The 70,511-nt window shown below is 39.6% G+C and overlaps 1 protein-coding gene across 4 annotated transcripts; it reads left to right on the top strand.

Annotated features, from left to right (window-relative positions):
• The first annotated feature begins 41,051 nt into the window (after positions 1-41,051).
• On the top strand, positions 41,052-69,243 carry lsm14b (LSM family member 14B). Of its 4 annotated transcripts, none has more exons than XM_060836455.1 (10): positions 41,052-41,337; positions 45,646-45,800; positions 46,453-46,588; positions 49,255-49,395; positions 54,169-54,324; positions 54,556-54,636; positions 58,223-58,384; positions 59,778-59,946; positions 64,138-64,307; positions 67,488-69,243. In XM_060836455.1, the coding sequence occupies exons 1-9, from the start codon at positions 41,217-41,219 to the stop codon at positions 64,301-64,303; spliced, it is 1,287 nt and encodes a 428-aa protein (XP_060692438.1). In that variant the 5' UTR covers positions 41,052-41,216; the 3' UTR covers positions 64,304-64,307; positions 67,488-69,243. The 4 variants fall into 4 exon arrangements, with proteins under 4 accessions (XP_060692438.1, XP_060692437.1, XP_060692440.1 ...); XM_060836454.1 differs by having other exon boundaries at positions 54,166-54,324; XM_060836457.1 differs by lacking the exon at positions 49,255-49,395.
• Positions 69,244-70,511: the final 1,268 nt, after the last annotated feature.

The following is a 70,511-nucleotide window of genomic DNA, read 5'->3' as shown; positions in this document are numbered from 1 at the left end:
TACCCCTTTTGTGGTGACAAGTGCTAGTCTGAGGAGAAAAGTTAACGTTTCGAGTTCAGTGGCCAACCTAGTTCTGAAGATTCCCTGGACTCGAAGCATTAATCTTTCTCAACAGACACTGCCAGTCCTACTGAGTTTTCTCTCTAACCTCTGTTCTATTTTTGCTTCAGATCTCCAGTTCTGTATTTCACTTTTTTGTTTTTAATCTGGTGCTTGGATGTTGTATACTGTACCCTGTTTTATCAGGATGCTGTTTGATATTGGAATTCTTTTGCCTTTGTCTCTTCTGGCGCATAATGTTTGAAACTGTCTACCTAGTATTCATACACCTTTTTCTCGTACGCTCCGTACCGCAAGCGTACTCCAGTTTAGCATTGTACTGAGAGTAAGCAGTTTGAGTAGAACTGTTACATATCTCTGGCAAAAAAATCCGGCGCTGTTAAGCTTGAACGGTAAGCAATTTTTATTTCTCGTTGCTCGCTAGTGTTTACGCTAAAATAGAATGTCTAACATCTAAAGGCAGTATGTGATATAGGAATTGTACAAAGCTATCACTATGTAAAAGTGGGTTTGTTTACTCTAACCGTAACATTCTAGCTGTGAAGCAAACTAATCTTGAATTCTATTGCGTAGAAAGCTATGGACTGCTCACACTTGTGGGAAATAAAATGTAATTGTAGCAGTTTGAATGGTGGCTTTCTTGTCACTTTTTGATGGGCACCAATAAAGTTCAAGATGAAGCAAGAAAGTGTTGCTTTTCTGACAATTTTCTTTATAGAAAACTGGGTTATAAATGCAGTTTTTGGAAAGAAACTGTAAATCAGTGGGCATAAGACTATAGCAGAATCACATGGAGTTTCATAGAGGGCAGACAGGCTCTTTATATTTGTCCATGCTGGCCAGTTTTCTAACTTGAACTAGCTCCCAGCTGCCTGTAGTTCATCTATATTCCTCAACCTTATGTACCAATTTGTCTTTCAAATGTTTGGCAACTCATTGCATATGTGCCTCTAATGCAATCCCACTGGTGATCACCCCTTGTTTCAGCTACATCCAGATAGGACCATCCTGATGGATTGCCCAGTGAAGCTAAGTACTGTTTTCCTAATCACTCTTACTGTACTCCTTCCTGTAGTGTGTGTACCCAAACATTAAGCTGTCAGTCTTGTCACTTCCTGAGCCTGTCCTCAACACTCATCCATGTGGAAAAAACTAATGAAGTAATAGATTATACCTCTTGGTATCTCATTTAGCCTCGTGTAGAAATTGAACCATGTTAGTATGGTTTTTAAATGGACACCTCTCAGAACTATGCAGATGAGTGATTCAATGCTTCCTAAATATGAAGATTGGATGTAAGATTTATGTCAATTAAGTGTACAGCCTCTGGGTATGAAATTTTACCCCAGACTGTTAAAAGCCAAGAAAAATGACTGCATTAGTCTTCAAATATTCCCAGAGGATTAAACTAGTTTCATTCATTTTTCAAAAGAAATGAGCAGGGCTAGGCTGGCTAGACCAGTCAATGTAAGTTACTGGAGTTGAGATTAATCCATAACTTTAAGCTCAATTCACAATCTCAAACTTCACTTAATGAAATTAAGTATTGCAGTTTGTGTAAGCGGCACAGATTGTTAGCAAAGCTTTTGACTCCCTGCAACACTTCTCTGAAGAGAACATAGCAAGCTAGATATCAAATTGAGTGGCAAAAAACAGTTGTGCTTTTACCCAGAAGGTTGTTTGCAGTGAGGTTACATGGAACTCAGTACTGTCCCACTTTTGTTTTATGTACAGGTTCTGCCCTAATGTTAAATGTGATTTTTGTTGAATGCAATTGAATTTAGACTGACTTGTAGAACATGAATTTTCCTTATCTGCACTGGTTTAACACTATTCTGGCCCTGTTAAATGCTGTGACTATTGTGCAATTGTCTTATGCATTGCATGAGAACAGAACTGTTATCTGAACTAACTACTAATGATTTGTCACCTGAGGATAGCTTTAAATTGCAGGGGATAGGAAAGTAGCATATGAATACACAACCTCTGGTTTGAGTTCTTTGTAGAGAAGGTGAGGGATGTGGCCTAACTTCTGTAGGCAGTAAGGCAAGTGGCCAAGTTAACTCAGACAAACCTTCCAACAACTTGTATTAAAGCTATGACACTAGCTGGACTATTTTCATGCAGTTTCTCACGAACTAAAACCATAGACTAAAGAGTGTTGCTAGAACTGGGAAAATCTTAGTGCTAGACTGAATCGTTTTCCTTTGAACAAAGGCTGAGTGGAGCTTTAAGTCCTGGCTAGTGCATGGGGAGGTCCTAACTACTTGAACAGATGTCAGTGACTGAGGGGTACAGATTAAGTAACATGGAAACATTTTTTCTCAACTACAGTTGACAAGATGTGGGACTCGCTACAAGTGTAGTAGAGGTCAACCTTCAGTCCTTGCAGAGCTGGGAACCAAACAATTGGTTTTAGACTATTGACTTGAAAGCTTCTCGAACAGCAAAAAACATGCTTTGCTTTTTAGAAAGCAGTTAATGTGAAGGTGCATATAAAGAATCGACAACTTGAAATTGACTTTTCTTCAGATGCTGTTGCATCTGTCTCCAGCGACTTTGTGGATTTCTGATGTCTGCATGACTAATAGATTCTAACCTTGCCCAATTTAGTTTTGCAGTATATAGGCTTTAATCTGTTACAGGATCAGTTCTTGATCCTCATCTATTAACTTCCAAGTGTCTGTTTTATTCTTATCTACTGTAACACTTGCCAAATTTATTGGGTAAGTGGAAGATGGGATAAAAGGCAAGTTTAGTAGAATAAATTTAAATTCTCTAGATGGTGAGCAGCCTTAATTTTGGTGATCAGAGGCATCTGTTTTGTGCATTAATCTGTGCTTGCTGTACCTTCATACAAACTGTGTAAAGTAAATGGTATGTTGGTCTTGGAGTCATACAGCACAAGAACAGACCCTTCAGTCCAACTTTTTCTTTATTATTTTTTTTGCAATGTCTGCTTTGGGACCAAATCTGCAACTTTGGTGTCATTACCAAAATTGATGTTACCATTGTGGAATGCAATAAATTTGCTCAACTGTCACTTCCTGAGGACAGATACTTCAGTGCAGTGTGATCTCACCTGAACAAAATTTGGGGTAGCTGTGAGTTGGAGTGTAGGAATTATGGCCTTGACACGAGCATGATCTGCCTCTGCAAAGTGCATTCATTTTGAAGTTGAGATTTTCTCAACTTTGTCAAAAGCAGTTTTGATGCCTCTGACAATATCAACATTTTGCTTTACTATCCCAACTTTAATTTACTTGTTTCAGAAGCAGGCACTTTGGACCAATGTAAAAGTTCTCAGGAAGTTAATTTGACTGGTATCAGTGTCTGGAGACCAGGCTACTTTGAACTTGGAAATTCTCTGATCAGTTGTGTTTGTTTTAAATTACCCAATTGGAGGTCAATGAAATTTGCCCCATGCAAATCATGTGATCAATCTTGTCAATTCCCTAACTCCTTCCTCTAGGGAAGGCTAGAAGACCATAAAGACATAGGAGCAGAAATTAGGAGATTCAGCCTATTGAATCTGCTCCATCATTCAATCATGGCTAAGTTTCTCAATCCCACTTCCTCCATAACCCTTAATCCCCTTGAGACTCCAGAACCTATCTGTTGTAAATATATTCTGACCTGGCCTCCCAGACTTTTGTGGCAGTGAATTCTAGGTATTCACCACTCTAGCTGAAGTTTCTTATCTTGTCAAAGGTCTTCCCTTTTAGCTGTGCCCTTGGGTCCAAGTCTGTCATACCAATGGGAACACCTACCCTGTCCAGGCCATTCGGTATTCTGTTTAAATTAGTTCTCTTCTCTTCCTCTTTCCTCCTCTTCCTCCTTTTCCCCCCCCCCCCCCCCCCCAAACCTGATGCAGGGCTGGTACCAGAGCCTGTAGTACATTGCTGCTTTGCTTAGTCTTCACAACATAAGCATTGCATTTGCCCATCTAACTAAACCTACATGTGCCTTGAGAATCCTAGATTAAATTCCCAAGGTGCTTTGCACTTCAGCCTACTGAATTTTCTCCCCATTTAGAAAATAGTCCATGCCTCTATTCTTTGTATCAAAGTGCATGACCTCACTTTGCCACATTATACTCCATCTGGCACTACTTAGCCCACTCTCTCAATCTGTATAATTTTTCTGCAGTCTCTGCTGCCTGAGTGCTACCTATGCCTCCACTTATGTTATTAGCAAACTTAGCCAGAATACCCTTGTTCCTTCAAGATCACTAATGTATAGTCATGCCAGCATTGCATCTTGCGGCACACTATTTGCTGAGGGATGCTTTTATCCACCCTCCCGGTTTTCTGCCAGACAGACAAGTTTTTATCCATGCTAGCACCTTTCCTCTAAAACCATGGGCCATTATCTTAGTAGCCTCCTGTGCAGTGCTCCTTCCTAGACCACCTTGAAGTCTAGGTTAACTTCTATTGGCTCTCCTTGGTCTAGCCTGCTCACTATTCCTCAAAGAATTCAAACAGGTTTGTCAGGCATGACTTCCCCATGAAACCATGCTGACTTTCAGGTATTTTACCCAACACTTCCATTGGAGGAACCTTGATTTATCCAGCAATCTATAATCTGAATATCAGATTACAAATCCTGATGCTTGGCTAAACAATGTTCTGGCCTTTGATCCTGCATTCTAGTAACCAAATGAAAGACACCCTACCTGTCATTCAGATTAAACTTCCTGTATTCAGAAATCTCTCCATTCGTGATGAATTCTAGGATCTTACTACTGAGGTTAGATGAACTGGTCTGTAATTGTCTTGTCAGTGATTTTCCAGTCCTTTAGGACCTTCCCTGATTCTAGTGATTTCATGAAAGATCATTACTAATGCCTGTTCTAGCTCTTCAGCGTCTTACTTAGAACTGTCATCCACTTAATCCAGGTGGTTTATCCACCTTCAGGCCATTCAGTTTTCTAGCACCTTTTTCCTTGGTGATGGCCACTATGTTCTGTGCCCTTGCACTCCTGAATTTTTCAGATATTCCCCTGAAGACGCATGTAATTTAGTTGTTCAGCCATTTCCTTCCCCATTATCTCATGTCACTTTCCAGTAGCCCAATGTCAACTTTCACCCTTGCATCTAAGAAATGTAATCCTTTATTACTGGCTAGTGTATCCCCATTTAATCACTTTACTTTTTTGCCCTCTTTGTAAGCTTTCTAATGGTCATTTGCTCCTGCCCTTTGCCATTGTAAGCTTTTTGTTTTGTTATCCCTGACTTTCCTAGTCAGCCATAGTCTATCCTCCATGCATTTCCTCAATGTTCCTCACTGTCTTGTGAATTGTTCCTACAAACTCATGCTATTACTATTTCACTTTCTTGCCAGGCTCCCCTCCCAGTCAATTCTACCCTGCTCCATTTGCCTCTTCAGCTATAATACTATTACCTCTATTGTCTCTCAAATTGCAGAATAAATGCAATCAGTGTCACTAAGGGTTCCTTCACTTTCATCTCCCTTAAATCTGCCTCATTGCATAACAACATTTAAACCCAGTATTGCCTATTCCCTAGTGGACTCCATCACAAGCAGCTCCGAAAAGCCATCTTGTTCACATAGCACAAATTGCTTTTCTAGTAGTCCACTTGCATATTGAAATCCCCCATGAACATTAACTTTGACTTTCCTATGTTGTGTCTTGCACCCCACTCCTGATTAATGGTTGGAGGTCTGTACATAACTATGGACTTTACTCTTGCAGTTCTTCAATTGTACCTTCATTCAACACCATCTAACCAACTTTTTCTTGCTATTGATTGACTCATTTTCATGCCTTAGTAAGGCAACCCCACCCTTCCTCTTGATGTGATGTGCACCTTGAATATTCAGCTCCCAATCCTAGTCCTCTTGTAGCCATGTCTCCATGATGCCCATCACAATACCTGCTAATGATCTGTGCCACAAGCTCATTACCTTCTAAATGTATACAGTATGAGGAATAAGTCCTGTTTTAACAATCCTTATGTAATTTTTGTCCAGTGTGCTTGAGGTTTCCCAACCCTTCCATACATTGTCTGTCTGTGCTCTTAACACCTCCAATTCAGTTTTCTAATTCCCCTATAACTGAACCATTCTCCTCCATAAAACCTTGTCTACATGTTTAGTTATGTAATTCATTAGAACTCTGTTCCCAGCACAGGTCAAATGAAGACCATCCTGTCAAAATCAGTTCCTTCCCCCAATACTGATGCCAATGTCCCATGAATTCAAACCTATTCTCTCCCAAGTTTTCAGCCATGTGCCATTTGCTCATCTCTTGGAGTAATCCAGAGATTATTATTGGAATTTTTGATTTTGCTCCTAGCTGTTCATCTACCCTTAAAATTAGGACAGGTTGGTACCATGTGGATCATGACCACACGCTCATTATCCACCCACTCTAAATTCCTCTGTAGCCCAGATGAAATATTCCAAACGTGAGCACTAGGCAGGTAACACCACCTTCAGGACTATCTCTCAGAAAATGTTCTGTGACCATGCCTCTAACTACACTTTTCAATTACTACAATTTTTCTCTACTTGAATGACTGCACTATGGTGCTGCAGTCAGTCTGCTCATCCTCTGTCACCCCTACTTCCATTCACACAGGGAGCAAAATTCTTTAACTGTTGAAGGATGGGGCTGAGGCAACTCCCCTGGATCTCACTTAGCCACACCCTCCTGTCCCTGACCACTGGCCAAATTCTCATTAGATTAAGGGGTGTGACTATCTGCTGAAGCAGCATCCAGGTAACGCCCCCCCCACCCCACCTTGAGGTGTTGCAACATTTGAAACTCTAGCTCATTGGTTGCTCAAAGAACTCTGGTTCAATGTTTACTACAGACAGATCCATTGACCACAATGGGGGTCCACCAACTGACAGTGCAAAAATACTCTACCTCCATTTTATTTAGACCATAGAACAATACAGTGCAGAACAGTCCCTTCAGCCCTCAAGTTATGCTGACCTGTGAACTATTCCCAGTTTGTCACCCCTACACTATCCCCAAATCATCCATGTGCTTATCTAAGGATTGTTTAAATCTCCCTAATGTGGCTGAGTTGACTACATTAGCAGGTATTGCATTCCACACCCTTACACTGTGTAAAGAACCTGCCTCTATCTTAAATCTACCACTCCTCAATTTGTAGTTATGCCCCCTTGTACTTAACAAGAATCTAGCTAGTTTTGCCTGAAAGATATTCCAAGATATTTAGCTACAAGTTTGTTAATTTTGACTTGGTATTTTTGACCAATAAGTTAGATTTGATTAGCAGATCCATTAGCCAATTAAGTCTTGGCCCTCTATGCTGTTTCAGTTTTCCCCCTCAAATCAATTATTTACCTTCCCGAAGCTTTCAGTTTGCAACTGCTCCACTCTGGCCCCAAAGTGGTTTGCAACTGCTATGTTCAGTTACTGCATCCTGCGGTTCTACTAGTTTACAATTTTCAGTGCTATGTTTGACTCTTGGTCTAATGGGGTGGCATGGTGGCTCAGTGGTTAACACTGCCTCTTGGCACCAGGGTCCCAAGTTTGATTCCAGCCTTTCCAAACTTTCTGGAGTTTGTTCTCCCAGTGTCTGTGGGTTTCCTCCCACAGTCCAAAGATGTGTAGGTCAGGTGAATTGGCCACACTAAACTGGCCCATACTGTAGGTGCATTAGTCAGAGGGAATTGGATCAGGGTGGGTTACTCTTCAGAGGGTCAGTGTGGGCTGAAGGGCCTGCTTCCACTCTGTAGGGAATCTGATCTGATGCTTTTTAATCCAGACCATGAAACCATCTTTAAAATTACCACATCTTAAGGAGTCTACATTGGTAAGATGAATTGCTAGTTTTATTCTCATGTTGAACTTCAATGACTTGCAATTTCTAAATTGGCAAGTTTTTTTTCTCTAAATTAGAATAGCTGTACCTTCCATGAGAAATAACTAAATCATTGATATATCTTGTAATGCTGCAATGGGTGATTTGTCTTCATCCTCGGAGGTAATGCCCCAAAAATTTGCATTTGCATTTTTCAATTTGGCTCTGATTTCACCTGTCTCTAACAATGCTACATTAATAAATGTAATCATAGTTGCATTGCAAAAACTGAGTGCACTTCCACACTCGAAACAATTAACTCAGCTTTCTCTTGTCAGATGCTGCCAGATCTGAGCTTTTCTAGCAACATTTTTGCTGGATGTGAACTTGTTTGGTTTTACATCAATGTTAACTAGCATTTAAGTTATACTTTCCCTGTTGCAAAAGCACACTGCATAAAACTTATAGTGCCAGTTTTAAAATGTGCAGCCAGTTTTAAAATGTGCAACCAGTTCATTGCCAAAGTAAACTTTAGTATTTGAAATTCTTATTGATTGACCCACATGAAGTTCACTTTCTAGTGCTAAATTGGAATTGAGATTTAAACTGTTAACTTATGTTAGATTTAACAATCCTAGAATCTTGTTTGTGCACAGCAATTTTCAAATGACTTTGTATCTGCCCCCAGACTCTTGGCGCCTCATCCCCTTTCCCTTCCACCCATATTCCCAGTGTCCCTCCCCCACCTTTATCTCAGCCTGCTTGGCACACCAGCCTCATTCCTGAAGGGCTTATGCCTGAAATATCAATTTTCCTGCTCCTCACATGCTGCCTGGCCTGTTTTTCCAGCACCACATTTTTCAACTCTGGTTTTGATTCTTACTCAAACTGCTCTGCTTAGCCAAGTCTACAACAATTTTTTTAGAGCAATTAGTTTCCAAAAACATCAGATTCAACAGGCAGAGATGGGAGCTGCACAAGAATCATGGACATTCTAACTGCTATCAGTGGTAAGATGTGGATATGGTTACCTTAATGTGCTTTAATTCAAATGGTAGGATGTTCATTTTTGGGGGGGGTGAGCACTCCATAGAATCTTGGTGTAGAACAAACCATGGAATGGACAAGCTTTAACGCATTAAGGCTGTCCATGATCCAAATATCTCCTTCATAGCCCCTTTGGTCTACTTGGTCCATGTTGACCAGATATCCCAACCCAATCTAGTCCCACCTGCCAGCACCTGGTCCATATCCCTCCAAACCCTTCCTATTCATACCCACCCACATGCCTCCCTTAAATGTTGCAATTGGAATAGCCTCCACATCCTCTGGCAGCTCACTCCATACACATACCACCCTCTGCATGAAGAAGTTGCCCCTTAGTTCCCTTTTACCTTTCCCCTCTCCCTAATCCTATGCCCTCTAGTTCTGGACTCCCCAACCCCAGAGAGACTTTTTGCCTATTTGCCCTATCCATGCCTCATAATTTTGTAAGGTCACCCCTCAGCCTCTGCTCTAGGGAAAACAGCCCCAGCCTGTTCAGCCTCTCCCTGTAGTTCAAATCCTCCAACCCTGGCAACATTCTTAAATCTTTCTGGACCCTTTCAAGTTTCACAACATCTTTGATAGGAAGGAGACCAGAATTGCACACAATATTCCAACACCAGCCTAACCAATGTTCTGTACAGCCACATGACCTCCCAACTCCTGTACTCAATACTCTGACCAATGAAGGAAGGCATACCAAACACCTTCACTATCCTACCTGAGTCCACTTTCAAGGAGCTATGAACCTGCACTCCAAGGTTTCTTTGTTCAGCAACACTCCTGAGGACCTTACCATTAAGTCTATGCATCCTGCTAAGATTTGATTTCCCAAAATGCAGTACCTCATTTATCTGAATTAAACTCCATCTCCCACTTCTCAGCCCATTGGCCCATCTGGTCCAATCCTGTTGTAATCTGAGGTAACCCTCTTTGCTGTCCACTACACCTCCAATTTTGGTGCCATCTGCAAACTTGCTAACTGTACCTCTTATGCTCTCATGCAAATCACTAGTAAACTAGTGGGCCCAACACAATCCTTGTGGCACTCCACTGGTTGCATAGATCTAACCTTGCTAACCAGTCTCCATAGGGAACCTTGTCAAATGTCTTACTGAAGCCACAAGTATCACTCTGCCCAAATCAATCCTCTTGGTTGCTACTTCAAAATTCAAGTTTGAGACATTATTTTCCATGCACAAAGCAATGTTGACTGTCCCTAATCAGTCCTTGCCTTTCCAAAACATTAACCTCCTATTCCTCATGATCTAACTAGCTCACTGGTCTATCATTCCCTGGCTTGTCTTTACCAACTTAAATAGTGGCACCACAATATTCAACCAAGTCTTCTGGCATCTCACCTGTGACTATTGATCTTACAAATATTTCAGTAAGAGGCCCAGCAATCATTCAACTTCCCAGAGTTCTAGGGGACAACCTGATCAGGTTATGGACATTTATCCACGGTTTCAAGACATCCAGCACTTCATCCTGTCATATGGGTATTTTGCAAGATGTCCCCATCTATTTCCCAACAGTCCATATCTTCCATGTTGTCTTCCACAGTAAAGACTGATACAAAATACTCATTTGGTATCTCCTGTGGCTCCACACAAAGGCTACCTTGTTGATCTTTAAGGGGCCCTATTCTCAGGAGAAAGTGAGGACTGCAGATGCTGGAGATCAGAGCTGAAAATGTGTTGATGGAAAAGCACAGCAGGTCTCCTGCTCCTTGGATGCTACCTGACCCATGCTCTTCCAGCAACATGTTTTCAGCTCAGGGCCCTATTCTCCCCCTAGTTACCCTTTTTGTCCTTAAAATATTTGTTTAAAACCCTTTGGATTCTCCTTAATCCTACTTGCCAAAGCTATCTCATGGTCCCTCTCTTCCCTCTTGCTTTCTCTAGTATACTCCTACTGCCTTGACAATTTTAGGATTGACTCTGTCCCATATGTACCTGGCATATGCTTTTTTTCTTAACCCTCAATTTCTTTGGTCATCCAGAATTCCATATAACCTACCAGCCTTTCCTTTCACCCTAACAAGAATATACCTTCTCTGGATTCTCAACCTAATTTCTGAAGGCTTCCCATTTTCCAACTGCCCTTAACTGCAAACATCTGTCCCTGGTCAGCTTTTGAAAGTTCTTGCCTAATACCATCAAAATTGGCCTTTCTCCAATTTGAAGTTCAACTTAGATCTGGTCTGTTCTTTTCCATCATTGTTCTAAATATAATCGAATTGATTGCTGGCCCCAAAGTGCTCCCCCACTGACACCTCAGTCCCTTGCCATGCCTCATTTCCTAAGTAGGTAAAGTTTTGCATCTTTAGTAGGTACATCCACATACTGAATCAAACTTGTCTTGTACACACTTAAATTCCCCTCCATCTAAACCCTTAACACTATGGCAGTCCCAGTCAATGCTTAGAAAGTTAAAATCCCCTATTATTCTTACAGATAGCTGAGACCTCCTTGCAAGTTTGTTTCTCAATTTCCCTCTGACAATTGGGGGTTCTATAATACAATCCCCACAAGCTGATCATCCCTTTCATTTCATTTCTCATACATCCAGGGAAGTTATTTGGGTTGAATCTCTGGGAATATTCTCCCTCAGTACAGCTGTAATGTTATCACTTATCAAAAACATCACTCCTTTCTACCTCTCTGCTTTCTATGCTTGTATGGCATTTGTATCCTGGAACATTAAATTGCCAGTCCTGTCCATACCCCAGTCCCATGTTCCTAACCATGCCCTGAGTTCACCTGGATTCCTGTTAGGCCCCTTGCATTGAAATAAATGCAGTTTTCTCAACTGTACCTGTCTCAGATTGATCTCTTCCTCCCTGGGTCCCTCCCATGTTATAACTTAAATCCTTGAGCAGCTATAGTAAATCTCCAGCCAGTATATTATCCCCTTCCAATTTAGGTGAATTTGTACTTGTACAAGTCGATTCTAACCCAAAAGAGATTCCAATGATCACAATGTGAATCCTTCTCCCATACACCAGCTCCTCAGCCATGCATTCATCTGCTCTCTCCTCTTATTCCTGCCCTCACTAGCTAGTAGCACTAGGAGTAATTGAGCTGACTGAAGGACCTCTTCTTTAAAATTCCTGCCTAACTGTAATCTCCCTTCAGAATATCATCCTTTTCCCTTCAGTTATTGGTTCCAATGTGTACAATAACTTTCTGCTGGCCCCTCCCTCTTGAATATTCTGTTGCCCAAGACATCCTTGATCCTGGCACCAAGGAAGCAACACCATTCGGTTCTTGCTGCTGGCCATAGATGTTCTACCTCAGACTAATCGCCTAACACAATCAATCTCTTGGCACCTGACGTACCCCTCATTGCATTAGAGTCAGTATGTTCCCCTGAGAATCAGCCTTACTCCAAAACAGCCTACTTGTTTGAAATGGGGATGGCTACAGAAGACTCCAACTGCCTACCCCTCTTTCTAGTTAACCACCTGACTATCTGACTTTTCTCCTTCCTGTAGCTGCCATCCAGCACACCCCCTTGCTCTTGTAAATTTCTTTCCAACTGATCCATTCAATCTGATATAGGATTCACATTTCAATCACCTTTTTTTATTGCAGATATGATCCTCAAACTTTCCCTCAACTCCCACATCTGACAAGAGCATATCATTCTAATAAAGGCCACTTTTGTTGCTTTCAATCTACAGGCTGAGAAAATAGCAGTCTTTATCCCTCAGTGACCCCTCCAAAATAGGTTCTTCAACTAGTTAATTTCACAATGTTCCCAGATGCACTCAGATATCCAGTGATGGTCACTGCTGTCAGTTAGCAATGTGGGTTTCTCTATGCTGCACTGACCTCTGCAAAACTTGAATTATTTTGCATTCTGCAGGTGACAACTGTTCTATAACAATCATTCTGCAGTAATTGATCAAAGTAATTCATGTAGCAAAACATCCTTAGCAATATTTCCACCTGCTTGAATGGAGCACTTGTAAATCTCCTAACTGATGCCAAGTTAATTCTAAGTTTGTAAATTGACTTATTTCATACCAGTTTCCATCTAACTGGATATGTTTAAATGTTTCCTTATTTTATGGGAAGGTTGAGACAAAACTGCAGAAGCTAGAATCAAAGGTAGACTAGCAGGAGGCTGGAAGAACACAGCAAGCCAGGCAGCAGGAGATGAAGCCAACACTTCAGGTGGAATTCTCCACCTCATGCTGCCTGGCTTGCTGTGTTCTTCCAGCCTCCTGCTTGTTTATCCTTTATGGGGAGTTGAAGCATTCAAACTTAGTTGTATCTCAAATTGTGATCATCTTTGAGATGCAATGTCACCATTCCAAGTTCAGCCTCTTGGAATCTGACAATCAAGGCCAGTCAGCTTGGAGTCCACACTGATCCTTCAGAGAGCATTATACTAGTCCCTACCAGATTCCTATAACCCTGCTAATCCAATAGCCTTAACATTTCCAGGCACTACAGGCAATTTAGCAGTCAATCCAACTCATTTACCATCTTAGACTATAAGTAAACCAGAGCAACTAGAGGAAACTGACAAATGTGAATATCACCTGAGATTAAAATTGAACATGTACCTGTTATTGAGGCTGCCATCTGTTCATGAAATTAGTGAATTTGGACTTTAATAAATCACCCTTCAATATCCACTTTCTACTATTTGTGTTTCTGCTTGAATGCTGAATGTCTGTATGAAGCAGTTTCAGTTGATACTAAATCTGGTTGGAAGTACTTGGTCATGTTAACATACTTTCAGTGACTTTGCATAGCTATATTGATAAAATTTTCAATTGTAAGCAATAAAATCTCCACAATAGGAGTAACCTTAGCTACATTTAATGACAGTTAATCTGAAATTCAGTGCATTGAACTGAGTGTTGATGTCAACATCTCTAATTAACCTGTGCTTCTCCAAAAGGCTTCAATGCTGGCCTCACTCTCCTCTTCTCCCCTTTTTCCCCACCCCCTGCATATAGTCATAAAGACATACAATATGGAAACAGACCCTCTGGTCCAATCTATCCATGCCAACTCTATCCCAACCCAATTAGTCCCACCTGCCAGCACCCAGCCAATGCCCCTCCAAACCCTTATTATATACCCATCCAAATGCCTTTTTAAATGTTGCAATTGTACAAGCCTCTACCACTTCCTCTGGCAGCTCATTCCATACACTTACCACTCTGGAAAAAGTTGCCCCTCTCCCTAAACCTATGCCCTGTAGTTCTGGACTGAGTGAAATGAAAGCATACCTCACTTAAGTTTACTCACCATAGTAATTTTCACTGTATCCATCCATGACTCAAGACTGTTTGTTTGGGATTCCTCTTGATAGAAGTTTAGAGACAAGTGGCAAGTTTAGTTTTCCATTCATGCCTCATCTTTTCAGATAAAATATACCTGTAATTGTTACGAGTGTGTAACATTTTACCCAAGTTGATTTCAAATACAATTTTCTGACATCAATGGATAGTCAACTCCAATCCATTCAAACTGTTGTATACAGCATTCTTTTTCTAGCAATGCCCATTTCAATTTTCCACTAACTTTAATTCAAACAAAACTGATGACCAGGTACAGATGTTGGGAGGCACCTCCATCTCAACCAAAAGTCTAGGTGCTCTAACTTCAATACTGCTTAACATCTGGCAGCATCTAGAGCAATCAGTTGATGTCAGGTTGACATTCAGAACTATTGGGCTTAAGTTTTAGAGCAATTTTGTTTGTTCACCCCAGTTGCACCCTGTTAATTGAAGTACTTTCACATCACACCACCCCTGCCTTCAGCCTCCAACACTCTACTTCCTGACTTAACAAGCACTCCCCATGGCTAACTGCAGGTTTTTCCAAGTTCTTAATTCAAAATTAATTGCTACCCACTCTGGCTCTGCAAGTGATCTTCCATGGTGTGGATTGAATACTCATTCAATTATGTTTACAAACTCTTTAGTTTTCAATCTGGATTTGACTAACCCATTGGGCCATAAATTTCAAATTTTGTGCAATAGACTGAATCCTAAACTGCCATTAAATCTTTTGCTAAATGTGAAAGTTCAATTCTACTTGCTAATTAGCATGTAACTTAATTTTTGCTCCTTTATGCCACTTCAGCCCTTTTGACTAGCAGTGACTTAAAGCAAAGCTTTAACTGGAGAAAGTGAACTAAAGTAGACTTTGCAAGTTTGTTTCCCCTTTCAGAGAAGGAAGGATTCAATTGCAATGGAGATAGCTAATGTTACCAGATTAGCTATCTAGAATGAATGCAGTGCCTGAGGATAAGTTCAATAAACTGTTGATTCCCACTTGTTTAGTGGGAACTGACAACTTTAGCATAATCTGGTCTCCATAAAGTGGACTTGGAAATCCAAAAGTTGTAGAAAGAATTTGGATGAAGGTTATTGAATACTTCTGGACTCAGGTTAAGTATAACTTGGGTAGCTAACAATTTCCTGTAATATGTAGCAAGAATCCAATGAAAATAGTAATGTGCAAAAGCATTCAAAAGCTGTATTGATGGTCTGTATTCACTCAGAAGGATAAGTGACCTTTTATTGAAACATAAACAAATTTTGGCCTTCAATGTAGCAGATGTGAAAATGTTCCCCTTTTACAACTGAAGACCTAATAACAATAGGTTAAGTACACTGAGAAATTAATGTTAAATGAATCTATGGCATTAGCAAGTTTTGAGATTACTAAAATGTGGTAATTGTTGGAGTCAGATTTGACATGTCAAGAGCAAAGTGCTCAATGGGCTGACTTGTAATCCTGCATCTTTAGGTCATATGGTAGAATTCACTACCTTTTAAAAGACTGGGCTGAAATATTTGCAACTATCAATGGCCAGAGTCTATTTTAAATTATCTACATTTACTATTTCAGATTTTCCTACCAACTCTAGTCTTCAGCCCATTTGATTTCCTTTTGTCTCAGCCTTTTTAGCCCACACTGGAAATTAAATGTTTTTTAGGTCCTGCTGCCACTTTAGTAATAGCCTGCTCTGCTCTAAATACTGCTTTTGTTCTTGTAATCCCATTAAAGAATGCTGCCACTGATTTTCTTGTGAACTAATGGTGCTGGGATCTCATTATAACAATATACTCTCTAAAACTCCTTGCTTTAGAAACCATATCCCCAATTCCTCAATCACTTGAATCTGCGTTCATGAAACATGTAGAATGACCTATACTGATTTGTTTCTGAACTAGCCATGTGCCTACCTAACTGCTTCAGTATGACCAATTCAGGATATGCTCTCAAAGTTCTATCTTCAGAGACAATATTGTTGTGAAATAAATGCCACTAGATTTTCTCTCCTCCATATCCCTGCATTGAGTGTGACTTGAATGTCAGCCTCCTGCCTGACCAACAATACCTCTGCACAAAAACCTGAAACAGCTGTTGGTATCTAGATACTAACAGACTTCCTCTTTAATGATCTGCCTTTATTGTAATCATGGCCTTGGTATTGGGGATATTTGCTGATACTATGGCACTCACTGTTCCTGTGCAGCAAGACCTAGATAACAACACTTTTTAGGTTTGGGTAGAATAGTAAGTAACATTTGTTCTGCGAACCATACACTGATTCTAAGCAAAGAATCCAATGATCACTTGATAATCAATGATTTTTGACTGCTGAATCCTCCCACTCCATTTCTGGGGAGGACCTGACCAGAACCTAAACTGGATCAGTCGTATGAATACCCTGGCTATGTGATGGAAGTCAGAGGTTGACCATTTTGCAGTAACTCAGCTGACTCAACAAAAACACCACTGACCATATAGTATCCTAAATGAAGTGTTACTTTGTCAAAATCCGAGAGCTCGCCTAATAGGGGTAACTAACGTGTGGCTGAAGGAGGTAAAGTGCTGCTGTTGAGGTTGGTCTGTGGTAGTTAATAAATGCTGGCCTACCAATCAACACTTTCTATGAAAATGTTTTAAAACAAAATAGATTTCTTTAACTCCACTTCACCAGTTGCTATGATTTTGAGAAATTGAAATTTTAACTATTTTAGGTTGCTAATCTAGTGACATTGGTAATACTGAGAAATTTCATCTAATTGTTATAATTTACCTTGATCACAATCGCATGTCCCTGGGTGCTTTGAGTAGGATCTCTATGCCATCTCATCACATGGTATAGTGGTAAATGTGTATGGTTACACTTAGGAATATATCTTGAGTTGGCCGTCACTGGTCAATAGAAATTCAAAATGCATATAATTCAAAATGTGATAGCACGAAAAAAACAAGAACACAACATTCAAACCTATCTGCAAATGTAGAATTTTCTAACTAGTTAATGGATATGAGACGATTGAGGCTACACCATGTGAAATAACAGCAAAGTAGGTATGTTTTTTTTAAAAATGTGAAAAAAATTCATTCATTCATTCTCAGGACATGAGTAAAGCAAGCAGACCTGCCATCCTACTGGTTAAAGTTCTGTAAGCTGAATAAGTCTAAGAAATCAAAGTCACAACTTTACATACAACAGTAGCTCCTTGTTACTGCTTCAAAAATTGAGTCTTATTTAAACAAGACCTTCCTTTTAATCAAAGTCCCACAGCTTTGTCAATCTCCATCTTTCTAAATAAAGATTGATCCTGTCTGTTATAACTTTTTCCAATAACTTAGGGAAGTTTAGGTTGTGGTCTGTTGGCTCCTTTTGTCTTTGACAACTCATTTCATTGCAGTTGTAATCTGGAAAGAAATGTTGGTTTAAGATTAAAGAAACACTTGAGCTGAAGTTTTGTTTCCAGTGTTCTTATTCCTACTTTGAGTCTTGATTTTATTTCACACAATACCATATTGCTACATGATGAAGGAGCAGTGCAATGAAAGCTTGAACTTCCAAACAAAACTGTTGGACTAACACAACCTGCTGTTGAGATTTTAAATTTTGTCCATACCAGTCTAACATCAGTGCCTCCATCTTGCTTTATATTGTCCTACTTTATGCAGTAACCTTTTCAGAAACTTTAACATGCTGTGAGGTCACTAACTGTGGGATTTGTTGGTAATGCCATTGAATGTCAGTGACTAGAGTCTCTCATTAGACAGTGTGATTGCCTGGCATTTACATAGTTACATGTCACTCGTCTCAAATCTGGACATCATCCAGGTCTTCCATATAGCCATGGACAGTATCTGAAGAATAATGAATAGGACTGAACATTGTGCAATCATAAGCAAACATCCCTACTTCTAACCTTCTATTGAAGCTGAAGGTGGTTGGGGTTAGGAGACTACTTTGAATTCTTGCAGGAATGTCCTGGAACTGAGATGACTGGGTGAACACCACCGATGCCTTACTGCACAGTAATCAAGGAATGAGCTGTATGGTTTTTAAATGTTTTTCCATCCCACTGCAAGTATAGGAGCAGTAAATGTATCTTTCTCTATCAAATGTTAAATGCCTATGAAAGGCTTTCTATTTTAGAAATAGAAGCCAGAAGAAGTTTGAAGTTGGGCCGTGCTTGTGGAAGAAACCAAATCTAAATGTCACTATGAAAGAGTGAAATTATTTGGAAGATTGGAATAAGAGTTAGTAGTAAATGTACTAACCCATTACTGAAGCAGTATACAGAAAGTTACTGGAAACGCTCTACGTCTGGCAGCATTTGTGAAGAGAAATCTGTTCTGAAGGAGGATTGTTGGACCCAAAATTTTAACTTTGATTTTTGTTCAGATGCTGCCAGACCTACTGAGCTTTTCCAGCAACTCTTAGTTTGTTTTTGATTTACAATACATGCAGTTCTTTCAGTTTTTACTGAACTAGTATAAATGGTTTAGCAAATGATGTCTCTAGAAAAGGATTGAAAGTCCTAGTTGGAAGATTTGAAGTTGATTCTGAATGAGGATGGATCTGATGGCTCACCCTTTCCTGCTAAGTTTGGTGCTTGTACATAAAGTATCGAAGAACAAACAGCAAGTTCTGACTTTTGAGATATTAAATTTTGAAAGAGGGGACATGATTTAAGATTATCCCCCCCAATGGGTACTATAGATATTACTTGAAATGTATGGATTGAATGAATACCAAACTGCTGTACTGGCTTTTAAATTAGTGGGGAAAAAACTAATTGACTCATCTAGATTTTTAAAAGCATCTGGTTAGCGTTAAAGACAATTAAGGGGTGTGTGTGTATATAGACTAAACCAGCCAAATGTTGTCACTTGGTTTCTGAGCTGTTGACTAGTGAATGATATGATTGTAAGGTTAAATACCATAGTCATAATGAAACTCCCTTGATCAACTAATGGGAGCGAAACTTTTGTGAAATCTCCAATAGGACGTTACTTTGAGTTCATGATCTGTCAAAGTGGGGCATTCTTAAGAGAAATCAGCAAGGCAAAGAGGGGATATGGTTTAGCATTGGCAGATAAGGTTAAGCATAATCCAAAGAAATTCTACAAATTAAGAGCAAGAGGGTGTTTAGAGAGCATACAACCTCTTAAAGATCAAGAAGGTTGTGTTTGTGTTGAACCCCAGGAGATGGGAGAGATACAAAATGAATATTTTACATCAGATTTTTCTGTGGAGAAAGAAATGGTGTCGAGATAAGGCAGAGAAATAAACCTTTGATGTTTTGAAAACCGTTCACATTACAGAAGTTCTGGAGGTCTTAGAATATAAAAGTAGATATCTCTGGGACCTGATCTAATGTATTCCAGAACATTATGGGAAGTGAGGGAGGAAATTCGGAGACAGGTGAGATATGAGTGGCTTATGTTTTACCTTTTTTTCTTTTAAGGTTGTAAGGAGAAACCAGGGATCTACAGACCAATGAGCCTGACTTCAGTTGAGTAAATTGTTGGAGGTGATAAAATATAGGATTTGACATTTGAGGGGCAAAATTTGATTAGGCTAGTCAGCATGGTTTTCTGAGGGAAATAGTGTCTCAAACTTAAGTTTTTTTTTGAGGAAGTTACCAAAAAGATTGGCAGAACAGTAGATTTTTTTTTTGGATTTTGGTAAAGCATTTGATAAGGTTCCACATGGTAAACTAATTAGTAAACTTAGATCACATGGGATTTGGGGTGAGCTTGCCTATTGGATACATAATTGGCTTAACAGCAGGAGATAGAACAATGGTGGAGGGTTGTTTTTCAGACTGGAGGTCTGTGACTAGCAGCCTTTCACAGGGATCAGTTCTGGGCCCTCTTGTTTGTCACTTATAGAAATGATTTGGATGAGAATACAGAAAGCGGCACGGTGGCACAGTGGTTAGCACTGCTGCCTCACAGCGCTTGAGACCCAGGTTCAATTCCAGACTCTGGCGACTGACTGTGTGGAGTTTGCACGTTCTCCCCGTGTCTGCGTGGATTTCCTCCGGGTGCTCCAGTTTCCTCCCACAGTCCAAAGATGTGCGGGTCAGGTGAATTGGCCATGCTAAATTGCCCATAGTGTTAGGTAAAGGGTATGGGTGGGTTGCGCTTCGGCGGGTCAGTGTGGACTTGTTGGGCCGAAGGGCCTGTTTCCACACTAAGTAATCTAATCTTTTAAAAAAAAGCATGATTAAGTTTGCAAATGACACAAATTGGTGGTATAGTAGATAGTGAATAAGGTTTTTAAGATTACAAAGAATCTTAATCAAATGTGTCATTTGGCTGAAAAATTGCAGATTAAGTTCAATCTGGATAAATGCAAGATGTTGCAGTTTGGTAAAACAAGGATAGGGATTATACAATTATTGGTAGGGCATTGGGTAATGTTGCAGAACAGAGGGACCACTTTAGGGTGAAGGGACAATGCACAATTTTTAAAAGGTTGTCACACAGGATAATTAAAAAGGTGTTTGGCATATGTTTATTCCAGAGTCCTCTTGAGTTAAAGTTGGGATGTTATTTTGAGTTTGTACAGGACATTGGTGAGGCCTCTTCTCCAATACTGTGTCTAGTTCTGGTTGCCAAGTTATAGGAATGATAGCAAGCTGGAAAGGCTTCAGAAGAGATTTACCAGGATGTTGCTGATAGAAGGTTTTGAGTTGTGAAGGAAGGCTGGGTATTCTGGAATTTTTTTCACTGGACTGTTGGAGATTGAGGTAACCTGAAGGGAGTTTATTGATTGTAGTTATCTTTTCCATAAGATGAGGGATTTCAAGACTAGGGAGCACTTTTTTTTAAGGTGAGGAGAGAGATTTTAATATGCAAATCTTGGAGGGTGGCTTGTGGGTGAATGAACTTGCTGAGAAAGTGGTGGATGGGGTACAATTACAATGTTTAAAAGACATTTGGATGGATACATCAATAGGAAAGCTTTGGAGGAATACGGGCAAGGAGCATGGTGGGATTAGTTTGCAATTATGTTCGCATGGACTGGTTGGACAGTCTGTTTCTGTGCTGTATGACTCAATTACTTTAGAACTTGAGTGTTTCTATTTGAACTACAAGTAGCATTTTTAGTTTGTATTTCAGTCTCCAGTCTTATTTCTTTCTCAAAATAGCTTCAGTACAAGATTGACATTGGTGTTAAAAATTAATTCCTATTGTTATGGACCAGACCCTCCATCTTAAGATAACGAAGACCCTAACCTGTTATTTTTAAGGTAAATGTAAGGCATTTCATTCCAGGTGCAATTTGATTGGTGAAACTGCTCAACTTTAAGCAAAACACACTTTACACTAATTAAAATACAGCCAAAAATAAAAATTGGCTTAACTAACTGTATTGAATTAAAATATATAAACTACTACTAATTAACTGTTCCCATAAATATACCCATGGCAAATGCAAATTGACTGATATGCAATTCTAGCAGTAGGAAGAGAACTCCAGTTTTTAGCTGTAACCCCAGCATCCACAAGCTAAAATTCCCCAAGGCCTCAAGCTGCCTATTAGCTTTAGGCAGACTGCTCTTTACTTCTGTCTCAATCTTTCTTCATTAAAAACCAGGACAAAATACAGCTCTTAAAGCCACAGTATTGTCTCCAGTATGAAGAGTGGGATTACCTAAAGCCTAAAGAGCAGGAAATCTAGAGTGATCAAGAAGTTAAATAAAATGACAGCTCAGGTGGCATGTTGTTGCTTTGGCATGTGGGAGCTGCTGTACACAAGTGACCCAGGGTGAGCTTCAGACATTGTACCACATCAGGGAGGAAGAAAGTTACTTGGGTGCTTTGCTCCAGTATATGGGCACACCCCTCAGTCATTCAAATTTGGTCTGCTCAGGAACAGGAGCAGGGACTGAGGGAGGGTGAGTGAACTGACCATAGCACTAATACAAGGAGCTATTTCAGTGTGGGCAGGCAATAGGAATGTAGTAGTGGTAGAACAGTATAATAGGGGAATAGAGCAGCAGTGGGCATGTATCCTGAAGATGGATCTGCCTGCCTAGTGCCAGGGTTAAGAACATCCCAGACCTATAGAGGAACATTAAGTGGAATGGGAGGGATCCAACCATCATCCACATCAATATCCATGAAATTGATAGAATTAGAAAGGTGCTGCTGGAAAAATAGTTTAGAGCTAAATTAAACAGCAGAACCTTCAAGGTAATCTCAGGATTGCTATCTGAGCCACAGGTGGTAAATAAAGACAAAGAATTAAATGTGTGACTCAAAGACCAGTGTGGGATAGACCAGATTTCAGTCAGTGGACCACTGGCCTTACACTGGGGTAGAAGGGAAATGTTGAGGTGGGACATGCTTGCTTGAACTGTGGTAGGAGCAAGCCTGGCAAACTGAATAACTAGAATTGTCGAGAGAACTTTAAACTAATTAGAGGGGAGAATTCTGGAGAAGGGATATGTTGCCTAACAAAACAAAAGGAGTTGCCTGCATTACTGCCCTATATCTTGACAATGACTTTGAGTGGTATAGGGAGGGAGAGAATTGTAAAAATACAATATTTAATGGCTCTACTCACATGCATAGTATTCAGTGCATTACCAGTAGAAATTTAGATTAGTTGGTATGATCTTGTAACAAGGTCTCTATAATGGTTACAAGGAGATCAAAGCTGGGAACTAAATTCAGTATATAACATTTTGGAAGGACAGGCTGGAAAGAAAGGGTCTAGATTAAAGTGGTGCTGGAAAAGCACAGCAGGTCAGGCAGCGTCTGAGGAGCAGAAAACTTGACATTTTGGGCAAAAGCCCTTCATCAAGAATGAGGCAGGGAGCCTTCAGGCTGGAGAGAGAAATGGGAGGAGGGTGGGACTGGGGAGAATGTAGCCAAGAGTACAATAGGTGGATGAAGGTGATGAGTGGTGTGGATAGGTGGGATGGAAGATTGGTAGGTAGGACAGGTCATGAGGATGATGCTGAGCTGGCAGGTTGGAGCTAGGGTAAGGTGGGGGGAGAAGAATTGAGGAAACTGAAGTCCACATTGATGCCCTGGGTTGAAGTATTCAGAAGCAGAGGATATGGGATTCTTCCTTCCAGTGTCGGATGGTGAGGGAGTGGCGGTGGAAGAGGCACAGGACCTGCATGTCCTCGGCAGGTTGGGAAGGGGAGTTGAAATGTTCAGCCACAGGGCAGTGGGGTTGATTGGTGCAGGTGTCAAAGAGATGTTCCCTAAAGTGCTCTGCGTGAAGGTGTCCAATCTCCCCAGTGTAAAGGAGACTGCAACGGATATGATAAAAAAATAATATTGGTGGATGTTCTCCTTTTTGGGGCTTTGGATGGAAGTGTGGGTGTAGATTTAGCAAATCCTGTGGTGGCAGGGGAAGGTGCCAGGAGGGGCAGGTGGGTTTTTTGGGGGAGGAAAGGTATGGACCTGACCAGGTAGTCAGAGGGAATGGCCTTTGCAGAAAGGGGTGGGGAGGGAAATATATCTCTGGTGGTGGGGTCCATTGGGAGGTGGCAGAAATGTCAGCAGATGATGCAGTTTATGCAGAGGTTGGTAGGGTGAAAGGTGAGAACCAGGGGTTATTTGTTGCAGTTTGAGGGCAGAGGTGTGGGATATGGATGAGATGTGTTGGAGGGCATCTTCACCCATGTGGGAAGGAAAATTAGTCTTTACAGAGGGAGGCCATCTGGTGTATTGTGGTGGAACTGCTCCTCCTGGGAGCAGATATGGCAGAGGTGGAGGAATTGGGAATACAGGATAGCATTTTTTGCAAGAGGTAAGGTGGGAAGAAATGTAATCCATGTAGCTTTGGGAGTCGGGTTTGTTTTAAAAAAAAAAGTCAGTGTTAAGTCCATCATTGGAGATGGAGAGGTCCATGGAGATGGAAGGGGAGGGAGGTGTCAGATGGTCCAGGTGAAGTTAAAGTCGAGGTGGAATGTATTGAAGTTGAATCGCTCAATCTCTTTGCGGGAGCACAAGGTAGCGCTGATACAGTATCAATGTAGTGGAGGAAGAGGTGGGGAGTGGTGCTGGTCGAACTACAGAAGATGGACTCCTGTATGTAGCCAACAAAGACTGGCATAGCTGGGGCCCATGTGGGTGCCCATGGCTACCCCTTTGGTCTGGAGGAAGTGGGAGGATTCAAAGGAGAAATTAAGGGTGAGGACCAGTTCAACCAAATGAATGTCAATGGAAGGGTACTGTTGGTGACATTGGTAGAGAAAAGAAAGGGTGATGTAGCTTTGTTTAAAGTGAATGGAATAAATGAGATTATCTTGGATTGGAAAATGCAGAATCAATAGATCAGAGGTAAGAAATAACCAGAGGAAGAAGACACTGATGGAAGTAGTCCACAGGCACTCCATTCTATAGCAGAGATGGTAAATCAGGAGATATTGAAGGCATGTTACTAAGGTAGGACATTGATTATTGCTGTCTTAAAACTTAATGTAGACTGGGATAGTTCAGTTGGCAGAGAACGCAATGATAAAGAATTCATACCCTGTATTTGGGATAATTTTCTGGAGCAATATATGGGTCCAAATAGGGATTAGATTAATTGGTAATGAAGCAAGTTTAATAAATGTGGACATGCCAGTGTTGGACTGGGCTGGGCAAAGACTTGTACAACTGATGTGAATGTATAGAACAAATCTAAATGCAATTAAATCTTATCAGTTGGAATGGAGATGCAGGTTTCTATTGATTTATGTGAAACCCAGAATTTCTTTCAAGTCACTGTCCGAAGATAACTTCTGATAAAACTTGAATAAAGGTGACACCTCTGGTCTGACAATGCATTTTAGGTATGAGATCATGCTTGAAGTTTGTTTGCATCTCAAACTGGAGTCAGACTCATTCTATTTCCAAAGTAGGAATTTATAAAATGCCACATTTGCTGACTGTCTAAAGACTGCTTTTGAACAAAATAGAATGTATCTGCAAATGTAATTACACTCCATAGATTTTTCTGTGGGAAAGAAAATGTGCATGTTTGTGTGCACTTGTGCGAGGAAGAGCGGGTGTATGCATTTGCAGTCTTGTGTGTGCTTGAAGTGAGTATGTGATAGTGTGCACATGTGAGTACGTCTGTCTGTAATGTGACATGAACCCAAGATTCCAGTTGAGGCTGTCCTCTTGGGTATCGAACATGGTTATCAGCCTCTGTTGGCAACTCTGCATTGTGTCCCAATGTTTGCCAGGAGGACATTTCACCTGAAGATCAGAAGCTGAATGTCATTGCTGAATTGTTCCTTCCCAGTGGGAGGGAACATAACCATCTGGCAATAATTGAGTGGTGTTTGTTCATTTGTCAGTATGCATGGTTTTGCCAATAGTGTCTCAAGGCATCCTTGTCTTCAACATAAGATGTTGGATGAGTCACATGAGTACTTGCCATGTAGAGTGGTGTCTCCGCATGTAATGTAGGATCAATGTTTGGAATAGTCTTAAAGTATTTGCCTTGACAGGGTTGTGTGGCTGATGTTACCCTGCAGGCTGGGTAGTTTGCTGCGAACAATGGGCTGTATAAGGTTTGGTAGTTTAGATTAGATTCCCTACTGTGTGTAAACAGGCCTTTTGTCCCAATAAGTCCTCACCGATTCTCTGGTGAGTAACCCATCCAGACCCATTTCCCTTTGCCTAATGCACCTATTGCTCCAGCCAATTTAGCATGGCCAATTCACCTAACCTGCACATCTTTGCTCTTTGAGAAAACCAGAGCATGCAGAGGAAACCCACACAGACAATCACCTGAGGCTGGAATCAAACCTGGGACCCTGATGCTGTGAGACCCTCAGTGCTAACCACTGAGCCACCATGCCATTGTTTGAAGATGAGAATTGGAAGCATAGGGAAGATCTTGGCAAGGTGCTCAAGGTCATCAGTGATGTGTTGAATCCTGTGAAGATCATGTTGTAGTCCCTCCACTCCTAGGAAGTACTGAACAACAAAGATATCCTATCAGTAGTGTCAAGTGTCTCCCTTCAGAAGTGCTTTTTTTTTGCTGTTGCATATATGAACTGGCTATCAAAGTTGGTGCCACCACATTATACACTGTCTCATGGACACACAGAAACACATACACACAGGCATTACACACATACTGTGTCTGTTATACATGCGCACAGACTGATTTATTTGGGGTGAATTTACATTTGCAGATTGGTATTAGCAGATTTGGATTCCCTACAGTGCAGAAACAAGTTCTACAGCCCAACAAGTCTCCATTGGCCCCCTCAAGAGTAACCCACCCAGACCCATTCCCCTACTCATTAATGCACCTATCACTATGGGCAATTTAGCATGGCCAATTCACCTGACCTGAACATCTTTGGACTGTGGGAGGAAACTGGAGGAAATCCACCCAAACACAGGGAGAATGTGCAAACTCCACATTTGCCCAAGGCTGGAATTAAACCCAGGTCCCTGGTGCTGCAAGGCAACAGTGCCAACCACTGAACCACCGTGCTGCCACTTGCTTTTGTTCAAAAAGCACACTAGTAAATGTGGCATTGTATAAATTCCTACTTTGGAAATAAGTCTAAATGTGACTCCATTTGAGTTACAAACAGACTTGTAATATGGCCTCATCCCTAAAATGCATTGTCTGGCCATGGACAGCATCAAATTGAAAGATAAAATCTGTAACAAGGAAAAGATTAGTGGTAAACTAGAGCATTGGGACATTTTAAATACAAACAAAAGATTACTAGAACAAAAAAGAGGAAGAATGAAAGGTCAACTGGCAAGTAGTACAAGAACAGACAGTAAGAGCTTCTTTCTTACTGTAAGAGACCATCATTACATTTTATATTATGAGGCTGTAAAAATAATGAGGAACTAGGAAATGGTAAAGGAGTTAAGTAAATGCTTCCTGTCAGTCTTCATGGTAGATGGCACCAACAATCCAAAAATACTAAATAATCCGGACAAAAGTCAGGAGGAAATAAATACAATAACGTTCACTCAAGAAAATATATCAGGAAAACTAACTAAAGGCTGATTATGTCTCATCCTAGGATACTAAGGAAGTAACTCAAAATATAGTGGATGCACTGGTTGTATTCTTCCAAAAATTTAGATTTTGGGGAAAATCCAGAGGATTCAAAAACTGCCATTGCAGCAGCCTCTTCAAAGAGAGAAGCAAAAGAATGGTAACTATTGGTCAGTTAGCTTAACATCTGCCATTGGCAAAATATTTGAGTATTGTAAAGCATGTAACCGAGTATTTAGATATGCATAATATAATCCAGCAGACTCAGTATTACTTAATGAATGGGAACTCATTCCTGACAAATTGATTTGAGGTCTTTGAGGAGATAGCAAGCAGGGAGTTGTAGAAGCAATAAATTTGGATTTCCAAAAAAACAGTTTATAAGGTACCACACAAGGATACTTAAAGGAAAAAACTTGTGGTGTTGGGGAATGATATGCTAGCATATTTACAGGATTGGCTAACTAATAGAAAACAGAGTTGGGTTAAGGTCAGCATTTTTAGGATGGCAAACTGTAACTGGACAGCCTTATGGATCGGTTCTGGGGCCACAATTACAGGTATTTATAATATACATTCATTTCCATCATTCAAATAATTAATTTATTACCACAAAGTTTGCAGATGACACAAAAATAGCTGGGAAGGCAAGTGGTGTGGATAACATAAACTGTCTCCAGTGGAAGACAGTATATGTGATTGGGAAGAATTTTAGCAGATGGAATGTAAATGTGGGAAAGTCTGGGTTTATTTTTAACCACAGTAGGAAAAATAGAGGAGCTGAATATTTAAATGCAGAATTAAGAAAGCTGCAGCATGAATCAATTAGTGTTTTCATGCATGAATCACAATAAGCCACCATATAGGTTTGGACTTACTAGGAAAGCCAAATGATCTGAGTAATATTTTTTTCAAAGGGAATATAGTATTAAAGTAAGGAAGTCTTGCTAAAGTTATATAAGGCACTAGTGAGATCACATCTTGAGTAGTGTGAAGGTTTGGTTTCCCCCAATCTACTGGCATTGAAGAACATACAGAGAAGATTTGGGTTGGTGATGTTGGGTATGAAGGCATTTTCTTATGAAAAGAGGTTTAGTAGGTTGAATCCAAATTTACTGGAGTTTTAGTAGAATATGAGATGGCTTTATTAAGATTCTCAAGAGGCCTAACAGGATAGATGTGGAGAGGTTATTTTCCCCTTTTGTAAGAATCTCTGACTTGAGGGCTTAACGTCAAAGTGAGGGGTCACCCAATTAAGTCAGAGAAAAAGAGGAATTTCTTCTCTGGAATTGTAATAAATATGTTTTTTATGTCCAAGAGAGCTGTTGAAGCTAGATTGTTAAAATATTCAAGACTGAGATACACAGAATTAATAGGTTAGGGAATAGAGGGCTATAGTTAAAGGCAAGAAAGTAGAATTGGAGATTATTGGGTCAGCCATGATCTCATTGAATGGTGGAGCAAACTCTATGGGACATACAGCCTTTCTCTACCCCTACGTCTTATTTTATGGTTCTCTCAAATGGTATTAATATTCTTACATCCTTGTGAAAATGAACTACAAAATGAATCGATCAATTTATAATCATTATAACATTGCAGCGACCTGAAGTGTCCTCTCATTTATGTTTTTATCATCTAACAAACCTATATTCAGGAGATTTTGCATTTAGTTATGATTTATCAAATACAACTTATTGTGTATTTGTCATCCAGTGTACATTTATTTTGTAAACTTAAAACCATTCAGTGCAGAGTTCTGGAACCATTCTTTACTGCATAGGTTTTGACATGGAGCACTCCCTGTGGTTTTGGTCTTGACTATTGGCTCCATGTGTATTTGACAAATGGTCCTTTTTATATGCATTAAATGTACATTTCCAGTGCATTAATATCTAGGTTTTAGGCCAGTGACTGTTGGACATTCTATCCTGGAATATCCAATGTGTGAGAAGTGTGTATGTACCTTTTGGCTATCACAAAACATGAGACAAAGTGGATCCAATTTCAAACTAATACAGATTTAGACTTTGCATCCAAAACACCAATGATACTTGTGTACTAACTTGAGCTTTGTTGGGCTTGTTGATGCAAATAAAAAGATATTTCAGAAGTAAACTCAAGTTTGCTGAGTGAACTAGACTTTTGGTACATTCAATCTGGCATCCTATTTGCAACTTTCACTTGTAATGCAGAGCATAGCCCATCCAAATATCCATTGTTGAAAAAAAGACTTGCAGAATTTAATAAAAAGTGTGCAACTGAATTGATGAAAATCAAGAAAATAAAGCCACAAAAAAGATAAGATCTCCAGCATCAAGCATATTTAAAAGAAATTCACCATCTAAATAAATACTGATAATGGCTAACACGGATTAGCTAAAATTATCAATGCACTATTAACGAGTACAAAAGATAATGTATTTTGAGTGCCTTGTGTTCCAGTGTTTATGAATGTATGTATTCCCATCTTAATGAAAATTTTAAAGTTTTAAAAGGGAACTTGTCGCAAACTATTCAACTTAATAATTGTACCGTGCTTAAACCACTAAAGTTGTTGTGTTGAGGGAAGCCTCAGTACAAATATAAGCAATCCAAAAGTTTTTAAATTCCTCAATGGGACATTTATCAAAGGGCTATTGTCTTCATGAACAAAATCTGACAACTTCTTCTTTGAAATTTTTGAAGAAGTAACAAAGAAGATTGAGGGCAGAATAGTAGGTGTGATCTATGTGGACTTCAGTAAGGCGTTTGACAAGATTCCCCATGGGAGACTGATTAGCAAGGTTAGTTCTCATGGAATACAGGGAGACCGAAGGGTCTTTTCCATGCTGGACATCTCTATGACTAAGTGAGACAAAAAAAACTGAAGTGTCAAAGAGGTGGCAGTGTCTGCTACATTCTTCATAACTTCTTTTCTTTTTTTTTGCAAAGCTTACTGGATACAATTTCATGTATATGGTATCGCTTCATAAAATATTGTATCCACTTTGTTCAATTGGTAGCATTTCCATCTCTTTGGTTAGAAGGTTTTGGGTTTGAATCGAGAATATGTTGAAAGCATGCAATTTCGACTGATAACTGAAAATGATCCTAAACTGAGATTACATTTGTTAGTAGTTCAGGCACACTGAAATGTCCATGTGATCATTATAAATGGACAAGGATTTCTCCCAGCTTCCCGGCAATTTTCCAACTTTAGCCATGACCATACAAAAATAAAACTGATTAACTGATAATGGATCTAATTTGCTATTCCTGGAATCTTGAGGCACATAAAAATGCTGATCTTTGACCAAAGAATAAATTCCTTTTGAAACAAATATTATATGAAATCTTTTGGTATGTTTCTTACGCTGTGATTAAAAAAAATGAATGTTGCTAACCTTTATGAACCAATAAATAGCTCCTGCAACTGATTAATTGTAAACATCAGTCATAACTGATGAATATCAGGTTGATACCTCTTGATATCAGAATTTATAGCAACACATCTGTCCTGCATTATGTAATTACTGCAATGGATTAATGAAGCATGAACTGAATCATATCCATAACTAAAGTGAAATGTAATAACTGAGACTTCATTTATGAAGACAATTTTTCCCACTTTTTTTTCCTCACACTGACTGGTAATGCTTGATATTGTCCACCACCCACTCCATGAGAATCTCTCAGAAATACCAAATAACATTTGAGTACACAATAATTTATAGGAGTAAAAACACACAATTATAACACTGGTTCAAAACAATTGCATTAATAGTGACTTTAGCTTCCCTTGTATCTTTACTATGCATTTTCCGTAATGTAGTTTGCAGCAATCTTTTCATGGGTCATGGAATCAAATATCTTCCCAAAACTTATATATCTCACATACGTACCCAAAATATTCTTTTAACAATACACTGATTTTCCCTTAAAAATGTAGTTAAAAATGTGAATTAATAAGCATCTTCTGATCTGTTTGAATGTTCTCAATGACTTAATTATTTCTAGACCAGGTGGGACTTGAATCTCGGCCTCCAGGCCCAGGGTCATTGCCACTGGGCCATAAGACCCCTGGTTAATTACTTCCACAGTATAGGCAAGTAAGTTGCTTTGTTAATCTATAAGACAATGTGAACATTACAAAATTGCACAAACATCAACTTAAATAACTAGCTATTTCATGCTTTAGTGGTGATAGTTGAAGGATTAATGTTGTTAGGATACTAAAAGATGAAAACTGTTCCTCTTCAAACAAAGCCACAAGATCCTTCATAACCACCTGATTGTGAAGAGAGAACCTTGGTTTAATTTAGAAGCCTGCACCTCCAATATTTCAATGGTTTATCAGTGCTATATATACTGAAATGGAATCCTAAATTATGCATTGGAAGTCAGGAAATGAATCTTCAACCTACAACCTTCGTTTTCACAGATGAACTACGAACTGAATAAAGATCCCAATAATCAGACATGACCGACTAAAAATCCATTTGACATAAACATCGTCCATGACTTTCTTGCCTTCAAATGGGACTATTCCAAAGTATTTCTGACTGGCCTCCCATCTCACTTTCCCACTACATTCAGCTTTTCCCAAACCTGCATAAATTCTGCTCACGTGAACCATGTGTGCTGATCCAGTTGTTCAAATTCCATCATGGACTCATCCATCGACATCTTTGTAACTTTCTCTGGCCTGAAACCTAGCTGGGTACTTCTATGTTACTATAAATCTTGCCTGTTATGCCTTTACAACTCTTGCTCTACGTGCAGACACACATTTGACCGCCATTGGCAGTTGTGCCTTCGGCCAGTAGGCCCTATGTTTGCACAACTCCTTCTGCTTTAGACACACCTTTTAAATTTCACTTGGTTGATGGAAGTGTCAGACATCTATTTTATTTTCTGTTTTGGCTTTCTAATTTTTGTATGTGAATGCAGAAAGTACTTCCAACTTTTGGAACTCATTTTTAGGAAATAACAACTGGAAGCAAGCAGCTACAAGTTCAGATAAAACTGTAAGCCAAGTTGATTTATTTTCTTTGTAATTACTTAGTATCCTCATTTTTAAACAGTACTTTGAGAACAGTATAATTTTATTCCCCATGTGTTCTTTCAAGTTCTTTTTCAATCATGGATTGAATGTGAAAATTCATATCAAGTTTCTCTAATCAATTGAGTAATTATATTCTCAATAAAATATTCAATTTGATATCTCGAGGAATTTGGTCTGAAATTGTTTACTGGACAATATCATTAGACACACATCCATCTTTAACTACTAGCTATGATTTGGTGTTATGAACATCACCGTACAAGACATCAAATAACTATAGTAAACATAAAGGAACATAATTCAACAGAATTTCAAATTAAAGAAGATAATGTAAAACTATTTGATAGTGAGATTCTGCACTAAAATAGCCATAGGGATACCAATATTAATTGGGAAAAGGATAACTTAGACCTATGTATTACTTAATCTATTGCCAGTTGTGTGTGAACCTTTAGAATCAATAATTCAACCTAAAATGAGTGAGAATTTGAAAATTCATGCATTAATGAAGGGTGTCAGAAGAGATTTGTTAAAGCAAATTTAGTTTAGCACATTTGAAGGGTTTCTTTTGTAAAGGTGTCACAATAGTGGTAAAATAAGGACCATCAATTTTCAATTTCTATCATGTTTGTAATCTCTCAAATTTTTGTGGGCTAAAATGGTTTTTAAAAATGTAAGAAGCATGGATGTAAAATGGTTGTCGTGATCACTGACCACAGAATGAAACAAGTTCAGCAAATTAAAATGAAATCAAAAAATGTCTGAGTTGATATTCCAATTTTATGTAAAAACATAGAAACCAGTCAACCGAGGCAGGTATCAAGAAATTTGCTGCTCCTCTTTCAGTTTAGACTTGTCTGATTAGTTGTATCTAATGAGTATGAAAAGTTGCCTGTAACCATCCAATTTGAAAGCCAATGAAGACAGGCTTAACAGTACACAAAAAAAATCATATTTCAGTAGTTACCTGACAGAGCAGCAGAGAGAGAGAGAAAGAAAATAGATTAGTAACATAGTAACATCAGGGTCTGGAACACTTGCTTTTTCCCGGTTTCCTTCTCAACTGTTGAAAGCCAGCATCTGTGATTAAATTGGAGAAACATCTATTTACTTAGACCTCAAGGATACTACATGTTTTTGATATTTCTGAAGATGCCATGCATCTAAACAGCCATGGTCACTTTTTTAAAAAAAACTTTATTCCTCTGTGTTTTACTATTTTTCTCAGAGTTAGGAAGTAATAAATACCTCTTTTATTTATTCAAGGAAGCCTTGTAATTGGCTCCTTAATTTTGACAACAACCATTGCTATGGGGGAATAATAATTAAAACTCATTTTGCAGCCAACTGAAAGGAGGGAAGTCAAGAGTGTGTTGCTGGAAAACATGGCAGGTCAGGCAGCAACACACTCCTCTGATCTCCAGCACCTGCAGTCCTCACTTTCTACTCCCTGAAAAAGAGGGGAGCCAAATTATCCCTCGTTTGGTTGTAACAAACATGACATAGTTGATAAAGATATGTGTTGCCAATTAATTTTTTGAAAGCAGACTTTTATCAAACTTCAAGTTACAAGGAAATGCAACAAGCTAAATAAGAAGTTGATTGATTGGAGACCGACAGTATGGATAGTGGATGTTGTTTGGCTTGGGGAAGAGCTAGAGATAGTTAGTGCTGGGTTTACTTTTGTCCTCAGCATAAATAGATTATTTTGCATAGGAATTACAACATTAATATTTGCTGGTGATGCAACTGAAGTGGATTTAAAATTGATCAGCACGACACAAACGTTCAAGAAAGCATAGACAAATTAGAGGAAAGAGTATCAAGTGATAGGTACAATTGTAAATTTAAGTGTGTGGTTGTAGGTGGAAACAAATTTTGAGAGTATGGTAACTTGGTGAAGGATATGAAGGAACAGTAGATTCAAATACATAATTCTTAGTAAGTATGAAAGAAGATCAAGAGTATGGAACCATTGTAATATATCTCTCCAAACTCCATACACTTTGGGGATGGCATCACAGAAAAGACATCAAAGGCATAACATGCATACAGCATTGAATTATCAGGATGATATTAGGAATGAGAGACAATGGTTAAAAAAAACTTGAGAAACTAAAGTCATTTTCACTGGAGTAAGTGGAGAGATAAAGTTTATTTTAAATTATGGTGTTTTAAATGGTAAATAGGTGATAATTTATTACCATCCAGATGTCAATTGTGAGTGATTCTGAACAATTAGTATATGGTTGAGTTATAACGTGAAATAAATTAGCAATATTAAGACATGTCTCACTGATGTTATGTCACAGATACGATATTAACTTTATTTATGAAATCTTGCAAGTGACTGAATAGAGTTAAATCACAACTCTATGGTTATGTACTTACCAGAATAATTTAATAGATTATTTAGGATATGAGTTTGTTCCTTACCAGTTATTCTATTTCTTGAAACAATAACACTTTTGACCCATCCTTAGCTGTCTTTCTAAATTTTAATTATGTCACAAATTAAATGAATTATTTATGAGTGATTATGGCATCACAAAGAATCACAGCACATCATTATGCTGTAAAAATCCATCATTTTTGTATTATGCAGAATTTGTTTATTTTTGCCTATATGTTGTATACATACTTGAATAGGTTATACATCAATACAGTAACTCTTGTCAACAAATCTAAAATCTCCTGTGAATTGACTTATCTTTTCTTGCCCAATAATTAGGTAACAAACTAAGACCCAAGGATTGTGACAAAAAATTCTCTACTCTGTCACCAACTGAAATGTATTACATTTGACTGTTTCTTCAAAAAAAAGTGGCTTGATATATATTCTAAATGACTGTTCAGTGGCTAAATCTCAATTAGCTCATTTATTAAGATGCATAAGATAAATGGAAGTATATAAATTATAAGCCGCTTCTCTGCTCAACACCTAAAAAAAAATACATTTTCCTTACTGTCTTTATCCTTAGACTTTAATGGAGGTCAATTTCTCACATGGTGAAAAAAAGTTCCAGTAGCTTAGTTTCTACTGGAAATAGTCATCAGGTCATCCAAAACTACAAACATACGAAATAGCAGAATTAGACCACACAACCCCTTGTGTCAATAAAGCTGACCTCTGACTGTTTCAAATTCCACATTCCTACCTACCACTGATACCTTTTTATTCTCTTGCTTCATAAGAATCTACCAACTTCCACCTGAAAAAAATGTTTGAGTCTGTCTCCATTGTTTTGTAGGGCAGAGAGTTCCAAAGTCACACAATTCTCTGACAGAAGGAAAGAATTCTCATCTCCATTCTAAACGGTGCAATTTCACTTTTCTGCACTCAGTCACAAAAGGAAAAATATCCTTTCCATGTCCACCTTGTCAAGACCATTCAGGATCTTATATTCCACTCCAGTCAGCCCTTACTCTTCTAAGCTCCATTAGAAATAAGCCCAGCTTAAGTCAAGCATCGTATGTGGAGAAAGAAACAAGAGATAATATTTCAATTATTAACCTTTCACCAAAACTGGAAAGCAGTTGGAGGTTTAAGAGGTTTAAACTGGAAATAGAGAGTGGGAAGGTAAAGAGCAAAAGGGAAGATGTGTGATATGACAGATGATAGGAGAGATAAAATGAGTAAAGAGATGGTGGTGCAAAGCAAAAGGGGTGGAAGTAGAACAAATAAAGAACAATTAAAACATCTAGAGAAGCAGAAAGAATCCTTCATGGGCAGCTACCAAGGCTACCATCCTATAAACCGGTAAAAACAAGTGTTTGATGTCATCATCTGAAATTTTTGAATTTTCTGTTGAGTCCAAAAGGCTGTAAAGTGCAGAATTCAATGATGAACTGCTGTCTCTTGGGTTTCCATTGAATTTCATTGAACGTATAGATCAGAATGGGAGTGCAGAGGAGAAATAAATGAATTGAAAGTTCGGGGTCATTCTTGGACACTGAATGGGGATTCTGCAAAGCAGTCACATAATTTGCATTCACAATGTTGAGAGGACCATGTTGTGAGTATTTGTTAAAGTATAGGAAGTTGAAAGAAGTACAAATAAGATGATGATGATTCACCTGGAAGGAGGGTTTGGGGCCTTGGATATTGGGAAAGGATTGGACAAGATACCTGTTGCATCTTCTATGCTTGCATGAAGGTACAGAGGGAAGGGAAGACTGTACTAGAGTGATAGATGAGTGGACGAAGAGTACTGCAAAGAAACTTTGAACAGATTGACAATGATGCACTGTGAACCATCATCAGCAATAGAATCTGCAATGTCATGGCCCAGAATATACCCCACTCCACCATTACCATCAAGCCAGGGTATCAACTCAGGTTCAAGAATAGTGCAGGTGGACATGCCAGGAGCAGCACCAGACATACCTTAAAAATAAATGTCACTCTGGTGAAATTACAAATCAGGACTATTTGCATGCCAAATAGCAAAGCAGCAAATGACAGACAGAGCCAAGTAATTGAAAAAGAGCCATAACAGATCAGACATAAACTCTTGCAGATTTGCCATACCTAGTTGGGAACAGCAGTGGACAAACAGACAACTCACTGGAAGACGATGTTCCATAAATATCTATGTCTTCAACAATGGAGAAGCCAAACTCATCAACGTGGAAGGTAAAGCTGAGAAAAAAAACATTCACAACAATCTTCAGTGCCAAGTAGACAATCTATCATGGTCTCCTCCAAGATCTCAGCTTCACAGAAACCAGTTTTCAGCCAATTCGATTCACTTGACGTGATATCAAGAAATAATTGGCGGATTGGAAATTGCAAAGGCTATGCGTCTTGACAGCATTCTAGCAACACGATTATTGAAGACTTGCAAAACATAATGCTGAAGCATTCACAACAGTCTTCAGCCAGAATTGCTGAGTAGATGATTCACCTTAGTATCCTCCAGAGGTCCCCAGCATCACAAATAGCAATCTTCAGCCAATTCAATTCACTCTATGTGATCTCAAGAAATGGTTGGAGGCATTGTACACTGCAAAGCTATGGGCCCTGACAACATTCTGATAATCACTTAAGACTTGTGCTCCAGACCTTTCTGAGCTCCTAACAAAGCATTTCCAACACAGTTACAACCCTAGCATCGAACTGACCATATGTGAGTCCTTGTAGAATAAAAGTAGGACAAATCTAAACTTACTGCCCTATCAGTTTACTTTTGATTGTCAGCAAAGAGATTGAAGTTGTTATAAGTAGTGACATCAACAGCACCTGCTCACCGTCACTCAGTTTGAGTTTCACCAGGGAAACCCAGCTCTTGGTAGCCTTAGTTCAAATATATAAAAAGAGCTGAATTCAAGAGGTTAAGGTGACAGTAACAGCCCTTGATGTCAAGATCATTTTTGACAATGTTTGGCATCAAGGAATCCTGGCAAAATTGGTGTCAATGAGAAACATGGAAACTCTCCATTGGTTAGAGTTATACCTAGCACATAGGAAGTTGATTGTCATTTTTGGAGGTCAGTCATCTCAGTTCTAAGACATCTCCCCAACAGTACATCAGAATTGTCTCCTTGGCCAAACATTTCCGGTGCTTTGTCAATGACCTTCCCTCCACTATAAGGTCAGAAATGGGAGTGTTTACAGATAATTGCACAATATTCACCAACATTCATGACCCTGCAGATACTGAAGCAATTTATGTTCAAATGCAGCAAGACCTGGACAATATCCAGGTTTGGGCTGACAATGGCAAGTAATATTTGCAAGACACAAATGCCAGACAATGACCTTTTCCAGCAATAGAGGATTTAACCATTGCTCCTTGACATTCAGTGGTCTTACCATCACTGTATCACACACTTTGAAGATCATGAGGGCTGCCATTGACTAGAAACAGAACTAGACTAGCCAACTAGGTACTGTGGCTACAAGAGTAGGTCAGAAGCAGCACATAACTCATTTCCTGACTCCTCAAAGCCTGTCCACCATCTGCAAGGCATAAATGGACAGCAGCAGTTCAAGAAGGCAGCTCACCACTACCCTTGCAAAGGTAACTTGGGATGGGCAACAATTGCTCGTCCAACCAGAGATGTCCACATCCCATGAAAACATTTTAAAAAGTCCCTCCAGACTTCTGAAAGACAAAGGGAGGGGAAAATATGTTGATGTTGTCATGCTGGAGATGATGGAAATAACAGCATGAAAAATTGAATATACGGTCTGCTGGGTTGGAAATTGAGACAAAAAAGAGGATCTTTATCATGTTTCTGGGATTGAGAGGGGGCTAGGAAAGTAGTCAAATTAGAAGGTCAGGAAATGCAGTGGACTTGGTTTCAACCACATGAGGGAACTGAGGGATGGGGTGAGGGAGGAAAAAAAATCAGAGAAAGGAAGATCAACTGGAACAACTGCTATGTAAGATTGTTCATCAGAACAAATGACTGGAAGATGGAGAATCTGTGAGAATTAAATAGAGTGCTTAAGAATCCAAGGTGTGAGAAAGTGTAATTCACCTGGCTATAGATTTCAGTGGTGGAAGTGGGTGCTGCAGATGTTGGAGATTAGAGTCAAGATTAGGGTGGTGCTGGAAAAGCACAGCAGGTCAGGCAACATCTGAGCAGCAGAAAAATTGACATTTTGGACAAAAATCAATTTTCCTGCTCCTCGGATGCTGCCTGTCCTGCTGTGCTTTTCCAGCACCATTCTAATCTTAGACTCTATGGATATCAGTGACCTAGACAGAATATTGGTCAACAACCATTTCTGGACAGAGGAGTCCAGAGAAGGAAGAGAAGCATTAAGAGATGGATCATTTAAAGGTGCTGGAATAGTGGAAATCTAAAGCAATGTTATTGAAATTTTCTAGTTCAGGGAACAGTTTCTAATACAGTTATCGATGTATCAGACAAAGATACAAGGGAGGGACTTGATTAGGACTGAAGATAAGAACGTTCACACAAAAACGTTGTTTCTAGTAACCCGAGAAATTACTGAGCAGACCCTCTTCAAAATGAAGATATTCTTGCTCCAAAAAAGAGACATTATCGAAACATCTATTGCGAGTTTCACTAGCCTGGGGTTGATATTGTCCTTGTTATTTAGAAGAAATGAGTGGAATTAGAAGTTAATTTGATCAATGTGAGAACAAATTCAGCCAAGTCAGAGGAAGGTGAGACTGGATGGAGACTTTATTCAAGGAAGGAATTTAGAGCCTTCAGACTATTCTTATGAGGATGACTATTTAAGAAGTTTGGTTGTTCACGGTTTAAAGTAAACATTGCATAAAATGCGACTTCAAGCTTCCAAATGCCCATCATTTTAATACTCCACTCCATTTTGATATTTCTGTCTTCAGCTTTCTACACCATTTCAGTGAAACTCAACGTAGGCTTGAGGAACAGCACCTCTTGCGGAATGGAGAATTAAAGTGACAGGCAACTGGAAGTTCAAAGTCACAAATATGCACTGTTTCATTTTTTGTCATAGATACCACCTAATTGGCACTCAATCTCTCCTGTTCTGTGGCCAACCACAGATTCCTTTTTTGTTGTTATTCCTTTTCCCCTTACCCACCTCTACACTCTGTAATATCTCTAAACTTCCATTACTAATGAATGTAACCACCATAAAACATTATTTTTTTTTTCTCTCCTCAAAGATCACAGATGCTCTCGGTAGTCCCAGCATCCAAAGTATTTTGCTTTTGTGTAAGTACATTGTTAATCATCAAAATTAAAAGCAGAACTGGGAACATTAGAAATATTAGGAATTAAATTCTGATCATAGTAAGGAGACAGGTTTTTCTCAAAAGGTGTTTCACTAATGTCTCTTCTTTTTTGGAACAAAAACATCTTCATTGTGAAGAGGGTCCACTCAGTAATCTCTCGGGTTACTAGTAACAAGATTGAGAGGGAGGATGGCTGAGGCATGAATGCATAAGCTGATATTGTTATCTGGCATAAAAATAAAAACAACAAAAGGCTATTTTATTGCAATTAAACAGTCTTCTCACCTCTAAAGTTGGTTTCAAAAATAGTATTTGTGGTGTCATTTTGAAAGAGAATTGTTGGCAAAGGCTCTACAACCCAAGAGATACATGTTCACCAGTATAATTATTCTTAATCAAAATGTTCAGGCATGATACGACACAACTGTGGGACATGCGAAACTTGGACCCAGATCTTTTTGGTGGTAAAATAGGGGCCAACAGCGTGGGTTCAGTTCCCACACTGATTGAGATTACCGTGAAGGACTGTCCCTCTCAACCTGAGGCGTGGTGACCCTTATAGGTTAAACCCAATGAGTGAGCAGCCCCGTGGTCTGGTAACTATAACGACTTTACTTTTGGCGACACTCCCTCTACGAGTAAAAAATGAGGTCTGCAGATGCTGGAGATCACAGCTGAAAATGTGTTGCTGGTCAAAGCACAGCAGGCCAGGCAGCATCTCAGGAATAGAGAATTCGACGTTTCGAGCATAAGCCCTTCATCCTGATGAAGGGCTTATGCTCGAAACGTCGAATTCTCTATTCCTGAGATGCTGCCTGGCCTGCTGTGCTTTGACCAGCAACACATTTTCAGCTGACACTCCCTCTACACCGTGAGGCTCGTCATTATGTAGAGGGTAAACATGTGCCTATTAAATGTGACGTGTCGGTCCTGTTACCTGCCCGGACTTGGCTCAAAACTGTGGGTGCAATGGTAGACCGCCGGCCTGCAGGTGCCGCTGGAGGCAGCGGGACGGTCCCATGTCCCCCGAGGCGGGGAGGGGGGCGTGGTCGCAGTGACGGTGACGCCTTATTTAAGCGCCGCCAGTCGGGGTGGGAGGGAGGTGGGCCTCTGCCGTTGTGGGCAGCGAGAGCGTGTAAGTAAGTGATTGAGTCGGTTGGGGGGGGAAAAAAAAAGAGATTTCTTTTTCGCGTTGGCTGTAGGACGGCGGAGTGGAGGAGGGTAGATTAAAAAGAAGGCGGAGAGCGACCGGTTTTGGCCGTCACAATGAGCGGCGGGACGCCGTATATCGGCAGCAAGATCAGCCTCATCTCCAAGGCGCAGATCCGCTATGAGGGCATCTTGTACACCATCGACACGGACAACTCCACAGTGGCCCTGGCCAAGGGTGAGTACGGGCTCCTGGCGCCTTCGTATTGCGCCACCCTGGGGGCCTCTCTCTCTAACCCTTGAGATGTATTTATTTCCATTCCTTATTACTCGCTTGGACAGGCATGGCCTTATTTGCTTTGCCCGTCTCGCCAGCTACCGATGGCGCCTTTTGTCCTATTTTTGCCATCCGTCAGCTGGATCGATGTTTTGTGCTTCCAACCCACTTTGGGTACCCCGGTAGGGGGGAGGGGAGCGTCCGCTTGTTTTCGGAATTCACATTTGCCCTTTTCTCTAAGACTCGGAAGGATTGTTGATTTCGCATTTTTTTATTTTTGCAGCTCTCCAGAGACACCTAGATTTGTTTATGGTACTTTGGATAATTTGAGGTTTTAAGTGTAGTCAGCTGGTCGAAATCAAAAAAGACCCGCCGCCCCGCCCCCCTCCCTGCTTTTGTGAGGAATCACGGGTTGGTGGTCAACAAAGTTGGAAAGGGCACACTTTTTAAAAAAAAATCCCATTGTTACGATAGCACCTGGAGTACGTTTAAAGCTCCGATGCTACTTTTCCCCGAGAGACTTGGATTATAAATTAGTATTTGATCGAGTGGCGATATCTAAAATAATGACTATTAATTCACTAATATTTTATTCTTACTGGAATACTTCTTGGCCACATTAGGCAACCTCTATCTCTTCCATCCAATGTTATCCACTAAAGACATTTGCAACGTTTTCAACTCCTATCATAACCATGTTTTCTGCCTTCAATATTTCCCATGACGTTTAATTTCTTCCCTCCCCACCCCCCCCACCTTTCTTTGACTGTCCCCTTATTTTTCATCACTTTTGTCACCCATGCCTTTCTAATTCCCTGCATATTGTTTTACCTGATTTTTCTCTTTATGAACCTGATGATGAGCGTTGAGCATTTTGTTTTTAATGTCCATTTTCCTAAATCATTTAGGGAGCTACAACTTTGCATTTGCTTCTCATTTTGTTTTTAATTGAAGTTTATTCTCGAAGACCTCCCAATGCTTATCTGTTTTAATGAAATTCTTTTCCAGTCAATTTCTTGATTTGCTCCTTCATTTTATAATTATTCTAAACCTAACATGTGCACACTGCTTTCGTAGATGCTCTTTCTGTGAAATGTTGCACCTGCTTCATATCACTTCCCCAGAACTAGATTTCCTGCTGATTCCTTCATTGTTGGGTTTGTAAAGGTTCAATTAAACTGAACTGTTATCTGAATGAAGTTGCATGCTGCTAAAGTAGGGAAAGTTTGTTCCTACTTGAGTCTTGAGTTTCCTTTTTCTCTCCATTCCCAAATGGAAATTGCATGGAATTTTGGGATTTAGGGGTGTTGTTCATGAGTTAGATGTAGAAGTAATCTTTTCTAAGAATAGATTTCAGTATAGCTTAATCAGGTCATAATTAATATACCATTTTTATTAGAGTTTGAAGACACAAGATATTTGATTAGCCCAAGGCTGTTGCAAACGTGGCTCATCTGTTTTAGTTTTCCACATCAAACCTTTTCACAAGTGCTAGGATTAGTTTTGAAACATTTGACTTTTTATTAAACATTGACTATAGCTCTATCCAAAATAAATGGGTCAGCTTAAATGGTCTCCCATTGTCCCACAAGCGCTACATGGTCTGCAGACTTTTACCTTAAAACTGCAACTGGATATGCACATATGCACAAATATGCACATTCTGTACATATTTGCAGAAATCAAAATAATTGACACTTGTATTGTTGATCATCTACCAGAGCAATTAGCGTTTTACAGTATTTTTGACTTGCGGTAGTGAGTGCTTACCAATTTGAATCCAATAGAATGTTAAGCTATCTCATCACTATCTGATCTGAAAAGGTGGGTGAGTTTGGTAGATTGCTTCATGATGTAATATTTATGTAAAAGAAGGTATTTCACTTTTTTGATTGATCTGAAGTAATTTGACATGTATTTTCTGATTTAATTATATCTTATTAACTAGTTGGTTTTGCTGATTGACTAATCTTTTCACCTGAAACACTCTGGATGTTTGGGGATTCAGTACCTTAAATAGTTTAATGTTTAGGCATGCCTTTTGTTTCCCTCTTCAGAAAAGTATGATTTTTTTCATGTAGGTTTTAAATTTAACTTTTTTTTGAGTTATGTGGAGTCATAGAATCTTTGTAGACCTGAAAAGAATGTACTAATCAGAGAATCAGTTCAAGGAAACACTGGATTTGCAGCAGAAGAAAAATGCAGTTTTAAGGTAATGTGTCAGGAAGAACTTGAGGATAGGTGGCTCAAGTGAACCTGGTGGTTGCTCAGAATGCATTTCTGCCAGAAGGGTTTGATTCCTCCTTTCAAACAACTATGCACTTGACAATGCAGAGAATTGTTTATTGTTTTGTAAACTGAATTTGGTATGGTTTCTTGAAGGTCCAAGGAGCAAAAGACTCCATTTCCACCCCCCCCCTTCATTTTTGATGGTTTACATTACCTGTAAAGAGCTTTGCTTGTCAGTATTTAATTGGTCCTTTTTTTTTAAAAAAAGGAAGAAACCGTCATGTTTTTCGTGGGAAAGTTTATGATGGCATTTGAGGTTTTTAAAAGCAAATGATTTAGATGGTGTATTTAATGCCAGTGAAGCAATGTGCTGTAATAGATGCATGTCCCTCAGACAATTTTACAGGAAAGGTGAAAGGCATCAAACCCCATTTTGTAAGATGAATATTTTATTTTGAGTATCTTGCAAGACTAGTCATGAGTTTCACTTAAATTTTTTTAGGTTAGATTACCTACGTTGTGGAAACAGGCCCTTCGGCCCAACAAGTCCACACCGACCCGCCGAAGCTCAACCCAACCATACCCCTACACTTACCCCTTCACCTAACACTATGGGCAATTTAGCACGGTCAATTCACCTAACCTGCACGTCTTTGGACTGTGGGAGGAAACAGGAGCACCTGGAGGAAACCCACGCAGACACGGGGAGAATATGCAAACTCCACACAGTCAGTCGCCCGAGGTGGGAATTGAACCCGGGTCTCTGGCGCTGTGAGGCATCAGTGCTAACCACTGTGCCATCGTGCCACCCAATTTTCTCTGCTTATGAACCAAAATAAACAATTAGCACAAGATAAGAGTTTGTGGAGTAGCAGATACACTTTAAATTAGTTTTGATGTCTGGCCTGGTGCTATATTTTTTTAATGGAAGATTTTGTAGACTGTAGCTAATCTTCAGATCTGACTGATAGCTATTCACCCTATCCTTGTCCCTCATTTTATAAACCTAAAGTCTTTCTCCTAAGGTGGGGTGTCCAAAACCATGGTGCATAGGTTTAAGGTGAGAAGGGAAATACTTAAAAGTGACGCAAGGGCAACGCTTTCATGCAGAAGGTGTGTATGGAATGAGTTGCCAGAGGACGTGGTGAAGACAGATACCCAAATGCCTTTTCAATAGTGCAATTGTAAGTGTATGAATAGGAAGAGATTTGAACCGAATACTGTCAAATAGGACTAGGTTGCATTGGGTTGTCAAGTCGGCATGAGCAAGTTGGACCGAAGGGTCTGTTACCATGCTGATTATTGCAAATGGATGATAAGGGAGCAGTGTACTTGTCAAATTTCCTTGCTGAATTGCATTTGAGAGAAGTCTGACTTTGCAGGACTGTGATTGGCTTGAAGAAGTGTGCTCACTACTGATATGAAACTGATCACAGCTTTAGCGTTTTGAAGGTAGAATTAAATAGCATGAAATCCTGAGCTTGCAGTCTCATAGCTTTTCAGACTGGTCAGTCCTCCCCACGTTGAATATAAATATTCTTGCCACAGAGATCGCTAACTATTGGCGAGCACTTTTGCTTTGTTGCTGACTGCAAGCTTTGAGCCATTAAGCACATTTAATATGATCTTGGAAACTGGAGTGCCTCGGTACATGTGACAAATTCAAGTGATCAGTCTCTAGTTGTGAACTCGCGTGTTACAGATAAGCGTTGTACTATCACGCTGATTCCACAATGTGTAGACACTTGTGGTATGTGGCTCTTTAACCACCTAATTATGTATATTTAAACTTTTTTTATTCCAATCTTTGGCAAATCAAAAGATCTCAATCTTATTGTAACCAGGGGTTAAACTTTAACCTTTGTACGAAGATATTTGGATGTTGGAAAAATGACTAGTTGTGCAATTCACTTTATTTGACAGCTATTATCAGTTTTGATTTTGATTTAATGATAGTTTAAAGCTTTAACTGGTATTCATGAATCCATGAAATTTTGTTGGATTTATCTGATGCAAGACACTTCATCTTTGTTTTGGCAGTAAGATCGTTTGGAACAGAAGATCGTCCCACAGACAGACCTGTCGCCCCAAGAGATGAAATCTATGAATATATCATCTTCCGTGGTAGTGATATCAAAGATATTACTGTCTGTGAACCTCCCAAACCACAGCCCCAAGATCCTGCAATAGTACAGGTGAATTACTGAAATTATTCAGTAAGATATCAAGCATTTTTGGTACACCTCTCTATCATTCCAGTCGCTAATGTCAGTAAACTGGGAAGCCCTAAATGGGGTAATGTTGATCAGTGTTTTAAAAAAAATTACTCTCCTTCCTTTACTTTCCATCCCTTTTAAGATAGGTTGACATTCATTTCTTGAAATGGCATCTGAAAGACTTGCTTTCTCTGTTGTTTCAACTTCATCCACTGATATCTTGGGCTACTGTCCACAAGCAATGATGTAACTGCCTCTTGACTTCCCTTTTGTTTTAAGCCTATAAACATCCAGTTCAGCTGTTTTGTTTTCATTGTGTGAAGTACCATTCTTTACAAGAATCATGTTTTGTGAAAACATTGGCCAGAATTCGAAACTTATGCAAGATCCTTTGGATGGAAAGGTAAATCAAACTACTGGCACAAATATGCTGTGCTGAGCTCTTAACTACTTAGTTTTAGGTCAAAATACAAATGGCAATTCTTTTTGGTAGAATAATGATTGTGCCCATTCAGGTCTTTGTTTTGTCTTTGTTTTTGTGAAAGTGTGAGTTTTACAGTTAATTGTAGGGAAAAGCAATATGTTATCGGTCCCTGTAACAGTCTCAGTAATGATAGCATCTTTGTTCTAGTCTTCGTTGAGTGCTTCGTCAAACGCTTCATTTCAGCCTCCGACATCATACAGTCCATTCCGCAGTATGACTCCATATAACCAATTTGGAGGAGGATCTCTGGTGGGACAGCAATATGGCAGTTCTGTGGGTCTAGGTTAGTGTGCTTTCTTTCATTGCTGATAATATCTGATAATAGATTAACATTTTAACATTGAATTGCTATTTTGGTTTAGATTATGATGAAGTTAACCATCTTTGAGCAGAATTGTGGAAGTATCAGTTAGTGATAGCCTGACGGATTTTACAATCTTTGCAACTAATAAGTAACTAGTAATTAAAACTTTAAATGTCTAAACAAGTTTAGATGTTGCAAACCAACTTAAGCAAACTGTTTCCAATAAATTTAAGATTTTATTCCTATCACTGTCAGTTTAGTGCTTTTTTTTAAAAAAAAAATAAGCACTGTACTAACTGCTGCAACATACATAGGCTCCTCTTCAAACATTCTTGGAATTACTCAAGTCTTTAATTTCGAATTGCTTTCTAAAATGCTCATGTCTAATTTTACTTAAGGGTATAACTTTGACATTTGATCAAGTTCATCCTGCCTTCATACATATTGAAAACATTGCACAAAATTGTAAATAGTTTAAATGGTTTTTTAACTGTAGAATTAGTGAAACTGTCCATTTCTGGGAGTGAATATTAGCTAATTTCAAATATATTGAAGCAGAATTTTTTCATTACTAAACTTAACTACTGTAGTAAACTCAATTTACCAATTTAGTTTGTTTATTGGAGCCATTGAGGCCTGGCCCCTTTTAATCCTAAAACTACAAAATCCTAGTACTTTCTAAAGTTTTGGTAGCTTCAACTTAACCATTTGTCTACATCTATAGATTACATCGGATCACAAAATCTGTGATTGGGTTTTTTTTTTAGAGACTGGGAAATATTTGGTGTTGTGAAATTGAAGAATACAAGCTGAAGTAGTGCAAGTGCATTCAAGCTTCATTCCATGCAATAATGCTGCATCCGGTTTAGATGAGCAATTGGGATTCACTTTGCAATGGGGCAGCAAGTCCTTTGGAAGAATGGAGCTGAAAATGTGTTGCTGGTTAAAGCACAGCAGGTTAGGCAGCATCCAAGGAACAGGAAATTCGACGTTTCGGGCCAGAGCCCTTCATCAGGAATGAGGAGAGGGTGCCAGGCAGGTTAAGATAAAAGGTAGGGAGGAAGGACTTGGGGGAGGGGTGATGGAGATGTGATAGGTGGAAGGAGGTCAAGGTGAGGGTGATAGGCCGGGGTGGGGTGGGGGCGGAGAGGTCAGGAAGAAGATTGCAGGTTAGGAGGGCAGTGCTGAGTTCGAGGGAATCGACTGAGACAAGGTGGGGGGAGGGGAAATGAGGAAACTGGAGAAATCTGAGTTCATCCCTTGTGGTTGGAAGGTTCCCAGGTGGAAGATGAGGCGCTCTTCCTCCAACCGTCGTGTTATGTTCTGCCGATGGAGGAGTCTAAGGACCTGCATGTCCTCGGTGGAGTGGGAGGGAGAGTTAGTGTTGAGCCACGGGGTGGTTGGGTTGGTTGGTCCGGGCGTCCCAGAGGTGTTCCCTGAAGCGTTCCGCAAGTAGGCGGCCCGTCTTCCCAATATAGAGGAGGCCACATTGAGTGCAGCGGATGCAATAGATGATGTGTGTGGAGGTGCAGGTGAATTTGTGGCGGATATGGAAGGATCCCTTGGGGCCTTGGAGAGAAGTAAGGGAGGAGGTGTGGGCGCAAGTTTTGCATTTCCTGCGGTTGCAGGGGAAGGTGCCGGGAGTGGAGGTTGGGTTGGTGGGGGGTGTGGACCTGACGAGGGAGTCACGGAGGGAGTGGTCTTTGCGGAACGCTGATAGGGGAGGGGAGGGAAATATATCCCTGGTGGTGGGGTCCGTTTGGAGCTGGCGGAAATGACGGCGGATGATACGCTGTATATGGAGGTTGGTGGGGTGGTAGGTGAGAACCAGTGGGGTTCTGTCTTAGTGGCAGTTGGAGGGGCGGGGCTCAAGGGCGGAGGAACGGGAAGTGGAGGGCATCGTCGATCTCGTCTGGGGGGAATCTGCGGTCCTTGAAGAAGGAGGCCATCTGGGCTGTACGGTATTGGAACTGGTCCTCCTGGGAGCAGATACAGCGGAGACGAAGGAATTGGGAATATGGGATGGCGTTTTTACAGGGGGCAGGGTGGGAGGAGGTGTAGTCCAGGTAGCTGTGGGAGTCAGTCGGTTTATAGTAGATGTCTGTGTTGAGTCGGTCGCCCGAGATAACCTGCCTGGCACACTCCTCATTCCTGATGAAGGGCTCTGGCCCGAAATGTCGAATTTCCTGCTCCTTGGATGCTGCCTGACCTGCTGTGCTTTAACCAGCAACACCTTTTCAGCTCTGATCTCCAGCATCTGCAGACCTCACTTTGTACTCTTTGGAAGAATGCTTCATTCTGTGAAAGCACTGACTCTTTGGGACGACTGCAATGCATTGTCGACTTGACTATTCCTCAATGAAATGCAATGTTCCTGGGTAGATATTCAACTGTTAACAACATGTTGATTCTGATGCATGTTTTGCTAATTGCATGCTTGCACTACTCTGATTTTGTCCTTGCATTTTCACAAAGTGGTGTATAATTGGTTATTCTGAAAAGTTTGTACAAATTTTGACAAATGTATATGAGATTATTGTAAATTGTCTTTGTAGAATTTGCAGATACATAACTTCTCTTAACATTTAAAATTTGGCAGCATTGATCTTCTGGTTCCCTTTTCTTTCCTTCCTGAACTTTAACAGGATGTTCAACACCCACCCAAATCACAACTGTTTCTCACTCCTCCAGTACTGATAGTCCTCCCTCACCACAACCAGCCTTTACAGAGCTTGAAATACCACCTGAGCCAGCACCCTTGCAGAAAAGCCAACTGATTTCTCAGGGTAACGTCTGACTGTAGTGTGCTTAGGTTGTTTATCTGTTACTTCAATGCTAAGCAGTTGTCAACCTGTTTTAGTTTAAAATGTCTATGTGCAGCATGTGCTGGTTTGGAATTTTATTGTTGAAGTAACTTTATTTTAACTCACCATCTTTGAGCCATGCCATGATGAAACCTGCTTATGACCATACTTGCAGAATTCCAAAACAGCAGTTCAAATGGATCCTATTCATTCTAAGTTACACCTAAATTAATTGCAGCATATGGTTTTATGCATCTTAATGTGCAAACTTTCCAATAAGAATTGTTAAACAAATATTCAGTTTTGTTAAATTAAAGTTGATTTGCATGTCTTGTTTCTACTGTTTTGGAACCTTGTTGCTAATGTCTTTAGTTTGCTTTGTGAATTTCTTCCTCAGTTATAAACCAGCACTAACATTTAAATGGCAAGCTTATAAGTGGTGAATGTGGACAAATGATTCCATTAAAAATTTTTAGTAACTTGAAATCCAAAGTTCTCTTTGAAGATATTTATTGTAATCCAAGCTACTTAAATGTTTTGCAAAAAGTGGAATTTTACTGTATTAATTGCTTTGGGTTTGGCATGTATGGTGTGCCATCTTGCTAGCAACGTGGTTGTAATTTCTCAGTACAGTAGGTTCCATGAGAAGAGAAAAAAAATAAGTGGAAGCAGGCTATTGTAAATAACAACAAAGGACATTTGGCTCAAATCATCTAGTTTTGGTCTGAGTTCCACTGTTTTCTAGCATTAGTATTTTTGAGGTGTCTTTTTAAAATATCCTATATTTAATGTGAAGAAAGATTGACCCCTACAATAGCCACTTAGTTGCAAATTTCAGTTGGAAAATTTCTAGAATTTTTGAAGTGTTTCTTCTGTATGTACTTTCAGAAACTAAATGGCTTCCAATAATAGTGATAAGAGGTTGTAAGCTGGCTATATTCTGGGTTGTAGATGTCCAAGGTGGTGCAGTGTGGAGAATTTGGGTTTGTTGAGGGTATCTGCTGAGGCGTTTGTGCTCAACATCTTGATCTGAGGCCTTCCAGTACACTTTGCAGTCCCAGATTACTAGTGCTGAACATGTATGTATCTGTTCCAGTGATCAACGGCCAACCTGGGAGATCTCATTTCTACAATTCATACCATAAAGCTGATGAAACGTGCCCTTATCAGTTTTTAAGGCCAGTACAGATAGGGGTCCCTCAAGTTTACAATTTGTCATTATACCCACAGAACTATCAAAGCATCAACCAGTCGCCAAGACAGATTCTTGAAGCTTCCATTTGCCATATCCAGCTTGTGACGACAAAATTGCACCTTGTTTCACATTTTGCTGGCAGTATTCATAATACCATTATCCTTTGACAGTCCCTTGTGCTAGTTATATTGAACCCAACATCCAGGGTGATTGCAGTGGGAAAAGTTATTCCTGTGTGTGTGTAGGACCTAATGCTTGTCCAGGACCTAGCTGCGCATGCCTGCATCGATCAGGCCATTGACATTGAAGGATGGCTTTTCTGTTTCAATTGCAGGTTTGTTACTTGGTGCTCTTGTGTTCTGTATGAGCACCTGTTCTTTTGTTAGGCAGCTGCAGCAGAATAATTGAAAGCTGTGTCCTTGATTATCAGCATTGGTGAGCTGGACCAGTCCACCATTCATCTGAGCACTTTCATTGTGCTTTAAGCAGATTTCTCCAAGATTGACTGTTAAGAGGCTGCTCTCTCACCACTTTGAGCACATGCAGTGCTACTGTCTTTACTGCCCCATGCTCATTTGCAAATGATGCAAAGCTTAGGTCTTATTACGTTTGTTTATTTTTTTTCTATACCAAAGGTTTGCTCAGATGCTTAATCCCTCTGCAAAGTTAGAGGCCTGTCACCCAGCTGTTGCTTAGCATTTACCCTTCATTTAAGCACTTCTAGCATCGGCCTCCCCTATCGCGCTCTAATGTGTTTTGTACTTATTGGCCTAAGTGTTTTTGAAGTGAAAGGGTTTTTTTGCATAATATCATTTTTGGGCCAGTTTATTCTGATTTCCACTTATGGCTGTAGATAAATATTGAGAGGTCACTGATTTCTGACCACAATTGATCAAAGAAATTCTAATCAATCTGACATGGTCTTCCCAGTCCATCCCACAAATTAATCATGCTTTTCGTGCTAATCAAGCAATTTTATAGCTTCATCTTGAAAGCTGTGGCTGTTCTGTTTGTTGTGACTAACTTTTTTAACTGAGGCGATGGTGAATTCTGAAATTTGCTTCTTTGAAAATGATGCTGCTGTGGCCTTGATTTTGTAACAAGTCCAAAAGTAGCTGTTCTAAAAGAATGTGATATCCAAATAAGTATTTTTGGATCCCCCATTTATTGTCAGATATTCCTAAGTAGGCAAATTAATGAATACCCCTGCTGTACTTTTCCAGCACCACTCTAATCTAGACTCTGGTTTCCAGCATCTGCAGTCCTCATTTTTACCCAGATTAATGAAGACCCTGTACAAGACAATAAGGTTAATGTTGACTACAATAGTTCATGCTGTGTTTGCAGTTAGAATCTGTTTTGGAAGGATGTCATGACAACCAGTTCATCTAGAACCAGGGATTACAGTTTAAGGATACAGGGTGAGCACTGAAGTACAGAGCTGAGAGTGGTGTGTGTGTGGAGTTCTGTTATAGAATGTATTTGAGGTCAAGACCTTGAATGCTTTCGAGGAGTTCTAGTTCTTCAGACTAGATGGTCCCTATGGTATAGGGAGAAAGGAAGAGGGTGCTAAATTGGATGATCAGCAATGATCAGATTGAGCCTGCTCTGCCAATCCATGGGCCAATACCCAATTCTCCTATTGGCCAATTGGATGTGGACAATGCTGCCAAGAATGCATTTATTGGTGATGCAGGAAAGTGGCTAGATTTTTTTTTTAAATTGATCTAATACGCAAGCTATCTCCAATGCTAGGAAATAAATTACTAGTTCATCTGATATCTTAATCTGGCTTTAAATCAACATGGATTGCTTCGTTACTAGAGAAACTGACCACTGGGTCAAACGTTGCATGTTCAGCATGGCCTTACTTAAGAGGAAAGATCTTTAGTCTGGGGGTGTTCTACTGTTTAGGTTTGTCCTCTGTTTCTAAATATCTAGATATCTAAATCTGCTTTCTAGTTTAAATTGGGGCATTCAGCATTTGTTGTAGGATATTAAAATAGTCCTGTACATTAAGCTGCTACGCAGTTCTAGGCATCTATTATACATCATACTTTGAGGGGGTGCCAGTGTTGGACTGGGGTGCACAAAGCTAAACATCTCACAACACCAGGTTATAGTACAACAGGTTTATTTGGAAGTACTGGTTTTGAGTGCTGCTCCTTCATCAGGTAGCAGCTACCTTAGGAAGACTTGGAAGCTGTCAGGACAGTATTTTCTAAAGAAACTGGGTTTGTTAAAGATGAAGATGCTTTTTTGTTTCAGGCTGGCAGAGTAAACAACAAAATGATTTTAGTTTTCTTTTGACTTCAGTTCAGAAGGATACGTAAGTTAATTCACAAGCAATTTCTCTTGGGTATTCCTTTTCTAATTCAGAGAATCAATCGCCTTTAGTCTTGAGTTTCTGGAGCTCGTAAGCCAAAGAGGTTGAGATAGAAATCAAGTTGAACTGTCAAGTTTAGGCCAGCAAACTTTGAAAAGAATGGTAAAATTAGCAGTATAGTTTTGAAAAAAATGATAACTTAAAATCTGAAATAGAATTGGTATTTTTCTGGCATGGAGTCTGCAATGGGCAGTGCTGGGAGTCTTTGGAACTTTGGTTCTGTCTAAAGTATGTGTGTATGTTTTATGCCTATGTTTTAAACTTTATGTTGCAGTCTTGTGAATTTTTTTCAACTAACTGCCTTTAGTAGCTGACTGCAAAACTAAATATGATCCATCATTCTGGGATCTGACTTGTCTAGTATTAGTCACCTGTTATCATAACTGTTGATTGTTTAAGTGAAGAGCAGGAGGGAACTTTGAACAAGACTTGAGAAACTAGTCAAGTATATTAGTGCAGGGGAAAATCTTGGAATACTTACAATGTCCTAGGGGAAGTGAGTGAAGTAACAAGCTGAAAGGGTGGTCCTAAATCTGAGAGAAAAGTCAATACGTTGCCATGCTTGAAGGTAAATAAGATGGCATTGTATACTGGAGAAACTGCATTTCTGTGGGCTTAGTGTTGAACCAACAAGTCTCTATAAAGTGACTCCTTTTGTCTGTCGCAGTTTGAGGTAATGGACTAATGAAGTAAGTCTCAATGAAGTTGATCTTTAACTATAGTTTTTGATGTCATAGTGATCATTGTATGTTTAGCCCACTTTACAAATTGTGTAATTTCCAGTAAAATTTACAACATCAGTTCGTTAAAGCGCATAGTGAGAAGTTTAGTTTTGCTGTTACCTCATTGGTCAAATTAACGATGAGGATGTTTTCTGAGCTAAATTCCTACTAAATAGAACTATTGAACTAAAGGACTGAAGTTTTCAGATGTTATAGGTGGATCCAGTTGATTCCTGATGTATTCATTCATTGGCATTCTGACATTTAATGCTTTAATCATTTTTCCAATAACTAACCAATGGCACCCTCTTATTATACTGCCGTGTAATAATTGAGTTTTATTTCTTTTGCCCGTGTTACGCTTTGTTAAATGAAGCTGGCATCTCTAGTGTGTGCAGTCTGTGCCCTGTATCTGTTTGCAAACACTGAAGTAAATTTTGTCTATTCAGCAGCTACTGGTTTTCCGTTTTTTCCGCCAAGGCAAAGTCCTATGGTGGAACAGGGTGTGCAGACAAGCCCTACAGAAGGTCTCAATCAGAAGAACTTGCAACAGGATAAAATCCCTGCCAGCATAAATCAGCAATCTGTTGGACCAGAGCAAAGAAAAGGTAAAACTTCTTTGGACCTATACCATTGGTTATGTGAGGCATGAGTTTTCATGTATGGGAACTTGTTTGCATTTGTATCATGCAGTAAAATTACTAGCAGCCAAATCTATTGCCACTGTTCATCTGATAAATAGGTCCAGGCATTAATATACCACCATACTGAATATTTCATCCAGTTACTGAATTCATGATCAATGCTATATACTATTTTATCTCTTTTTTTTCTCCCAGTTGTACAACCGACTGCACAGCCAAGTCAATCTCAAGTGAATGATGAAAATAAAAAACCTCAGCCTCAAAGAAGGCGATCAGGTAATCTATTCATCTAACAGACTTGAAGGTTTTTGTGACCTCTTTTAAAAGCATGGTTTAAGAATTTAGTGTCTTTGAAAATAGCAACAGTTGTATAGTGTGCGGTGGATACTGAGCTAAATACAAAATTGTCACCCAATAAGATGAAATCAGTGACTGCCTGTGAATTGATTACTTCATGCTTGAAAAACGGTTGTAGTCAAGAGAAATTTGTTCTGCAGCCATGAGGCAGAGGTTGTCTTTTAAAACATGCACATTTCTCTATAATCCAATTTCCTTATCAGTTTTGTGATTCAACATGTTGTCAATGTCCATTGTCAGCTTGAAAGTCTGGCACATTTTAGGAGGCTGATGCAGGTGACTTGTTTTTAAAAATGTCAGTGTGCGTTGAAATAGTCTCAATGTTGGTTCTGCATTTGGGTCCATGGTTAGGGATGATGTCGAGCATCTGATGAAGGATTGGTTGGAGATAGGGAATACACAGCCAGGACAAGGAGTGGAAGAAGAAATGGAAATTAGTCCAAGTGAGGGTGTGATCTAAGAATAATTGAAGCTTTTGGTCTGTCTTTTTCTTAGATCAAGAAGTATTATGTGACTTATTCCTCACCAGCAAATCACTCATTATCAATTGATTTTACATGCCTGTTAAGGGCAATGCAGATCATGAAAGAACAGGTAAAATTAGTGTTTTTTTTTTATATAATCAACCTGTTCGAATGTTATATCTGATCTCTAGAGCAGGTGGGACTTGAACTCGGGCCTCCGGAGCCAGAGGTAGAGATACTACCACTGTGTGCTGCTAGAGCCTTAGCTTGATCATCCTTCCTACCTTTAAAAAAGAAATGTAAAGTACTGCATAAAATGAAGGATGATCAGAAGACTGCAGCTGAAGAGAAGTGGTGCACATTTGCATTGTAGTAGATAGATTCAAATGCACGTTTGTCTTATCTCTCATTTACAGGTCAAATAGTCTGAGCACTTAAAGTGCTCAATCTAATTTTAAATTAAAGTAGCTTTATCTCTTTTTCTTCTCCTGTTTTCTGGTCTTTCTGAAGAATGTAATTCTCATTGACCAGTATTGCTCAATTAATCAACCCCTTGAAAACCAGAATGGACCAAGTTTTTTGACGGTTTAGAATTAGATTCCCCACTGTATGGAAACGGGCTCTTCAGTCCAACAAGTCCACACCGACCCTCCGAACAGTAACCCACCCAGATCCATTCCCTTACCCTATACAATGGGCAACTTAGCATGGCCAATTCACCTGATCATTCATCTATGGATTGTGGGAGGAAACTGGAGCACCTGGAGGAAACTCGTGCAGACACGGAGAATGTGCAAACTCCACACAGTCGCTCGGGGCTGGAATCGAACCCGGATCCCTGGCGCTGAGGCAGCAGTGCTAATCGCTGAACCACGGTTGCATGTATTAATTGCCATCAAAGCTGTAATTTTATGAATAAAGTTGTCTGAGAGAAAAGTGTAATTAAGTGCACATATTTTATCCTCTCTCCATATGTGGTTCTTGACATTTGAATTTTTAAGGATATTATCTTCCAGAGTTTGTTCCCTATCCTAATCTGACAGTTGCCATGTTCTCCAAGAATGTCCATGGTTATATTTGCATCTAATGGGTGAGAGCAGCTTTGTTTTGAGCTTTGTTTTTGTCTAATTTGGAATGCTGAGAAATGTATGCGGTCCATTGCAGCGACTCAGCAAAATTTCAATCTGAATTGCAGTTCTGCACATTTCGTCAATTCAGATTTTAAGGTAAAGATATCATGGACCCACTTCTACTCTGGAGTGCAGAAATGGGCAGTACAAGCTAAACTGGACCTTAGAGGAAGAATTTTCCCTCCTGTCCAGCTTTGAGAATCTATTACCAATTTTAAAGATCTAAGAGCTTGGACAAAATACTAGGAGGGCACAGTGAAAGTCAGCTTTTACAGTATAAGAAGAGGTCCTTCAGCCTATTGAGTCATCAAGCATCCATTTATTCTAATCTCATTTTTCATAACTTGGTTACACTTGGTGTTTCAAGTGCTTGCTTATTTATATTAAAATGAGTATATATTCTGCTTCCCCTGATGTAACAATGCTGACTATCCTTAATTTAGTCTTTACCTCTCCAAGTGGTGACTTAATTCTGTTGTGCTTTTTCTCCCTAATAAATGCTGTACCATTTTTGGACTCACTGGCCTGTAGGTTTCCTGGCTTAGGCCTACCACCCTTATTGAATAATGATACCATGTGAGCTATCATCCACTTTAGTACCTCTCCTATGGCCTAAGAGAATAAGAAAATTTCCGAGCCCTGCAATTTCCTCTTGGCCCTCACAGCCTCAGATTTATCTTATCTGGGCTTGTGGATTTCTACACTTAAAAGCCTGCTTTAAAATCCTGTCATACTTTCTCACTGTTAATCTGTTCCAAGTATATCATAGTTCTGATTTTGGTGCCCATATTATCCTCTAGAGTGCATACAGATGTAAAGTACTTATTTAAAACCTCAGTTGTGTCTTCTGGCTCCACAGATTGCCACTTTTGTTCCTAAGGAGACCCCATGCATTTTCCTGGTTGTTTTCTTGCCCATAATACTTACAAAAACCCATTGGGATTTCTTTAATGTTACCTGCCACTGTTCTTGTATACCTTTTTGATCTCAATGTCATTTTAATAACTGACTGCATGTTCTATTTCTCGAGGGTATCTGATGTTTTGAGCCTTCTATCTGCCATAAACTTCATTACTTTTCCTTTAAATTCTATATCCCTTGACGCCCAGGTTTCTTTGGACTTGTTGGCTTCCCCATCATACTTACGGGAATGTGGTGGCCCCACACTCTCTTATTCTTTTTTGAATAACTCCCATTACTGAGGATTCCCCTGCTCCCCCCACCCCCAACCAGGGTGTTTCTGGTATGGAAGGTTTGAGTTATAAAAAGGCTGGGACTATTTTCACCGGAGCACAGGAGGTTAAGAGGCAGTCTGATAAAATGAGGTATAGATAGAGTTAATGTTGTTTTTTTTCTGGGATTGGGGATTTCAAGATTAGGGGACATATTTTTAAGATGAAAGGAGAGTGATGTAAAAAAGCCACAAGGGCTTAAATGTTTAGTGGCTTGTATGGAGTGAACTTCCTGAGGAAGTTGTTGCAATGGGTACAGTTACTGTGTTAAGAACCATTTGGGTAAGTACATGAATGGGAAAGGTTTGGGGAGATGGATGGGCCAAGAGTAGGCAGGTGGGACTAGTTTGGGATTATGTTCAACATAGACTGGTCGGACCAGAAGGTTCTGTTTCCATGCCGTATAACTGTTTCAAAACACTGAGCTGATGTGTACACCGCAAAGTCTATTGTGAAATATTTAGCTACAATTTACATATCTCCACATCTTCAATTGCTTCCTGCATCCAATTCCCAAGAACCTCTAGCCACTACTAACTAACTGAAGTCAATCTTTAAAATTCAAGTTGATTAGTAAAGTTATAAAATGTTTCCTATTTTGTGAAATGAGTACTGATTCCTTCACCTTTAGTTTAAAGTTTTCTCTTGATCTTAATGCAAAGAATTATAACTATTTTAGGCAACAGAAGAGTCAGAAACCGTGGAAGAGGGCAAAACTTTTCTGGAAACAATAAAGAAGCAACAATGAAATTTGAAGGGGACTTTGACTTTGAAAGTGCAAATGCTCAGTTTAATAAGGAGGAGTTTGAAAAGGAGTTCCAAAACAAATTAAAAATTAAAGGTAAATTATCACTTTTCTCAAATAGTTTGATTTAAATTGCAATAAAGTATGCAGAAACTTCATTGGCTATTTTAAAAAATGGGTATTACTGGCATTTGTGATTAAGTTCTTTTGCCCTTGAAGGCAGGTGTTGGGCACTTGAGCAGAATTTATATGGCATCTTTTAATGTAGTAAGCACTTTGCAGGAATTTTAGTTCAGACAAATGGGCCAAATATTCTCTTCCTCTTCCACTAATAAATGTAAGACTTTTTAGAGTCACCCAAGATACTAGGACAAATTATTAAGTGCCTTGAAGTAAGAAAACAAGACTAAGGAACTGAGATGTCAGGACAGCATTCCAGAGCTTGAAACTGAGGCAAATGACAGTGGGACGCAATTCTAAGATCGAAGAGAATTAAATGAACACCTTGAGGGTTATGGCTCTAAATGGAGACAAGTTAGGGGTGGGGCAAAAGAGTAATTGTGGCTAAGAATTTTAAAATAAAGACTGCTTCACAGGGAGCCATTGTAGGTCAGTGAGCACAGATGAACAGAACCCAATGAATTTGAGTTGTCAGCAAAATGTTTTAAATGGTGGGTAGAATCTGGGAGAGCTGTGAAGAGCATTGGAATGGCTAAACCTACAGGTGTTCTGAGATAACAAAGATGTTGTTTGGTGTTTTAGAGATAACAAGTAGCAGCTTTTAATGAAGTGAGTAGATTGTGTCTGGGTCAAATGTCGCACTAATGAAACACTGGTTTAGTGTCTCATTCCCAGTGAGAATGACTGGGTAGGTAGTCTGGAGCAGAGTCCAAACAATAGCTTTAGTTTCCTGTTTTTTAACTGGATAATTCCTGTTTTTTTTTAACTGGATGTTGGTCAGTCTAATTTAGAAACATTGTATCAAAGGTTGTGGTGAAGGGTGTCATCAACATGCAATGAAGGTAGTCTTTTCAATACTTGCAGATTAAAATCTTTTCATACTTATCCAGCACAATTGTAAACCTGTTTTTACCATTTGTTACGCATGGTTTTTAATACTGCACAAGTTTCACTGATTAAAACCGACTGACTGAGACTTTTGTCTCCAGTTGCCTCGGTATATGCACCATGTGCCCTGGGTAAGAGCGCTAAATGGAGACGAGTGAAGTTTAAAATCCATATTTTCTATTAGTTTGGGGTTTTTTTTTTTGAGGAATCAGACCACTGTTCTCATTTTGTATTTATCCAACATGGAGTGAACAGTACCAAAGATTTTACCAGCCTCCAAGTTACACAACCTAAACCAGTAGTAACATAGGAGTTATATAAACTGGCATGTGTTGCATGGCTTTGAAAGCTGGCTGAGGTCCAAAAGAGAGCTTTTTGTTTGTGCTTATAATATTATCTAATGCAGTATTGTAAATTTTAGATGACCAAGTCCATAAAGGAGATATTGGTGATCAAGAAGAAAAAGGAGACTCGAATGTTGAGACACCAAGCACTGAAGGAAATAAAGAAGAACCGCCTCTCGGACCCAACTGCTACTATGACAAAACAAAATCTTTCTTTGATAATATTTCGACAGAGCCAAAGACGAGGTAAAAATTGTGCAGTTTTTCATGTATTTTCACATTTGGTAGCCTTGGTGTTTGGATATGCTTGACTAATTTATTTCTCTGATGCTTCATTAGGGAGATTTAATCAAAACTTGGATAATACATGGATGATGATGGGATAGCGTAGGGGAGCAAGCTGAGAATAGTTTACAGGTTGGCGCAATGTCGAGGGCCAAAGGGCCTGTGCTGTGCTGTATTGTTTTGTTCTCTTAACTAGTTTGTCAGAGCTTTTCTGTAGTCTTGCAACTACGTCTGTGGATATTAAGAATACTTTTACAACCAGCTTTCAAGTTTGATTGTTATGGTGTCTTTCATTGAAGGACATGATTTTGTTCTCAGAAGCAACTCCTAAGCTTGCAGATGAATACCTTTTTGTATGTTTTCAAGTTTCCTTCCTTTGAATTAAATGAAAGTGTAACTGTCAACACTGCCTCTGACTGAACCATCCTTCAGATGTGCTAATGCAGTGGATTGCAGGTTGAAGTATTGTAGCTTTTAAAGTGGGGCAGTTTTGTTAATGTCTGAGGGTGCAGAATGTTCTCAAAGGGGGGAGAGGGGAGGTACTGAGGAAAGAGATCAGTCTGAGACTGGTACAGTTGAGAACAGAAGTAAGTCAAACAGTCAGGGCAGGCAGGGACAAGATAGGACTAATAAATTAAACTGCACTTATTTCCATGCAAGGGGCCTAACAGGGAAGGCAGATGAACTCAGGGCATGGTTAGGAACACGGGACTGGGATATCTCAGCAATTACAGAAATGTGGCTCAGGGATAGACAGGATTGGCAGCTTAATGTTCCAGGATATAAATGCTACAGGAAGGAAAGAAAGGAAGGCAAGCGAGGAGGAGAAGTAGCCTTTTTGATAAGGAATAGTATTACAGCTGTGCTGAGGGAGGATGTTCCCAGGAATGCATCCAGGGAAGTTGTTTGGGTGGAACTGAGAAACAAGAAAGGGATGATCACCTTATTGGGATTGTATTATAGACCCCTTAATAGTCAGAGGGAAATTTAGAAACAAACATAAGGAGATCAGAGCTATCTGTAAGAATAACACGTGGAAATGATAGGGGATTTTAACTTTCCAAACATAGACTGGGGCTGCCATAAGTTTTAAGGGTTTAGATGGAGAGGTATTTAAGTGTGTACAAGACAATTTTCTGATTCAGTATGTGGATGTACCTGCTGGAGAAGGTGCAAAACTTGACCTACTCTTGGGATATAAGGCAGGGCAGGTAACAGGTGTCAGTGGCACTTTGGGGCCAGCAACTATAATTCTATTAGATTTAAAATAGTGATGGAAAAGGATAGACCAGATCTAAAAGTTGAAATTGTAAATTGGAGAAAGGCCGATTTTGACGGTATTAGGCAAGAACTGGTATGCTTTCCTTTATTGGTCAGAGTATTGAGTACAGGAGCTTCGAGGTCATGTTGCGGCTGTACAGGACATTGGTTAGGACCCTGTTGGAATATCGCATGCAATTTTGGTCTCTTTCCTATCGGAAAGATAGTTGTGAAACTTGAAAGGGTTCAGGAAACATTTACAAGGATGTTGCCAAGGTTGGAGGATTTGAGCTATAGGGAGAGACTGAACAGGCTGGGGCTGTTTTCTCTGGAGCGTCGGGGGCTGAGGGGTGACCTTATAGAGATTTACAAAATCAGAGGGACATGGATAGGGTAAATAGACAAAGTCTTTTCCCTTGGGTTGGGGAGTCCAGAATGAGAGGGCATAGGTTTAGGGTGAGCAGAAAGATATAAAAGAGACCTACAGGGCAGCTTGTTCACACAGAGGGTGGTATGTCTGGAATGAGCTGCCAGAGGAAGTGGAGGAGGCTGGTACAATTGCAACATTTAAGAGGCATTTGGATGGGAATATGAATAGGAAGGCATAGTCAGGTTGGACCAAAGGGTCTGTTTCCATGCTGTACATCTGACTGCACCCAATCAGCTTTTGAAAGTTGTAGATGTTCGCAGACAAAGGGACAACTGGAAAATGGGAAGCCTTCACAAATGAGAGTATCCAGAGAAAGTATATTCCTGTTAGGGTGAAAAGGAAGGCTGGTAGGTATATGGAGTGCTGGATGACTGAAGAAATTGAACATTTGGTTAAGAAAAAGAAGGAAGCATACGTATTGTGTAGACAGGATAGATCGAGGGAATCCTTAGAGTATAAAGAAAGTAGGAGTATACTTAAGAGGGAAATCAGGAGGGCAAACAGGGGACATAGCTTTGGCAAATAGAATTAAGGAGAATCCAAAGGGTTTATACAAATTCCTTAAGGACCAAAGGATAACTAGGGAGAGAATAGGGCCCCTCCAAGATCAGCAAGGTGACTTGTGTGGAGCTGCAGAAAATAGGGGAAATAATAAATGAGTATTTTGCATCAGTATTTACTGTGGAAAAGTATATGGAAGATATAAAAATAGTGAAATAGATGGTGACACCATGCAAAATGTCCATTATTACAGAGGAGAAAGTGCTGGATGTCTTGAAACGCATAATGATGGATACATCCCCAGGACCTGATAAGGTGTACCCTAGTACTCTGTGGGAAGCTAGAGAAGTGATTGCTGAGCCTCTTGCTGAGATATTTGTATCATCGATAGTCGCAGGTGAGGTGCTGGAAGACTGGACGTGGTGCCACTGTTCAGGAAGGGTGGTAAGGACAAGCCAGGGAATTATAGACCAGTGAGCCTGACGTCAGTGGTGGGCAAGTTGTTGGAGGGAATCCTGAGGGACAGGATGTACATGTATTTGGAAAGGCAAGGACTGATTCGGGATAGTCCACATGGTTTTGTGTGTGGGAAATCTTGTCTGTCAAACTTGATTGAGTTTTTTTGAAGAATTAACAGAGGATTGAGGGCAGAGCAGTAGATGTGATCTATATTGGTAAAGCATTTGACAAGTCTCCCCATGGGAGACTCATTTAGCAAGGTTAGATCTCATGGAATACAGGGAGAACTAACCATTTGGATATAGAACTGGCTCAAAGGTAGAAAAGGGTGGTGTTGGAAGGTTGTTTTTCAGACTGGAGGCCTGTGACCAGTGGAGTGCCACAAGGATCAGTGCTGGGTCCACTACTTTGTGATTTGGATGTGAGCATGAGGTATGGTTAGTAAGCTTGCAGATGATGCCAAAATTGGAGGTGTAGTGGACAGCGAAGAAGGGGGGTGTCCTAGAACAAGAGGGCATAGGTTTAGGGTGAGGGGAAAGATATAAAAGAGACCTAAGAAGTAACTTTTTCATGCGGAGGGTGGTATGTGTTTGGAATGAGCTGCCATAGAAAGTGGTGGAGGCTGGTACAATTGCAATATTTGAGGCATTTGGATGGGTATATGAGTGGGAAGGGTTTGGAGGGATATGGGCTGGGTGTTGACAGGTGGGACGAGGTTGGGTTGGGGTATCTGGTCATTATGGATGGGTTGAATTAAAGGGTCTGTTTCCATGCTGTACATCTGACTCTAATTTCTATTGATGATTAACTTGTTCGTTAAGGAATTAGAAAGCCATTGAAATAAACTTGCCTTTTTTGTTTAAGTGCAAAAATAATAGTTTTAGGAGATTAAAAGAGCAGTTGGGGAATCCATAAAATTGGTTTATAACTTGATCTAAACTTTGGATTTAGACAGCTTCTAATCCTTAAGTGAAAAATTAAATATTCTGGATGTACACTAGTTGGGATGTTGGGTGTATATCAGTGTATTTATGCTGTGACTGAAAATTAGTCCTATAAATTAGCATATGTAATTAATTTTGCCATGTGACAATGTTTACTGAACAGAAGAATATTTAAAAAAAACCTGAAATGCAGATGTGACTATTTGTTCTCTGTAATTGACCAAGGTTGTCCTTCAGTCATCAATGCTATTAAGTTTTAAATTCAAGTTTGAATCTGAACCAAGTATTAAGTGGTTGGCTAATCTCAACATGTCTGCAGAAGCTGTTTTGTCTTAACCCAGGTTTGTTGAATCTGACTGTAGACTTCTGTTTAAACAAGCACAGATCAGAGAATATTGCCCATTGAGCTATAGAGGAACCTGTTTATGACTTTGTAAATGCGTTTTATAACCACTGAATTTGCTTTCTTTGCCACAAATATCAGACTGCATTTTAAATATTGTAGCTTCTCCAAAATAATCCATTGCTTTACTGTTTTGACCACTCCGTTTATTATAGGCGTACATGGGCTGAAGAAAGAAAACTTAATACAGAGACTTTTGGGATTTCAGCTAAATTTCTTCGTGGTCGTGGTTTTCGTGGAGGCTTCCGTGGAGGAAGGGGCCGTGGAGGCGGGAGAAGGACCTCCTCGATGCCGAGAAATAGTGGCGGTAGCAGGGTTTAGTAAGGTATAGCATTGGATAAATTCAGATTTCTCTTTGGGGTATGAAGGACTGTCCTTGAGTAAATTCTTGGACTGATGTACAGGCCATTCTGTTATAATGTGCATTTTGTTAACGGGTTAGCTAAACATAATTGACAAATTAGAGACACTTCCTAAAGCATGCAGTTTTAAAATGTGTATTGATTAAACATGATAACAGCCCCATTAGTTTAAATGTGCTGCTATTACACAATTTTCTTAATGTGGGATTGCACAAGAACAGAACTGACTAGTGTATTAAACTTTCAATTGATAAACTCTGACAACTATTTTATTGAATGCTGACCAGTCTTTTTTTTCACATTAGGTGCTAAGTATTTTTGAACAATTTTAAATGTGCATCAGATAAAGGAACATGAAGTGCTCAAACAAGAACTAATCCATATTGAATCTGGGCAGTTCTCCTAAAGCGCAAATAATTTTTAAAATCATTATGCAAACTAATTTTTTCATGAGAGGGTGTTTTTATTTTTGTTGCAGCATCTTGCTCTTGTTCCTTGCTTGTGCTTAGTTTCTGTCAAAGATGTAATGTCTTAAAGATCTGAACTGCTTTCCACAATGTAAATGAACATTGGTGGCTCGGTGGTTAGCACTGCTGCCTCACAGCACCAGAGACCCAGATTCAATTCCAGCCTCTGACAAATGTCTGTGTGGAGTTTGTGCAGTCTCCCTGTGTCTGTGTGGGTTCCTCCCACAATCCAAAGATAGGTCAGGTGAATTGACCATAGTGTTAGGAGCATTAGTCAGAGGGAAATGGGTCTGGGTGGGTTACTCCTTGAGGGTGAACTTGTTGGGCCAAAGGGCCTGTTTCCACACTGTAGGGAATCTAATCTAAAATGTTGCTATTTGAAATAACTTAGTCAGTATGTTGACTTTGTGCCTTGCAAGGACCTTGAGCGATAGTCTGTGCAATTTAACTGTAGTTAGTTAATGTGCACATTTTTGGATGGCTATTCATGCCAGTGATGTGCATTACTAGTGAATTACTGTCTTAGATTCAGGAAACTAATGTACACTGTACTGAATAGAAATTTCAGGATGTAATGTCAGTTTTCATTGCAATGCAACTCCCTTAGTTCTATTGAGTAGACCTATAATGACGCACTTAGAATGCCTAGAATGAGAGAGTGCATGTTGCTCTGCATTAGAATATTGGAAGGTGATATAAGCTTGAATAATTGAGTCTTTTTGAAACCTTGGGATCAAGATGCTGAGTTGTTTGCCTATTCTTTCCATAGTAGTTAATGTGATGTTTTAACAACTGAAGTGCTCCAAGTATTAATGAGAAGCTCAAACTTCAGAAACATGTCCTACTCATCAGAAAGTTGTTTTGAATTTCTCCAATGGAGTGCAAAAAGACATGCCAAGAGCAGCACCAGGCAAAGCTAAAAATGAGGTGTCAATCTGATCAAGTTAAAAAACCGACTTCAGTGCCAGGAAGCATTTAGCAGTATGTGATAACTGGTTCCACAGCCAATTCATAGGATCTAGGCACTGCAGTTCTGCATACTTAATCATCAATCCCTTGACAGTGACATCAAGGACAACTCTAGGCAAAATTGAAATCAATAGGAATCAAAAACTCTCTCGAGTCAATCATATGGCACAAATGAAGGTAATTGTGAAAATTGGAGGTTGGTAATCAGTAAATAGCTGCTGGAGTTCCTTGAGGTAGTGTCCTAGAACTAAAGTTCAGCTGCTTCAAAGACCTCCCTCTTTCATAAGGTCCTAAGTGGGATGTTCAGCAATACGTGTGGCAACTCCAATACTGAAGTAGCCCAAATGCAAATGCAGCAAGACTGTGGCAAGCAACATAAATGCCAATAATTGCCATCCCCAGTACTGTCCCTTGACATTGAATGGCATTATCTACTACCAGTATAATGGAGGTTACTGTTCACCATGGATCAGTATGTCTGAATGCCAATCTCATGATACCCTCAGCTGGTGTGGGAATTGAACCTGCATCGTTTGTGTTATGCTGCATTGCAAACTGAGGTAGCCGTGATGGTCCTACCTTCTTTGTCTGTCTGTCTGTCTCTCTTTTCTACACTCACACTCACCCTCTAATAAGAGAGCAAGCCAATGAATCTTGGGAATTGTGGCAAATTCTATAAACAGTGACTGAAAACATGTGGGAGACTAGGAATCTTCCAGCAAGTAACTACCCTTCTGATTTCTGAAAATTTGTCCACCATCCAGGCACACATCAGAAGTGTGATGGAAAACTGTCCACTTCCCTGGATGAGTGCAATTCCAACAACACTCAAAGTTTGACACTATCCAGGGATGCATTGTAAAAAAATTTGCTAAAGTACCTCAGACCCCACCTTTCAAAACTGTGATAGCTTCCATCTTAGAAGGACAGGAGCAGCAGCAGATGCATGGGGACATTACCACCTGCAAGTTCCTCTCTGGGACACTCACCATCCTGACTTGGCACTATATTGTTTTCCCTTCAGTATCACTGGGTCAAATTCCACAACTTAATGGCATTGTGGGTCTACTTACAGCACACTGACTGTAGCAATTCAAGAAGGCAGCTCAGTGCCACCCCATGGGCAGCTAGGGATAGGGCCATAAATTCAGGTCCACATCCCATGAGTGAATTAAAAAATTTAGTGTGGTACCTCTGAGTATCTGAGCAAGTGCTTTTGTTTTTCAACAATAGGGTAATTTTAGTGAGGGGAAAGCATTCCAATCCAGTAGAAACAAGTTATAAAAGTCTTTACAACATGGTATTGTTTCAATCTCGATTTGAAAAGTGAAACTGAGCAACCAACTGGCCAAGACTAACCGATCAGATCAATTGTAGCTAGACTTGTGCAGGCTTTTATCCTGAAGTTTCTGCAAGAGTCACAGACAAGTCATTTTATCATTTATGACATTCCCACAGTCTCTCTTCAGAATTGGCTTATCCAAATCAAAGATGGTTTCATGTTTGTCTATTGATGCAAGTGTGTTATGAAAGATGAACTTTTTTGCTTTTCATCTCATGTTAGGTTTAGAGATGGAGCAACAAGTCCTTTTGTGAATACTTTATTTGTCATGATGCATTGTGTATCTAAGTTAATTAGCTGCTGAAAACATTTGCCTCAGTGTGCGTGGATCATGCATTAAATTTTATTTTTCGTTTACATTTCAGAATCTCTCGACAATGCTGAGAAGATTGGGTTTTTGGGTTCTCTGTAAATACTAAGAATCAGCACTGCAGATGTTACTTGTGAACTAGTGGGTATTCATTTTTGTTTAAATACACCCAAAGGAGCAACTGGCAAGCTAGTTGTAAAATGCTGCTTCTAGTATCCTGTCAATTAAGGTTTTGTATTGATTTTGAGGTCCTTATACAGTGAAAAAGGAGATGAGTGTTTATTTTGGGTTAGCTGTGTGTTTAACAGGTGTGGGAGTAATTGCTTGTCTGTAACTGGCTAGTTTGCACAAATCGTGCACGGAAAGCTTAATTTATTTTGAAGAACAAAGCTTCCACGTTGCATCTGTTGCTGCATATGCTCAGGATTACCACCAGTCCTTTCTGTTATGGTAAAGCATCCTTGTATGTAAGTGTTTGAAATGTTTCTCACCCATGCAGATTCTCAGAGCTCCATTTATGGTGCAGAAGGTTAAGGCTTGTTTTAATACACCTTAAATTTAGATGACTCCTTTTTTGAAGTATTACAGAATCATTAAAGGAGGGTGCAGTGAACAGTAATTGGCATGAGTCAATTATCCATGTCACTTGTATGCACTTCGAATTGAGTAACTTAAATATTTTTAGATGCATCTGTTCACTTCATCTTTGCTTAAGTTGTTTGTATTGATATATCCTTGTAATTTGAAAAATGGTAAACAGTGACTTATTTTCAAGTGCTTTCCAACTGCTCTCTTCAAGCTTTGTTAACTTTCCTGTTTGCATGGGTGAAAAGGATGGCTTCATTTAACCTGCATTTATCTGTAACTGTTTTATATTGGTAGCTTAATTCAGACTCCTGGAGGCTGGTATGGGTCAGCTGGCTCCCAGCAAATAGTGTGAAAAATGGCTCCTTTTTTAACTTGAATACATTTATTCATGTACAATACTGCCACCAGGGTAAAGGAGCTGAATTTAGCAACGTAAATATTGAAACTGCTCAATGATGTTAGTCTCCTAGAATCTGAATAAATGATGCCACTATAAAAATCAGTGTAAATATGTCAACTGGTAATCCATCAGATGTGTGCCTCTGGTGTAAATATTCTGAATGAGCTTCCATATTTTTAAGTTTAATGCATTCGCACTAAAGGTGCAATGTTAATGGGAGTTCAACTGCTAAGTACTTATGGGATACACCTCGAGGCACAATAGATTATATAAATTCTTGGGTTGTAGCATGTGCATAACTATGGGTTATTTTGTCTGACACCACAATTTATGAATGTGCTGGATTTAAATTTGTGCAACATTGAGTTCAGAAGTTTTTTTTTAGTGCTATATGTACCAAGAATTGCATGGAATGCCAGGTATGATGCAAAATCTGGATGTTCACTGCAGTGTGCAAAATAAGGATAATCATTTTGAGAAGGAAATGTGCAACGGTGCTCTGTACAAAGCTAATGTGTTTTGAATGTGTTAAAATACCTGCAGATGTTTGTGTTGTATAAACTTTGTTTCATTTAAAACTTTTGGCACTTGTTGATCTGGGAAGAGTTGGCTAGCTTTTGAAGATCACTACCTTCATAGCAGAGCATTAATTGTTCTACAAGCTAGCCTGTTATTTGCGCACACTTTGAAATTTTGAAACTGACATTATGCAATGTCACAAAGCCATGGTAACTGCACTCTTGTAGCAATAAATATTGTGTGAAGTACACTTTAACCACATTGGGAAAATACCCTAATGATTTAATAAATGATGAGCAAGGTACTTTCTCTGTCCCTTTTTTATTTTTTCAAATCCTTACTCAGTTTGATCTGACAAAGCTTGTGTGACAACCTTTTCCTGGTGTAGATGCCTAAACAAAGGTTGAGGACAAAAGTAACAATTGGTTATTTACTAGATACAGTTGTATCCATAGTGCCTTTTCAAAAATTCTCTTGAACGCAAGCTGCTTTGTGGTTCTTTAGTCATGAATCAGATTTCTTCGTACAGTTGATATAAGCTCATTAACCAAGGTGAGACTGATCATCCGATGTACACATCTGGTAAAATGCAAGAAACTTGTCTCAACAAGGTTCCTTCATTTTGGTTTTGCTCTGGTTTTGTTTAAGAACTTGACCTCCATCATCTCCAATCAGCTTGCATGTCCACTTGGCGGCCAACAAGCAGGTGGGTCCCTCCTGTCACATTCACTGAAGTTCTTCAGATTCTCTGCACATTTCTATAACTGTTAGTGGAAGTATTTCATTGCACTTCAATGCCATTCCGCTCTTTCAATTTCAAGGTACAGTTCACTCTGCAATTTCCAGTTGATTATAGCTGAGGCATGTGCCATTTTCCTTAATTCCAAACAGTTTAAAAGTGACTTGCTTCAAATGTTCAATGAAGTGATTTCCTTTGGTCTGATTCTTCGACTCCCCTTCTCATGTTTCAATAATTTGTGCGAGCCACAACAATAATACATTTAAAGGAAGGTTTCCACTTGAGCATTGCCTAATTCTGTTGTCAGTTTCACTATCATTGCCAAGGATGATCAATAGAGGTCCTATATGGATGTATCCTGGCTGCAAATGTGTTGCTGGTCAAAGCACAGCAGGTTAGGCAGCATCTCAGGAATAGAGAATTCGACGTTTCGAGCATAAGCCCTTCATCAGGAATGGATGTATGTCCATATCTTCCGCAGGTTGATGTATACAGTGTGGAGGTCCTTCCTTCCCATGTACATAGTAATCTCAATCTACATCAATTTTTACAGAAATCCTATCTTTGTCCTACTTCATGCCTGTAAGGCATCTGTGCTCCAAGATATCAATGTTTCACAGCCCTGCAAGTAACCAGCAAGTACTGCTTTCAGAATAGCTGCTTTTCCTCCAGTTAATGTCTTTGAGAAAGCCTGTGGTCTTGTGTATATGAGGATTTCCTGCAAAAGGGTAGGACTTCAAACTGGTGTCTGTTACTGCCACTTTCAGATGGAAATCCTTTGTCAGGATTATTAGTGGTTCATTTTGAAAAATTGATAAACTGTCACCCTGTTT

This window comes from Hemiscyllium ocellatum, chromosome 15 (genome assembly GCF_020745735.1).
Source record: "Hemiscyllium ocellatum isolate sHemOce1 chromosome 15, sHemOce1.pat.X.cur, whole genome shotgun sequence".
Classification (NCBI taxonomy): domain Eukaryota; kingdom Metazoa; phylum Chordata; class Chondrichthyes; order Orectolobiformes; family Hemiscylliidae; genus Hemiscyllium; species Hemiscyllium ocellatum.
Note: the sequence above shows the minus strand (reverse complement) of the source record. Positions and strands in the feature narration are given on the sequence as shown.

Excerpts from the sequence above, each read along its gene's own strand:
- lsm14b (XM_060836454.1), top strand. The coding sequence starts at position 41,217 with ATGAGCGGCGGGACGCCGTATATCGGCAGCAAGATCAGCCTCATCTCC. Across the intron at positions 45,801-46,452 it reads AAGATCCTGCAATAGTACAG|TCTTCGTTGAGTGCTTCGTC; the intron begins GTGAATTACTGA and ends TCTTTGTTCTAG. Across the intron at positions 54,325-54,555 it reads TGGACCAGAGCAAAGAAAAG|TTGTACAACCGACTGCACAG; the intron begins GTAAAACTTCTT and ends TTTTTCTCCCAG.